This window comes from Nelumbo lutea, chromosome 1 (assembly GCF_056320005.1).
Source record: "Nelumbo lutea isolate HS-2025 chromosome 1, American lotus-T2T, whole genome shotgun sequence".
NCBI classification, from domain to species: domain Eukaryota; kingdom Viridiplantae; phylum Streptophyta; class Magnoliopsida; order Proteales; family Nelumbonaceae; genus Nelumbo; species Nelumbo lutea.
The window spans coordinates 27,854,779-27,926,867 of NC_142684.1; the positions used below are offsets into that span (position 1 = coordinate 27,854,779).

The window sequence follows — 72,089 nt, forward strand, 5'->3', positions numbered from 1 at the left end:
ATAGTATTATGCAGGGGGAGATGTTCCCAATTCACGGGGGTAGTGTGTTGTGGGCAGGAGATCCAGAGTCCCTTGATCTCGGGGGCTCAACTATTTTCTTCCTTTTCTTTTTCTTTAATTTTAATTTTATTTATTAAAAAAAATATTTGACATGACACATGAACACAATACAAAATTAGTAGGTTTGAATTTACCTTAATCATGTTCCTGCCAAAATCATGTTAACCCATTTATTAATAAATGTATCAATTTTGAGTTGATCCACTTAACTCGAATATGACTTATCTATGATCTTAAGTTTCAAATATGATTTTGTGTTAATTCAGGTTAAGTGTCATTTAGTAAAGAATCAAATATGTTGATTAATTGTGTTACAAATAGTTGATATAAATGAAAAGAGAGAAAAAAGTACAACAATAACAAAACTAAAAAAATAAAAAATAGATAAATAAAATCAGGGAGGTTTCTCTTTGGTGTTGGTTTGTTCTTGTGGTTTGCTTTTCTTTATTACCCTTTTGTTTAAAGAATTGTCCATTATGTGTTTATGATTGTTTGGGAATTCTATGTGGGCCCCACCTATTGAACCCGAGAGAGGGGTGTCTAACCCCTTCTCTCTCCCATCCGAGTCTTACATAGATTGGTGTAGACAGTGCCTTAGGTTTTGGAGTCACTGTTAAAACAAAAGCATTTTTGAAAATCAATATTGAAGGTTACATCACCTCCATTTCCTTAACTGATGGGTGGCGACTCCATTTCTAACCCAAGTGAGTCATTTTCTAATGCTCACAGGGTCAAAGGCTAAAGTACATTTTGAATATCTGAAGTTTCCTAAGAAATCCCCATTTCTCACCATCCACATATTTAGCTGAACCTGTGGGTGGGTCAATTCTGCATGAATCGATTATTTCATGAATATATGAATCGATTTTAATTTCAAAAAGGAGAATAGATTAAGCAGAAAATAAGGCCCAATCTGCCCAGTTCAGCTAGAGACAACACCAACAGTTGAAATTGGGTCAGTTTTGCTTTCTTGTGGCATAGGAAGATAGTCCTAAGAGCCAAACTATTTGACTCAATAATCCTAGTAGGACTTAATATGTGGATAACAACTACTCCATGACTCCAACTACCAGAAAAAATGAAAAAAAATTCCATTAAATATTTAGGGAGATAATAATGAAACATAAACAAAAAAAAAAGCCAAGAAATAACCATCTTCCCCAAAACATCACTTCCTCCTCAAAGCCATATTCCTCCAAAGAGACACTTCTTTGACACCATTCTCACAAGAAGGATCTCTACACCAAAACTGTGTTATTCAAACATGGTCTACAAATTGTGTAGAACCTCAAAACTTGTAGACATTGAATAGCTAATGGAAAACCTCCTACAGAATTTGTATTGTTTTTTTATCCTTACTGATATGATGTTTCTCTTTCCTATCCCCACTTGAGTACCAGATTTGCTCGAAAACAAAAAGAGAGACCTTTGATGGGAAGGTTGGAAAGGGGAGTTCAAAACTTAGTCAGTAGGAATAAACTCTGTTGCCCTATATCTAGGGGATGTCTAGGAGTTAAAAGCTTACTGCTAGGGAAGCGATTTTGGAGGTATAATGAGATAATGAATAATTTATAATGGAAAATCATTAATTTGAAGTATGGGTTAAGGGACTGAACCTGGGATCCAGTTCAATCCATGGGCTATGGGTTAAGGGTTAAGGGTTGAGGGGACATAGATGAGATGGCCATTGGCTCCCTAAAGAAGCTTGATCAAGTCTAGTTCTTTGTTTTTTTCTTGGGATGCTTGGATCACCATCATACTCATTCCAAGTATATGGGGTCAGTTAACTTAATCTTATTTTGTCATTTAATCCTGTTCAGTGTCATTATAGGGCATTCCTAATAGATGTCATGAGTTACCCTTTTTTTCTAAACTAGATTTAAAAGTTTGTATTAGAATTCAAACTTGTGAGAGAAACCATTTTCCTTTATTTGAATCAGTGTTTTATAAGCGAAAGGCACAAGGGCCATTTTTCAACTGAGGTGCAAGGCGCAAGGCGCAGGATGAGGCACATAGTTTTTTGAAAAAATAAAGAAAAATGAAAAAAATGGAGGGTATAATTGAAAGACATATTCCTAAACTACAAATTAAATTAAATGATTAACAAACAACCTATTAATATGTCAAGTAACAACAAAAATCTGAAATAATCAAGTTCTCAAGTACTCAACAATGTCCAATCAACATTAAGTTGAAGACTTCAAGCAAGCTACAAGCCATTAATGCAATACAATAAACAATCAAATAGAGTTAGAATCATATCATAGCAATTTTCTTTCAAAAATAGAGACAGAGACAATTTTGTTGCTCTTGCTTACTTAAGTTAAGGATTTAGAAAGCTTTGACATTCAAGTCTTGAATATTGTTCGGTACGTAGGTGAACATGATAAGGAATAAAATAGGAGATTTAACCTTGCTATAGAGAAACCATTTAGGGCTCAGATGGTTATAACCATCATCTAAGATGATTGGTTTTGTTGGAATAAAGTAGATTTAACCTTAGTGAAAGTTTAAATAATGAAACTTAATACCGCTTATTTATTCTTTATTTTATTTTTTTGCTCATCCTCTTCCTTTTTTGTTAAAAGTAATTGAGGGTGAAACAACTACTAATTAGTTGGTGACAACTCTAACCCTTTAAACCATGCTTCTTTTTGCACATTTGTAAGACCTACTAAATAAGTACTTGGGTTCATCAAGGTGCTCATATACCACCCAAGACTAGGTAGAAAACGTTGGGTTGTTCTTATGAACAAGTATCACAATTATGACAAGTTAATTGTCGTTGGGTTACTAGAAAATGGGAGGATTCTAGGCTATGTAAGATAGGATAGTAGGGAAATTGTTGTTGGGTCATAAGAATAAAGAATAATGGGTTCTTTATTTATTTTTCTTGTGAATGGCCGGTGTTGTTGGCTAGTTGAAGTAGTGGCCACCTCAACCAAGGTAGAACACAACCGTTGATTATCTTTAACACTTGAGGAATTAATTACAATTAGTGCTTAAATCTACAAGTCGTTAAGAATTACAATAGATTTCAAAATAATTTAGAGTCTGTTTGGTTCACAGTCGGAATTGGAATCAAAATCCACTGGAATCAGAATCAGAATGGCCCATTCCCATAGTCTGTTTGGTTCAGACAGGAATGAGAATGGGAATTGAAATTAGCAGGAATGGGATTTCATTCTCTAGGGAGGGGTAGGGAATGGCCATTCCCTCAAATGGGGGAATGCCATTCTAGCAGGAATGGGAATGGGATTTCGATTCCATCCAACCAAACAGTTGGAATCGGAATAGCCCATTCCGATTCCGGTTCCAGACCCCTATTCCCATGAAACAAATGGGGCCTTAGGTTCTGAGATTTAACGTTGGGATTTATGTAGGTTCTAACACTTCCCTTCGCCTAATGAAGTTAGAGTTAGTGCTTAAACCCTTAGATTCCACACTAGTATGGTATAAGAATATTGAGGATAATACCATTGCCATGACATCAAATGCTGCACGCCATCAGATGATGATGTACAAACAGATATGCGATGAACTTGTGATAAGTTTATCACATATCTCTATCTGGATTGTGATAGGATTCAACTAACTTGATAAACTCTATCAGATAGAGTTTAGCCTTAGATAAACTCTATTTGATAGAGCTCAGTGTAATCTAATCCTCTAATTATGTGTTGTACATAAACTCTAACTCTATATCTATAAATACACAAGGATCGATTGGTTCACCATCCATCGAACCATTCTCATTCAACTCGAGTCTTTCTCTTATCAGAAAGAGTCATCGTCTTCTCCTCTTTGCTTCGTCTTCTTCTTATAGTCGTCCATTAGAGTTGATTTATTCAGATGTATGGGGGCCAGCCCCGGTTGTGTCCAATAATGGCTTTAAATATTATGTGTTATTCATTGATGCTTTTTCTAAATTTTCTTGGATTTTTCCTATGCGCGGAAAGTCTGATGTATTTGATATCTTTCTCAAGTTTAAACGACATGTTGAGAATTTATTTGATGTAAAAATTAAATTTGTTCAATTTGATTGGGGAGGGGAATACCAATGACTCTCACAATATCTTGATTCACAAGGCATCGGACACCAGTTCGCCTGCCCTCACACTCGTGAGCAGAATGACACTATTGAACCGATGCATCGACATGTGATAAAGTCCACCCGCACCTTACTAGCGTCCACTTTTCTTCCCAAGAATTTTTGGTTTGATACAGTTGAAACTATGATTTTCTTGATTAATCACATCCCTTCTCAGACTCTCAAAGGCAAGCCACAATATGAAATTTTATTTCAACACACACCAGATTATTCTATGCTTCGTACTTTCGGTTGTGCATGTTACCCCTTTTTGTGACCATACAATCGGCATAAAATAGATTACAGGTCTTCTCTTTGCATATTTTTGGGGTACAATTCCTCTCACAAGGGTTACCGCTGTCATTATGTCAAGACATGTCACCTCTACATTTGTCGCCATGTTATCTTTGATGAAGAGTTGTTTCCTGGCTTGCCACAATCGACACCATCTCTAGGTTCCAGTTTTGATGGCGTCACACTTCTTCCAGTTTGTATAAATCATCAAAGGGGATCTGCTCCTGCAGCTCCATTTTCATCCCAGACATCTCCCGGACTGATGCACCCAGATTGGATAACTACAACACTGATGTTGAGAGTGTTGGACTTGTTTCTACTTCAGATGAACTTCCACGAACTCGACCTTGGACTTGGTTGGTTTAGGATATCTTGAACTCCACACAACCGGTTCCTACTCTTATTCGGCGCACTCATTTTATGGTTACTCGGTCCATGCGATCTGAGGCCTCTTTGGGCACTCGATACCCTCTTCCTCTTTGTTATAATGCATCTGTTGTTGCTACTAAATATGAACCTGGCACTTATTTCCAAGCCTCCAAACATCGTCATTGGTGTGATGCGATGTCCAGAGAGTTTCAGGCTCTTGTTCACAATAAGACTTGGGATCTCGTACCATATCATCCTTCGATGAATGTGGTTGGCTCTAAGTGGGTGCATAAGATCAAAAGAAAACCTAATGGATCTATGGATCGCTATAAAGCCCGGCTTGTTACTTAGGGTTTCACTCAGATGCCATGTGTGGATTTTTCTGACACCTTTAGTCCAGTCCTTAAACCCACCACCATCGTACTATTCTCTCTCTTATGGTTTCTCATTAGTGGGTCATTCGGCAACTAGACTTTGACAATACTTTTCTTAATGGGCTTGTCACTGAGAATATCTATATGCGACAACCTAAGGGTTTTGAGGATGCTGATCGCCCTACTCATGTGTGCAAATTGTTCAAGGCACTCTATGGCCTTCGATAGGCTCCTCGAGCTTGGTTCTCACGCCTTATCTCTAAGCTTGTTGAACTAGGGTTTCGTACCACTCATTGTAATCCCTCTCTATTTATTTACTCTCATGGTGCTCATCGTATATATTTGTTATTATATGTGGATAATGTTATACTCACTAGGACTTCACCATCTCTTATTAAGTCTGTGATAACCAAACTGAGCCGAATGTTTCAGCTTAAGGATATTGGTGACCTACATTATTTCTTGGGTATTGAAGCTCACAGAAATCACATTGGACTTTATCTTTGTCAGCGCCGGTACATCGTTGATCTCCTTCACCGTGTGGGCCTTGATGGTGCGAAGCCTCTCTCCACTCCTATGGCGGTGAGTACTAAATTCTCTAGGCTTCATGGATCACCTCTCTTTCACCCATCTTAGTACAGGAGCATTGTTGGAGGATTGCAGTATCTCAATCTCACTCATCCTGACATCAGTTTTGTAGTTAACAAGGCATGCTAGTTCTTACATAATCCCATGGACGAACATTGGATAACAGTTAAGCGTATTCTTTGATATCTTAAACATACTCTAGATCACGCTTTATTCTTCTCTTCTCAATCCCCCACTTGTCTCATTGTCTTCTTCGATGCTAACTGGGCTGGATGCCCTAATGAACACCGGTCTACTGGTGGCTATTGTGTTTATCTTGGTTCTCATCTAGTGAGATGGAGTGCCAAGAAGTAGTAGATAGTTGCCAGATCAAATACAGAAGCTGAATCCAGGTCTCTTGCAAATACTACTACTGATGAATTAATTTGGTTAGAATTCCTCTTAATGGATCTCAAAATCCGACTCCCATAAGCTCCATCTCTTTACTATGATAATGTTGGAGCATATTATCTTGCTGCTCATATGATCTTTCATGCAAGGGCTTGCCATATAGAGGTCGATTTCCACTTCTTACAGGATCATCTTCTCAAGAAATCCCTTCAACTTCATCACATTCAGTCGTTGGGTCAACTGGTTGACATCTTCACCAAACCATTAGCTTCTCCTCACTTTTCAGCCATAGTGCACAAGCTGCATGTGCTCCCAATGGCCATTCGTTTGATGGGGCGTATTGAGGATAATACCATTGCCACATCATCAGATGATGATGTACAAATAGATATGCGATGAACTTGTGATAAGTTCATCACATATCTCTATCTAGATTGTGATAGGATTCAACTAACTTGATAAACTCTATCATATAGAGTTCAGCCTAAGATAAATTCTATTTGATAGAGCTCAATGTAATTTGATCCTCTAATTGAGTGTTGTACATAAACTCTAACTCTAACTCTATAAATACACAAGTTTCGATTGTTCACCATCCATCGAACCTTTCTCATTCAACTCGAGTCTTTCTCTTATTTTCTTAACTAAGAATTAGAGAGGTATACGATTCTATCCTCAAATTGATCCCTACACACACTAATCTGACTATTGCATGTCATGTAGGGGATGTATTGATTTGCTCAGCCAAGTTATATTTCCTCTACAAATTGAGGAATTAGGTGAATAAGTGGTGTTTGGTAATTCTAAATTGACCACCAAACACTGAAAATTTTGCTTTTTTGGTGTTTGGTGGTCCTTTGGCTATACCTCCTAACGGAGCCACCAAACACCAAAAAATGCTTCAAATATTTGAAAAGCTAAGCTACCTCCGAATGGATTCAGAGGTAGCACAGGAAAATTGTATTTCAATGGTGCCCCCTTAAATTTTTAAAAAATCCAAAACTATCTTGTATTTTAGTATTATTTATTTTACATTATCCAAAACTACCCCCATATCTTTTTTAGACTATTTATTTTATATTATTTTTACTATTTATTATATTTATGACAATTCTTACTATTATATTTATAACTTTTTACTATTTTATCTTTTTTACATTATTTTTCTATTTACAAAACTCCTTATTATATTTTACATTATTTATTATTTATTATTATTATTATTATTATTATTATTAAATGATCTTTTTATATATTTAATTTTTTATTACCATTATTTTTTAATTTTTATTCATTTTTATTATATTGATAATAAATTTTACTATTTTATCATTTTAACATTATTTTTAAAATTTTATTAATATTATTTATTGATTTTTATTATGTTTTTTATTTTTTGTTATTTTTGTACTATTTTTATAATATCATTTTACTTTAGCCATCTTTGTTTACTTTTATTTATGTAATAACTTGAGGGATAAATTTATGAAATACTACTTTTCAGATATCAGAACTTTTAAATTACCGAACAACTCCACTACATTTAGATGTCACAACTTTTAGATTACCACTTTAGTGAGAAAATCATGAGCTAGTTGCCACATAATGGCTAAAAGTGAAGTTCATGTCAACTTCAATTTATTAAAACTTATCCAGGTGGATGTACTTGATCGTGTGGAGTATTTTTAACGCACAAGCCTCTATCTTTAGAGATATGCCGATTTTAAAAAAGCATGAAACCCAACCATTTATATCTCCCTACCAAGAGCTTCAAAAACCCAACCATTTACTAGAACCAGACCCAAAATATGATGATTCAACCGGATGGATCAACGATGGATTGAAACCATTAATTGCCCAGTTTTCTATCAACCCGAGTTCTGGCTTCAGATTTTCTAAACCACCAATTAGGCATTTCCTCTCCTAATCCAAAACTCCTTGATGTTCTTTCACACACCATCTACCAAAACTCAAACTTCACCGATACCCCAAGGTCGGCCATGCATAGAATCAGCAAGGCGATAAGTGAATGAGTTCATTTCAGTTGTTATCGAACAACCTCCAAGCAGGGAAAGTTTCCAACTCGTAGCAAAATCATTGCTTCTGTTTTTGTATGGATCGGATTCTATTAAATTTCTTCTCTTCCGGCCTATATTATTAATCCTGTGGTTGCTTGCAAAGCAACATGTTTTGATCTTATAATGTATATTAGAAGGAATCCATCTTGATGAGGGCAGATTTGACCCTCCAAAGACATTGTGACACATGCCACCTCAGAACAATTAGGTAACACCCGGAGCCACTCAGAAAACAACTTGCCAAGTTGATGGTGTTCAACCTGACGGCATGGCCCAGGCACGGCCTGGCGGCCTTGCCCAGGTGCGGCCTGGCAGCCTGGCACATGCGTCGACCTGGCGGCCTAGGCCAGGCCGCCATGGCCCAGGCACGGCCTGGCAGCCTTGCCCAGGTGCGGCCTGGCAGCCTGGCACATGCGTCGACCTAGCGGCCTTGCCCAGGCCAACCTGGCGGCCTGGCCTAGGCGCCGACCTGGCGACCTGCGAGATGTGCTCGTCGACAAATTCAGCATGCATACCCCACGATCCTTGGAGGTTGGCCCTTGTTCCGGAAGATGGTCAACGTGCATGGCAGTTACCTCCGAGGATCTCGGACTAGTTAGACACGACCTCTCGGAGATCTCGGAGGCGGTACGTGAGCAAGGCCTATATAAAGGCACCAACCCCAATAACAGGGGGGCAAGTAAGCAAGTAAGCAAATTCTAGCTCTCATGCTTTGTGATTTTTAGCTCGCAGTCTACTATGAGAGTACTGACTTAAGCATCAGAGCGACCTCGCCGGGTTAGCCACCCCGGGTCCTTTGACATTTGGTTCCTTGCAGGTATCTAAAGAGCAACGAAGCTCATCAATCCAGCTCAACACCTGGTCAGCCCGACACCTCACACGCCATGCCAGGCCACGCCTGGGCCATGCTGCCAAGTTGGACACCATCAACTTGGCAAGTTGTTGCCTGAGTGGTTCCGGGTGTCACCTAGTTGTTCTGAGGTGCCATGTGTCACAATGTCTTTGGAGGGCCAAATCCGCCCTCATCATTTGCCCCCCACTCCTGAGCTGAAAGTAACTCGACGAAGGGAGTAGATTTCTCCTTTTGGCTCGGAATGAATAATTCGATGAGCTCATAAGCGTCGATTCAATTCCTTAGGCTCTAGGAGCGACTCGCATTCCGCTCCTTGATTTTTACCATGCCGAAGAGGCGACTTGGTCTTATGTGGTGAGGAGGTATTCGCTAGTTTGGTATTTTGGCCCTTAGGCTCTAGGAGCGACTTGTAGTCCACTCTCCTTGATCATTGCCCATGCCGGAGAGGCGACTTGGTCTTCTGTGGTATTTTAGGCCTTAGGCTCTGGGAGCGACTCGTATTCCACTCTCATTGATTTTGCCCATGTCGAAGTGGCGACTAGGTCTTATGTGGTACCGAGGTCTTTGCCAGTTCGGTACTTTAGTGTTGTGGCTGCACTGCATCAGCCTCGTGACACCGGTCACCCACTCCTACAAGAAGCTACTAGGAGCTCGACCTACAGGGGCAGCACTATTGACTTTAGGTCGCCAGCTCGCACGGGAGCCTTGGAAGGCTCGACCAGCAAGGGCGTCCATGCAGTCTATTGGCCGTCAACTCCCGCTGAAGCCACAAAGAGCTCATCTTTGTAGAGGGGACCTCGCGAAGAGGACTGATGAGGCTTTATCCGAGTTGAAATAAAGTTGGTAGAGCTGCTTAGTCTGTTAGCTATCAACTTCCTGCATAATCTTTGGGTTCATAAAAAATGGAAACTATAAAGCGAGAGCTTTAGTTTCTGAAAAGCGAGGACTTAACTTTCTGAAGAAAATGACTTAGCCTTTTAGAGGATGAGAACTTAGCTTTTTATAGCGTTTCCCACAGACGGCGCCAATTGATGAATCAATTTTTTGTGCTAAGTACCTCGTCATTTGGTCTGCTTCCAAGTGGCCGATGACTCAGGCCGAAGTGGAGAACTTTGGCTGCCGAGCTGAGTCGAGTTGGGCAGGCTAGGTGGCAAGCTAACTATAGTGCTGAGTTGCCAATGAGGTGCCGAGCTTACTAGGTGGCGAGCTGCCTGTGAGGTGCCGGGCTGACCAGGTGCCGAGCTGACCAAGTGCCGAGCAACCACCCTAGTGAACACCCCCCTCCCTCCTATAGTGGGCGCAACATTTACTGAACCATCAATGGTTCCCCCTAGAGTCAGACAGTCCCAACTTGGCAACCTGGTACACTGTGTTTGGGCCATTCAGGTCTAAATGCAACAGGTCCAACAATTTCAGCACTACTAGCAACAGGTCCTGCACCATTTCTACCAATAATAGTACCAACAGCAATTCCCTCCGCTGTAGTAGAATCAGCAGCTGGTTCCACCTCGGCACCCGGAAGCACAACAGAATCAGCCCTGTCGCCAGAACACTCGCCCTTCTTGCCGGAGAGAGACTTCCCAGGTTCCACATCCCCTTGGAAGCCATGCCTCGTCCTACGACAGGAGGGACAGACAAGTCACTTCTCCCGCTTCGCAGAACGTGAACAGATCGGGTGACACTCAGCCCGCCAGAGCCATTTCACCCCGGCCCTCACATCATGAAGGTTCGCTTGTAGGGAACTGGTTCGGGGTCCAAGCTGTAGACTCCAGACGAGGCCCTTCCGTTCACGGTAGCCAGCATCAGCAGTCTGAGCCGCTCTGTGCCAGGACAATACCCGACCACACAAAGGTCAGCAGCACCAATGCGGAGCCAGTCAAGAAGGCATCGTAAGGCACACCAAACTGTAGTTCCAAGCCAGCTCGCCGGTCCTAGTCAACCTGAGTAGATAAAAGGTAAAGGGGAGGCGAGCTCAGAAGCCACGAAGACCGCTCCCCTCCTCTCCAGGTCAAATCCCCTTTGTCCCCTGAGCTCCTGGCGACCCCAATGCCAAAGGACTTCAAACCGCCTCCGCTGGACAAGTACGGCGGATCATTCCATCCAAATGACCACGTGGACTCATTCCAGTCCCAGATGCATCTAGTTAGGGCTGATGAGTCTTGCATGTGCGTTGCCTTCTCCACGACATTCAAAGGGGTAGCTCGCACATGGTACAGGAACCTCGCGCCAGGGATGATCAAAAGCTGGGCGCTGTTCGTGCAAGTGTTCACCTCGCACTTCATCACCAGCAAGAAGTGCCCGAGGTCTCAAGAAAGCCTTCTTAGCATAGTCCAAAGAGAAGGGGAGTCGATCCGAAGCTACATAAAATGCTTCAACGACACCAGTTTACAGATCCCCGACCTGGATCCCGGTGTAAGACTCACGACAACAAAGAGAGGAATTACTCATAGGGAATTCAAGTGGCACGTGATGGCAAACAAGCCCAAGGACATCATTGAATTCCTCAAGCTCGCCGACCAGTTCATCGGGACAGAAGAGGAGATGACCCAGAAGAGCGAAAATCCAGCGGAGAAGAGAAAATACAGCGGAGAAGAGAAAGAGAGAAGGTGACAACTTGAATAATGGTGGCAGTAAACGAAGAAAAAGAAAGTCCCCGACCAAGGGAGGAAACAAGTCTGGGAGCCGATCTCCCTTACATAAGTCAGGTCGGCGTTCCCAAACTCCGCCGGTCGAAAGACGAGCTACACGCCCCTCAACGCGAAGTGGGGAAGATTCTTATGGCGATCAAAGATGCCTCCTATGTGAAGTGGCCACCTCAGTTGAGGGGAGTTCCTGCCACTAGAATTACAAATGTAGATTGCCATTTTCATAAAGACCACGATCATAGTACCAAAAACTGTAGAAATCTCTGTGACGAGATCGAAGAGCTGATCTGTCGTGGATATTTAAAAAATTTTGTACAAAAAGAAAAGAAAAACCAAGCATATCGACAGGAGGAGCAAAGAAGAAATGCTACCGAATCCAGTAGCAGACAGAGTGAGTAGCCGTAGAGACAGTTGCCAGAAGAAAGACCGACCCGCGGAGTAATCAACATGATTACTTGTAGATCCATCATCGCGGGCTACACCTCAGCAGCGGGGAAAACCTCGGTTCGTGAACTAGAAAATGAAGAGCAGTTAGATCGCATATCATCATTTGGCGTTGTCTGTGAGAAACGCTACAAAAAGCTAAGTTCTCATCCTCTAAAAGGCTAAGTCATCTTCTTCAGAAAGTTAAGTCCTCACTTTTTAGAAACTAAAGCTCTCGCTTTATAGTTTCTATTTTTTATGAGCCCAAAGACTATGCAGGAAGTTGATAGCTAACAGACTAAGCAACTCTACCAACTTTATTTCAACTCGGATAAAGCTTCATCAGTCCTCTTCGAGGGAGTTGGCGACCAACAGACTGCATGGACGCCCTTGTTGGTCAAGCCTTCCAAGGCTCCCGTGCGAGCTGGCGACCTAAAGTCAGTAGTGTTGCCCCCGTAGGTCGAGCTCCTAGTAGTTTCTCATAGGAGTGGGTGACCGGCGTCACGAGGCTGATGCAGTGCAGCCATAGCACTAAAGTACCGAACTGGCGAAGACCTTGGTACCACATAAGACCTAGTCGCATCTTCGGCATGGGCAAAATCAATGAGAGTGGAATACGAGTCGCTCCCAGAGCCTAAGGGCTAAAATACCACATAAGACCCAGTTGCCTCTTTGGCATGGGCAAAGATCAAGGAGAGTGGACTACGAGTCGCTCCTAGAGCCTAAGGGCCAAAATACCAAACTAGCAAAGACCTCCTCACCACATAAGACCTAGTCGCCTCTTCGGCATGGGCAAAATCAAGGAGCGGACTGTGAGTTGCTCCCAAAGCCTAAGGAATTGAATAGATGCTTACGAGCTCATCGAATTATTCATTTCAGGCCAAAAGGAGAAATCTACTCCCTTCACCGAGTTACTTTCAGCTTGGGAGTGGGGGGCAAATGATGGGGTGGATTTGGCCCTACAAAGACATCGTGACACATGGCACCTCAGAATAACTAGGTGATACCCAGAACCACTCAGGCAACAACTTGCCAAGTTGATGGTGTCCAACCTGACGACATGGCCTAGGTGCGGCCTGGTGGCCTGGCACATGCGCCGACCTGGTGGCCTGTTCTAGGCGCAAGTTGGCGGCCTAGCCTAGGTGCCAACCTGGTGCAGGTGCCAACCTGGCGACCTGCGAGATGTTCTTGCCGATAAATTCGACATGCATACCCCACGGTTCTTGGAGGTTGGCCCTCGTTCTGGAAGATGGTCAACGTGCATGGCAATTACCTCTGAGGATCTCAGAGCAGTTAGACATGACCTCCCGGAGATCTCGGGGGCGATACGTGAGCAAGGCCTATATAAAGGCACCAACCCCAATAACAGGGGGCAAGTAAGCAAGTAAACAAATTCTAGCTCTCATACTTTGTGATTTTTAGTTCGTAGTCTACTATGAGAGTACTGACTTAAGCATTAGAGCGACCTCGCCGGGTTAGCCACCTCGGGTCCTCTGACATTTGGTTCCTTGCAGGTCTCTAAAGAGCAACGAAGCTCATCAATCCAGCTCAGCACCTGGTCAGCCCGACACTTCCTAGGCAACTCGACACCTGGTTAGCCCGGCACCTCCCCGGGAGCTCGACACCTAGTCAGTCCGACACCTCACAGGCAGCTCGGCACCTGGTCAGCCTAGCACCTCACAGGCAGCTCGACACCTGGTCGGCTCGACAACTCATAGGCAACTCAACACTATAGTCAGCTCGCCACCTAGCCTGCCCAGCTCGAGTTAGCTCGACAACCAAAGTTCTCCACTTCGACCTGAGTCATCGACCACTTGAAAGCAGACCAAATGAGAAGGTAGTTAGCACAAAAAAATGATTTATCACATCTGTATAATAAAATAATGTTGTTGCAGAAATTTCCGGTCCGTTAGACAGAGTTAATCTCTTATTCAATACCATACATCTTGAATTGGTTGATCAAGAAATTGTTTTGGTTTTCAGGTGCAGCTCTATCTTCCTGACACCAAGGACATTGTTACCTCATTTGTGGAACAACTTTCTGACACACTTGAAGAAGCTACGACAGTAGAGGAGGTGGTCCTTGTGAAGAAAGCCGGTTGCTTGGGTGTTGGAAAATTTGCAATCTCACTAGTGAGCATGGCAACAACAGAAGCCATTGTTGGTCGGTCTGTTGCATCATCTTGCACACACAAAAGTCCCACATGGATGCACTTCAAAATCTCTTCGACATTTCTTGCTTTATTTAGCTGTGGATCCATCAACTCCAACCCTTTGTTTTCCTTCCATAGTCTCCATGCCTAAACATTAATAATCCTCGAACTTAATTAGACTTGGATCTATTAAGGGATCAACGTACGTAGATTAATTTGAAAAGAAAAATTAAAACATGCAAGCTATTACTTAATTAATTAATTACTTACATGTCCTAGAAGGGTTAATGTATGCTCAGATTTATAGAAGCCAGTGTTCTTCTTTCCACTTATGATCTCAAGTAGCAGAACCCCAAAGCTGAAAACATCAGATTTCACAGAGAAAGTCCCGTCTAAGGCATACTCAGGGGACATATAACCACTGCGTCCACCAACAGGCAACAGGATTTCTATTGGTTAGTGGTCAATAAATTAATTAATTGTAAATAACAGCCGGAAATTAAATTTATGATGTGGCATTAAGAATGTTGTCTTAATTTGATGTGCTACACTACTTACTATGTACCAACCACTCTATTTGTGTTTGCTTGGATTTGGTTTCCGCCAAAAATCCTTGCCATGCCAAAGTCAGAGATTTTTGGAGTCAATTCCTCATCTAGAAGAACGTTACTAGCTTTTAAATCCCGATGGATGATTCTTAGTCTAGAGTCCTGATGAAGATATAACAAGCCCCTGGCAATTCCCAAGGTGATGCTAAACCGCTTTCTCCAGTCCAATAATGTACGTCGATTTTCATCTGCAAAAATTAATTTCCATTGGAATTGGCATATATTAACATGAGTTGATCAAATTGTAAATGCAGTCTAAAAATTCAGAAGAAGCTTCTCAAGGTATAATGATATTCCTAGAGGAAATTTTAAGTTTCAATAACATTTCACAAAACATCAAAAAGCAAAAAAACATATCATGTAAGTGTTGTTTTTGTTTTTAAAAACAGAACTATGTGCATTGACAAACACCCCCATGGAGTAAGAAAATATCAAAAATTCCCCATAGAGAGGGATTTGAACCTAGGGGTTATGGGAGTGGTGGTGTGCTACTGAACGGTCCCTATGGGGGATGTGGGTGCATCACCAAACATCAAAAGAATAAAAATAAAAGTAAAAAATAAATGAACCTTCATGACATGGGCTTTGATATCCCAGATCTCTGTTGCAAAAAGTCAAAGATCCTACCCACTAAGCTGCACAACATATATTTTGATCATTTGGACATAATTCAAAATTAAATAGTAAGGGCTCCTTTGTTGTGTCTTTTTATGCGGTATGGATCAAATCGATTTTTGGTCTATTTCCGTTCATGAAATATTCATTTTGGGCTGATTTTAAGAAGCTTCAAATGAAGTTTATTGTATCTTTTGCGTTTTATTCTCACGTGGAAAGGCATGGAAAGATGCACGGAAAGACATGTATATACCAAATGTGTTTCAGACTGCTTAGATCTTCATACAAAAGTTTAATAATGCACATTTTAACCGTCAAAACTACCAGAAGATCTTCCCAAAAAGGCATGCCAAATGAGCCATAAATTTTTAAGTTATAGGACGTACCAAAGAGAAAATAGTCCAAGCTTTTGTTTGGCATGTACTCGTACAACAACATCTTCTCATCCCCTTGAATGCAATAGCCAAGCAGTCTAACGAGATTCCTATGTTGAAGTTTTGCAATTAGTGTAACCTCATTCTTGAACTCTTCTAACCCTTGATCAGAACCCCTCGAGAGTCTCTTTACAGCTATTTCTTGTCCTCCTGGTAACTGACCCTGAACAACATTCAATAAACACATGTATATATAATTTAGAGGGGATTGAGGGTGGAGTTGGGATTTCATGTAGGTCGCAGTTATTGGAAAGAAGAAAATTTTGATACATAAATCTTGGACGAGTTTGAAATATTTCTTAGCTTAAGCAATCGTAGGGTACCTTGTAGACAGATCCAAAACCACCTTTTCCAAGCTTATTTGAATCTGAGAAATTATTGGTGGCGGACAATATACTCCGATAATCAAAACTGGGCGCGTCAAAGTCTTCTTTGCCATCTCCGAGTTTATCTATATAAATGATAAATGAAAACTTGCATATGTTTCATTTTGTTTTCAATTTTGATAAAGATGGTCAATAGGATTTTGATTCTCATTGATCAAGAATCCTATGTTCTTTTTTCAGATTTATGTGAGGATTAGGAAAAGTTTATTTTCTTAGGTATCACTCCCCCCCATCTCCTAATTGGGTAAATAACTTTTCCACGGAAAGTTGCCAACACTTGAATGAGACAAAAATACCTCTTATAATAATGAGTTTTTATGGTTAAAATGGTCATTATGGTTAAAATAAAAAGAACATGCCTAAATGCACTTACCCTAGTAATTCTTTCTTGAGAAACACTTACCCATGTAAATAAATAACTCACCAAAAAGCAAAGGAGGTCTTAGTATGTTCATCTTTTTCTTCAAACCATAAATGCAGACGCCAATGAAGAGGATCCCTATAACAATGGTCACAGGAATTATCACAGCCAACATGCTCTTGTGATTTGAGATTTGTTCCAAGCCGCCGTTAGCTGAGGTGAAAAAAAAAAAAAAAGTGCAGTTTCAATTGACTTGTACTGTAAGAAAAAGGATGAATGAGGGACTATTTCCTACATACAGCTCTCAGTAAAGTTGAACTTCAAGATAGTAACCACAGCTTAATGTGACCGGTATTTCATATGATGAAATCATCCCATCAAGCTAGCATTGATCTTTATTTTTGTGGTTCGATGGTCATGCAGGGCATTACTACTTGAAGAGATTTAATTGAAGTAAGCATATCACAACTCTTAAATAGAAGTAGAGGAACAGAGGATGCATTTTTTATCAGGAAATGATGATCTTCATTGTCATGGAAATCAAGCAAATTAATATATGCTTAATTACCAAGTATGTCGGCAGGAATGCAGCTCCCATTTGTTGAATTCCACTGGAAATTCGCATTGCAAATGCACCTCCTTGCTGATTTTGTTGTATTGCAGGCTGAATTTGGCCAATCCCTACAGTCCTCGTTCAAAGAGCATAACGGCTCAGATGGCGGATCCCACTCAATTTTGACTGCACTTGACCAATTTCTTACTGCTGATGACTCTAAATCAGGGACAGCGACAGGTATGCTTGTATACATACGGCACCCAGCAAAGCTTGATATACCGATGGAATACATTGTTGAGGGCAAATGCCCGGCGTCATAACTACAGCAACTAAGCTGATTAATTGAACAAGAATTGCGGTTCTGTCTATCTTGCTTAAGTTTGTTGCATGCATTAGAATTAGTGCAATTCAAAGGCGATGGGGGAAGGTGTGTCGGACAATCTACCAGCAGAATGGTATTGTTGGTGGTAATGTGAAAAGGTTGGGTAGGATCCAGTTTTAGGTCTGTAGACACGAAATCCATAGAGTAACAACGCTCAACACTAAAGTCATAGGAAAGAAAAGCAAAAGAAGATTCATAGGAACGATCACCCAAAGAAACGGAGTAATTGGAAATACCGATAACCAACGTTCGGTTTTCTGCGGTGATGTTGATAACTGGATAAGAGACATTGGGTGTATCGAATGAAAGAGTTCCCGGGTATCCATGACAAGTAAAACTGCCATAGGCTGGATCCCCACAATCCTTTTCGGTGCTAAGGGGATATGGGATGACTTGTCCACCACAGTCCCCGCACTGCCGCCTTCGACTACGAGTTGCTTCAAGAACAGAAAAAGTACTTGAGCCACTATACAGAAACACAAAGGATTGCTTTTTTATTTTATTTTATTTCTTATCACTTTTACAAACAACCAAAAGATAAATAAGGAAGAAAGAATTGCTTTTTTCATGTCTAACCACGTCACATTACTAAAGTTCTATTCCAATTCTTTTCTATCTATTAAAGTCCCCCAATTTTAAAACATGATAATTCAGTATCCAAACTTTCAAAAGGTGTCAATCCTCTGTTAAGTGCTATTTGAAAAGACACAAATACCTTTTGAATATTATCTAATTTTCTTTATAATTATAATGGTTGGTAAAAATAAACAGTTCCAATGTCATGGACCCATGGGTCAAAGTAATTAAAGAAATTTAGGAGAGTCATTGGGGTGGATAAGTATCTACATGGGGTCTATTAAAAATCATAAGTTGAATTTAGGATTGTTGAGTCACCTTGGGAAGTTATGTGGGGAGTCTTCAAATTGAGGTTGGGGTAAGTCGATCAAATTGTTACTTAATTTTAGGAGAGTTGTTTTTAGGAGTCAATTATTATCCAAGAGTCTATTTAAGTTGTAATTTCCCTCTTAATTAAACATTGTGAGAATTATCTTTTCTTAATTGAGAGTTGACAAAATTTACGTTACATTCCTATTTGGGTTTGTAACAAATGGTATCAGAAACTACACTATGCCTCCCAACTGCAATTGTGCAGTCCAAGTGGTAACATCGGTATTGTGGTGTTCAGCTAGAACTAGGTTTGCAAATCAATGGAATTAAATGTCAGTAATGGAAGTATATTCAAAATATGGCTTTATCTCTGCGTTTTGATACTCATCGCGGGCGTGTTCTTGTTTTGTACATGGTAGCAGTGCTTCCAAATTAATGAACGCTTGAAATGAAAACTTACAAATTTGTGAAGCATCGACATGCAAGAAGAGGTTGTAGCTCCCCTCATCTCGAACGGAATACGCCTGCCGAAGGTGCGTCAGATTTCGCAACCACAATAGGCACCGAACAATGCCGGCACTGTTTCCCCCGGTGTAAGCATAAGCGCTACAGTCACAGTTGCTTCTACATTCTGTTTCACAGCTCTCTTTAGTTGGCGTTTCGAAGGAGTCATCCGCCTCCGCTATTTGCATCGACTTCAAGAGTAGGAACCCATCCTCCCCCTGTCCGCATCGGGATAATGGTACCTTTCTCTTGCATCCACCGGACCAATTTCTGGAATACCAATCCTTTGGTGAATTTGGCTCAAACCCTTGCAGGCAAGTACAATTTGTGGGATCATTAAGAGTATCATCATCAATTTCAGAATTTATGTCGGTGGTGCAAACAGCGAATGACCCACAAGTAGAATAGATGTTGCATCGATTCGTGGGTTGCCACCAGAATAATTTCCATTGTCCACCCATTTCGTACCAGATGTAAAACTCTAACCGGCCGCTTATGTCCACAACCATCCTTGACCTGTAGTCTGAGATATATGTGAAATATAACTTCTCGTTATCTGTGTTCATCTTGAAGTGGAAAAGGTAATGCTCGTTCACTTCAGGAATCCCCTCGAAAAAGCCACTATTACTCCAAGCACCACTCCTCCAGTATGAAACATTTCTTGCCCACATGGATAGCTGATAGTTGAGTTCAGAAACATCTATGCCAAACTCAAAATTTCCTGGTGATGGATCATTTATGCTTTTCCACGACTGTAGTAGAACTCGCTTATCGTCAAGGTTTGCCTTTAATTTCATGCCGGGAAGAAGTGTGTCAGTGGGTTGATCGAAGCTCTGCCATAGAATATTGTTGAGATTCCTTTCAATCAGCATTAGATTTCCCGAATCCGTAAGCACTGCCGTTAAATTGTTTGAGGCGGATGAGGTTTCTGTGGACCAAACGACTTTCTGTTTTGCACCCAAAATCTGGAGATTTCCAGGCTTCCCCAGAGTCAGAATTCCAGAGGAATCCGGAAGTGCGTGTTCCCTGTTGGCAACCCAGATCACAGTTTGTGGCTGAAGGTCATGATACCATATTCCAACGTATCGTTTATTGGAACCCTCAGGGCTGAAGAATCCTAATTCGAAAATTCGCCCTGCAGAAATTATGGTTTGCCCATCTCTAATCGCCTGATTAAAAGTTAAAGAATCCCCCAAGCTAAATCCAAATATGTAAAGAAGGATGAAGCAAGAGATGAGAAAAGCATACCCTTTATCAATGGTTCCTTCCATGTAGAATAATCAGCAAGACCAAAATCTTACTGCCTGTAATCTGTGTTTGGATTATCCAACAAAAGAGCATGAAGAGCTGAGGCTTACACTTGTTTATTTTCTTTTTGAAGCCACATTTATTTTCTTATTTGACTTTGAAAGACTAGAAACCAAGTAATAAAAAGCCTCATTTAGCAAAATTGAGAAAAAAAAAATAACAAAAATGCTGAAGTAATCATTTATATTTTTACTTTTATGGACTGAAATGCGAGAGGATATGTAGCAAAAGAGAGAACATCAGCAGCGTTCACATCCCCTTTCCGTGCCAATCAAATACAAACACGTGGTTGCTTGAAATAAAAATATCGGTTGATATTTTTAATACACGGCCGTGATTTGCTGTAGGATGTTGTGGGGCAATTTTGTGGAGGGCGGATTTGATCTCCCGGATTTTCTGTAAAATTTTTCTGTATTAGCACAGGTGGTGGTCTTCTCATGTGTGGTTTACTTAATAGAGTCCACCCACATAAGTTGTCTACAAAGGCAATTTTGATGTAACGGAATAAGTTTTGAATATGCATAAATACAAATAAAAAATTAAGATAGGTACATAAATGTTAGGAAATTCAAATAAATCATATAAAAATATATTATTAACAATGTTTATAAATTTTATATGATTATAAATAAGTCATTTAAATGTAAAAAAATCATAATTTAATATTTATATAAAATGTGATATATCAAGATATAATTAATAACTATTGAGTCATAATCCAAATGCTAGAAATCTAAACTTAATGCTAGAAATCTAAACTTAGAAAGGGATGAGAAAAGAGAATATTCTCGAATGATTTTTCTTGCGTTTGTTTACTCATAAAGAGTGTTTTAGGATGAGAAAGAAAAGGGACGCGGGATCCCAAAATTAAGTGCCCGGTGAGAAAAAAAAAATTGAAAAAAAATCTCGATTTTATCAAAGCAAAAAGTCAGCGGAATGTTGAGCACCGCCTCTTCTCAGCGGTAGCGGAAGGTCGAAGGCACCGCCTCTTCTCGCCTTTCTCTCTCTAGCAGGAACAGCGGAAGGCTGAATCGAAGAACACCTTTCCACGTCGCAGGCAAGTTTTTCTTCTTCTTTTTCTTTTTTTTTTCTTTTTGTTCCGAAGGTTAAATGTGGTTAGAAGATCAGACATTGGTGATAAATAGAAGGCTGAATCGAAGAACATCTCCCTTGTTTGGAGATAAATAGAATCCACCTACGGTAGGGGAAGTGATTGGTGGAATCAATCGAAGAACATCTCCCTTTTCTTAGGCCGGGACCTCTGATTTTGGCTGCCAAATAGACCTAATTGAAATCTTTATTTCAGTTTTGTGGTTCAGAGTTTAGAAGCTCTCTTGCTGAACCGATGTTCAGAGTTTAGAACATCTCCCTTTTATTTCATTTTTGTGGTTCAGTTTTATTTCAGTTATTGGTTTGTAGTCTCTTCACATTGAATTTATGCTTCTTCTCAGTCTCCATTTTTTTTTTTACTTTCTCTTCAGTTTTCTATCCTCTTCAGTTATCTGTCTCAAGTTAAATCTGTCCAAGTAAAACTACTCAATGCTGTCTCAAGTTAAATCTGTCCAAGTAAATATGTGTTTTGTACGTTAAAATCAAATTGGATATGTGATTTATGTCCAGGTTCCAAACATTTGCTCTTAAATTATGGTGCCGTGGTTAGAAACAATAAATGCTGCATTATATAAGGAGGCTAAGCAGCTGCTTATATCCAGCTAACTTCCATAAATGGGAAGAAAAAATGGTTGTGGTGGGACGGCAGGCGGTGGAGGGAATTGGTGTGTTCTAAATCTAAACCTCGCAGGAAACTGAACTATGAAGGGAATTGGTTAAAATAGTTGGAATTAGAATTGGTCAAAATGGATTCTCATTCTCAGGGGAAGGGGAGGGAATGGTCATCTTCTCATATTGGGGAATGCCATTTCATCAAGAGTTGGAATGGGTATGGAATTTCGATTACACTCAACTAAACAGTTAGAATAAAAATAGACCATTCTAATTTCAATTCTGGACTCCTATTTCCATAAACCATTCGGACCCTGAATTTTCAAAAGATGCCTGCTGTGTATTTGTTAGCTAGTTAGTGATGAAGTTAAAATAGGTGTGATTAGCAAGTGATGATGCTGGTAAAGAGATGAAGTTATGGGTTTGTAGTCTCTTCACATTGAATTTATGCTTCTTCTCAGTCTCCATTTTATTTTTTTTACTTTCTCTTCAGTTTTATACTCAATTTGGGAGGACTGCAAATACAATGTTTTCAGTACAAAACCTTGTACATGGTATTTCTAAACAAAACATTGCATTTCTAAACAAAACCTTGAAAATGCCTAGTTTTCATTTTTGATGAATAAGTGGCCTACTAGAACAAGTTTATTGATGGGTATTGCCACATAGTCCAATCCCAACAACTGTCAGAGATGGGTGACATTTTTGAGAAGAGACCAGAAACAAAAACTTGAGAGAAAAATTTTAAGGAATGTTACAAATTCTGTTGAAAATTTTATTTCTTCGAGAGAATTCTCTATGAAGTAGGATCATTTTTGTTGCTTAGAACTTCATTTCTTACATACGAAATGCCCATTTGGGAGGGTTGAAGTGCAGTGGCTTCTGGCTTTCTGAGATGGACCCAAAATGAAAAGCTTATAAGCTATGTTTGATGAAAAATCAAGAGAGCCCAAATCAGTTTTTATTCAGTCATTTGAAGGACTGTCTGCTTCAGCAGTAGCTGAATCTTCAGCTCAGCCCTCCCAAATAGACACTGAACTTTTGAAGCTGACACCCAAATTTAAAACACCCCCAAACCAAATGGTTAGAAGTGAGATTTTTTCTCTAAGATATGAGTTTCAAAGTACCCTTCTTAAGACATTGGAGAAATTGCCTACATTGGTTATTGATGTCAGAACAATATAAATAATGTTAAATTTTATTGTTAATGCCCTGATATGCATAAAGATGCTAAAATAGAAACATGGTTGAGTTTTTATTGTCAAATTCAAGAACATTAATATGTATATGATTATCCTGTTCAATAGAAACATGCTCTTACTCTTGGTCTTAAGGGTAAGTATATAGAGTCTTTTAATGCTTGTTTATTGCAAAATGAAGTGATCTTTGTTTTAATATTTATGGAATTTCTTATAGTCCATTCTATATAAATAAAATACAGTTTGGGTTAGGGTGGAGAGTGGCAGTTTGGCACTTCAGTTTGGGTTCTAGGTCGATCCAGTCCAACTTGGCATGCAGGTGTCCTAGGAACGGTGCATGCTGGGATCAAATCTACCTCATTAACAGAGGATAGTGAAAGGAAACAGTGGGAGAATTTCAGGCCTTAAATCACTTTGCCACTTCAAAGATTAATAGATCCTTCAACATTCTTTGCTAAACAACCTGACTAACAGTCCTGCTCCCACAACACCCAAACCCACAAACATACACATACAAAAACATATATACAAAATTATATATGAATTTAGGCAATGACTACTTTTCTTGGTTAATGGTTGCTCTTTTTTTTTTTTCATTGACTACTTTTCCAGCATGTAAATTATATAGGCATTTTAGAATGAATTCCCCAATTTATTTATTTATTTGTTTATTCGTTTATTTATTTTCTATGAATAGATGGAGCAAAATTTGCTTTATGCAATTGTAGGGGCTGCAACTGCTACGGTTGCAGTTACATTTTCATTGTTGCAAGAATATGTGGATTATATTGATAGGGAACCATCCGTGAACCGGGATTTTGAACGAAGGGATTTATTGGATAGATTATATGGACAAAAAGAAATAGATTGTTATAACCAATTGAGAATGGGGAAGGCAGCATTTACAAGGCTATGCAAGATTATTCGTGAGACAGGAAGGATACATGATACAATGAGGTGCACGGTAGAAGAACAAGACTTTTTGAATGAATTATGTTATTGAATGCAACTTCTTTGATGTACCAACAGGTCCAAATAATAGAGCAATTTTAGTTTCTAGTAGTTTCTTTTATGAATGCATGCACAGGTTTTCTCACAAAAATTTTCTCAGCAAACAAACACTAGAAAGTGGATTTTCTCACAAAAATTTTCTCAACAAACAAACACATTACAACTGAGAAAATAAATTTTTCTTTTCTCATCCCAACATTTCTCATCTCATCCTTTCTCAGTCCAATTTTCTCAGCAATCAAACAGACCCTTAAAGAACTTGAGCATTACTTGTTAAAGGAATGTCTCCATACTACGGAATCTTACCTAACTTTAAATTAGGTTATAGAATATTAATAAGATCTACAGGACAAGATTATGAAGATGACCAGCTAAATGAAATTGAAGAATGTTTCTTGAGGCAGTTGGATGAAAATGAAGGGATAGCAAGTGATGGCACTGAGAAATTGGCTAGAGAATCAAAGAGGGTGCAGATGAGTCCCAAGCGGCTGCTCTCATCTCAACACAATCTCTGCAGCTTTATCTCTGCAGTAATTGCAATCCGATGGTTGGGGGTATTTCCAGTGCTACAGAGGAATTAGAAAGTCTATAAGATGGGTAGGGGACCAGCACCCTCCAAATTGGCCATGTATTCCCAAAAGCATGTGATTTCTGGATCCCAACCTAGAAGATTTCCAGGTGATACAGCAGCTTAATTTAAGTTTCAGCTCATCAATAGCCACTGTTTGGCTAATTAATTACTATTCTTGATAATAATTCCAAGCTCAATAGCCACTGTTTCAATATATACTTATTCCCTTTGAATGCCAGGCTGTTGCAACTGCACAGAAGCCCAAGTATCCAATCACTCATCTAAGGCTAACTAACATTATAGAAACGTGGCAAATGCTTCCTATGATGAAGAATCACCTCTGGTATGAACGTCGTTGGTTAAGGTTTGAATGTTTGTTTTCTCTACAACATTTTCAATGTGTTTAATCAGAGTTTAAATGTGTTTGGCCCTCAAGCCAACAAACTAAATAGGACTAGGACAGATGGGGCATCCAAGGTTTAAAGTATTGCGCAAGTATTGGGTGGTTTGATCGAGTTCAGATCTCCTGTACATTGAGAACAACCCATATTACCAGTTGGCTTAAATTAGCCCATACCGGATGGCTTCTCAAACAACCCATATTACCGGTTGGCTTGTTGGACTACCCACATACGATCAATAGAATAATAGATAGGCCCTCAACATAACCTGATATTATAAAATAAAACATAAGACAGAATTACATAAATACCAAATATCCTCCAATCATAACTAGGAAGTACTTACAATAATTTCTGCTGCCTTTTCATTGACAATGCTTCCATCACTGCGAGTCCGACTATCTATATAAATTTGTGCACGAGTAGGTGCCACCCCGTGGACCTCTTTTCTCTAACGACATGAAGGTAAAATAACTTCAAACAATATACATATACTGAACAAAAAATTAATCATCATTACTGCGTATATGTAGAAGTAACCTTCTCTTCAATGAGTAGGGAATCCTTTTGTGCCAGTGCAGTGAAGGTCTTCTAGTTTGGCTCGATTACTTTTATTAATTTGGCTAACTTTCTACAAAAATAATAACAAAATAAAAAATAGTTAAATACTAAATTTTAAATTGACTCATGATAAATATAATACAGTACGATATTGGTTCCCATCTACCCGATCATCTAGAACATTAGCAACCATTTCTTCTTCTGTTTTATTTTCATCATACCCCTTTGCCTTTATTTCATTCTTCCATTGCCTCCACTTGTCGTATATAATTTGTAGGAGTAGCTTTTTTGTTTGTTCAGTGCATTAGGCACAAATTGACACTTCAACCATAACCAATGACACCAAATTCAGACTTGTCATCATGAGTGTCAAATTAGTGGGTAGACTATTTGGGGGAGTGGTGGAGTTGAGCATTCATCCATTATAATTAACAGAAAAAAAGGCAAGAAGTATTAAACCCAAATGCATCACCTGCATTTCATTAAAAACACCATAGTGCTGAAAAGAGCAGTAGGCTAGCAAAGCCATCTCCATAAATCTAAGTTACAAGCTGAGTTATTCATCCTTTTCAGTAGCAAGGATGGTGTGGTGATGCTTTAATGATATCTTTGACAAACAATTGGAGTTGGACATACCATTCAATGGTCTTCTCTGGTGATATCTTATATAGGATTTATTCATGATGGGTTTGAGTTGCATTGTGTTGTACCCAAACTTGGCCATTGATAGCTAGGCCTGGGTCTGCCTTGGAAAGTTTATGGTCCAAAACACTTTAAACAGGGGCTGGGTTTACCATTACAGGCTTGAAATTTTCACAAATTTCTAGGCTAACATAGCTCATATTTTTTTTTTATCAGTAACTAACGAAAACCAGCCAAAAGGTAGATGACATACCTACTCACTAGTGGGCTGGGTGTAGCTAGCTCCTGTGGGAGTGGTTTCAAATTCTTAGTTTCTTAGCTTTGATTTCTATGTATGTGAGCTGCTGATTAAAAAAAAATGTGTATGTGAGCATGCATACCTACTCACTAGTGGGCTAGGTGTAGCTAGCTCCTTCCTGTTGTATTTATCAGTGGGTTGCCATAAATTATATCTAACCTTCCTACTAAGTAATGTGGAGTAATGCCATAATAGCATTCTGCTGAGGAGCTCCTCAGATTTACCATTTGATGGACCAGAATGGGCTGAATACAGTCTAAAATTCACCATTTGATGTCTGGTCAGGATGATGTTTTAGATCAAATTGGACAACAGGATGAACATCCGATCGGCTCCTCGGATTTATGTCTAGAATATAGATCAATAATCAATAATCAAATATTCTTTCTAGCAATATAATGTATTGGATGGTCAGACTATCCAATTGGATCAATGAAAGATCATGTTGACCAATAAGGAGGGCTCACATTCTAGCATGAATGAACACATGTACAGGAAAAAGCTATTCTTTTATATTATTACTAGTTTTAAACACTGCAGAAATAGTTTTTTTTTTTCCTTAAAATGAAGATGGCCAGGCTGGTAGAGACAATTTATTTGAGTCAGTCACATGCATGGTTTCAGATTTAAGTTTAAAATAATTGGATAGGATTTGGACATGACTGAATCCAATGCAAATCCAACCCAATTAAATCCCTACTGTCACTGTTCCTCATACTATAATAATGTCGTGTACAGTGAAACATATTCTCTCTATAGATGTAAGTGATCTTTGGGTGGAATTATCACTTTGATCAAGTCCAAACTATCAAATTCAAAGTCCAAACTATGATGGAGTTTCTTCGGGACCCAGGGGATTATAAAAGGAACGGCCTCTTAAACTGGAAGAGTACTATTTGCTTGAGGGGGATTAGTTTCAGTTGGGGTTTGGCAAAGAGAAACTTTTCTCTCCTTGACAAGTGGCTTTGGAGGTTGCAATTGGAATTTGACTTTTTGTTTTTGTTTTCATTGAGAAGAGGCAACTTCCATTAAAAATCAAAAAAGACGGGGAATTACAATGGCAAAGTGTTATCACTATACGATGAAGCCCTATCTACCCCTGATTTTGCCAAGGACACATTCAGCTCTCTAGAAACCCATCTGAAAGAACAAAAATGACGAGTAGAAATTTCTCAAATTTCTCTGAGCCTGTTGGCCAATTTCTGGGGACCCACATCTTGTGGCTCTGGATTTTTCCAGCCCATCAAACAAAACATGAAGAAGCAATATTACTTCAAACAAAACAGGGCCAGAAATGTATATACATTTCTAGTGAAGAACCGAAGAAAATTAAAAGACAATTGCATCATGGGCCAAAAACATTATGGATTCATAGAAATCTAGACATATGATGAGGGATATAACTAATCTAATCTGTCATTGGAGATTGGAGCCCAATATAGGTGGATTCCTAGATCAGACAGCTACCTTTTTGATGGACTGGAAAAATCTGGGGCAATCAGAGAGAAAATGTAAACGGAACCAACGGAACCAACGACATACATTGTGGTATGCTTGGGTTATTGACAAAGATCCCCTAAACCTTCTAGATTCCAACATTTTTCCCCCACCAGCTCAATTAACTTCATGGATTCTTTTCATTAGACACTTCTAGAAACCTAGACTTCCCTTATGATACAGTTTTGTTTTTTCATCCTGTCTCTTCCATGTTTAGAAAAAAAAAAAATAGTGCATAATTGTATAACATTGAATTGGATGAACTAGACCAATCTATAAAGTTGGAACCTAAGTCCTTTAACCCATAATTCCACGCGCGGGACTTTGTTTGGGATATCGTGTAGGAGCTTGAAGTTCGGGCGAGGTGACAAATAGTACATCTTCCTACGCTCGGGCAGGGGACCGCTTGTTTCTTAAGCATGAGAATAGCGGAAAAAATTTCTAAGTCCAAAGGAAGATAGTGTTCACAACAAAGGGAGATAGTCCCAACAAGGTTGCGGATAGAATTCGGGTGAAGCTGACCTATAGTGACGCCGAAGTGGTTCATGACCTCGACGATCAGGGGATGGAAGGGAAGGCGCAGCCCGACAACAAGCTGCTCCTAGAATATCACGATCTCATCCAGACCGTGCTCCCAAGGAAAGTCGTCCTAGGGTAAACAGTAAGTATACTCCCCGGGCAGGTTGTATTGGACGATAAGGGACCAAAGGCTTTCGGACGTCATAGTAGAGGCTTTGAACTTATCTGGCACCCGACCTTGACGAGAGATGGATGCCAAACTACCCGAGGTGACTTGGCCTATGGGCTCAAACTCGAGCTCTTCCTCGAGCTCTACCTCGGGCCCCGCCTCGGACTCACTATGGTTGTCGGGGGTAGCAACTCGATTCGTAGAACCGGCATCTGACCCCCCCAGAGGACTATCCGTGCTACTAAAACTAGACATCGAAAACAAAGAAGGCTAAGGACTCACCAAGAAAAGCTACCGAACTACGAACGAGTGACGCGAACTAGCAGGCTTGGAAGCGAGCTCAAGGGACAAATGCTGAAGGATAATAGTGGAAAGTGACTGGGGGTCCCCTCACTATTTAAAGCCATTGTACCCGCGCATCAACAGCCAAGATCGAAACCATCCAACGGCTCCCCGCAAAGTTAGTTGTGCACTCCCCAAAGAAAAGACGCTTTGGCGCGCACGTTCAAAAATTCGAAACCGTTTGGCACGCACATTCAAAAATTTGAAAATTTGAAAATCGTTTGCGCGCGTGAGCCACGTGCAGCCCGGGACTGACCCCTGGTCGAGCCAAGCCAACACCGGTTGAGCCGAGAATACAAGCAGACCGAACCAGAAAAGTTCCTGATCAAGGCCAAAGTGTCCCGAGGCAAATCCACCTGTCATTTCGTGAACTCCCCACGCCGGGCTAGGACCCCGAGCATAGGGAGTGGGGGGCAATTGATGGAGGAAGATTTGACCCGACCCCTTGGCCACACGACACGTGGAAGCAACCGAGAGTGACCTGGCAGAAGCGCCAGCTCAGCATAGCAACAGGCCCACAAACCCGAGCTCCGAACTAAAAAGTCCCGAGCTCCCTCAAGGAACCTACGACTCGAGCTCCGAACTAAAGAGTCTCAAGCTCCCTCGAGGAACCTACGACCCAAGCTCCGAACTAAAGAGTCCCGAGCTCTCCCTTCGAGGTCCTGAGCCTTGTAGGGAGCAGAAAAGGCAAAAGACCTGAACTGCCCACCTAGGGGCAGTTCAGGCCATACTTCTGTCCGAACTCAAGACCTCACCTCGCACACCACTTCGGCTCCAAGCCGCCTGGCTGAACAACCGTACCTGACGTCCAGGAGACCGTACACGGAAACGACGCACCTGACTGATTAGGGGACTGACACATGACAGCCGCCATCCAACAGCCACCTGCCACCGTCATCCCAGACGAATAGAGGCAGCCTTGGCGTCTAGCAGTGGAGGCTATGACACCCGAACTGACAACTGGCAGTGGAGGCTATGACACCCGAGCTGACGATTGGCAGAAGAGATGACACCCAAACTGGCAGAGGAAGTGATTCGATCTGGCAGAGGTAATGATGTCCAAACTGGCAAAGGCATGGAAGTGAGTGTACAGGGTGATTATAAAGGGCCCCCATCTCACAAAGAAGAGGGTATGTGATTCTTGCATTTTCTGGTCTTAGAATTCCCCATTTCCCTTGCCTTTTGAAGAACACTAACTTGAGCTTCGGAGTGTCCCAACCGGGTTCCTCCGGAAATCTCCATTTTCTTCCTTGTTTCAGGCACCTCTGATCTCGTCAAAAGCGAGGTAATCGGCACCTAAGACAAACCGGATCGCGCATCTTCACCCAAAAAATATTTGAACTCCCCCAAGTCTTTAATTTCAAATTCTAATACAAGATAGGCTTTAGGTTGCTAAGTTTCTTAATGATGATCACTTGTCACAACTATATCTTCATATACAATAAGAACTGAAATCAACCCCCCCCCCCTCAAGCTTAAAAAATAGTATGTTCAGGTAGCTTTGAGTATACCCAGTATACCCAAACTTAACTGCTTTTTTAAATCAATTAAACCGAGCTCTAAGAGTTTTTCTCAACCCATAAATAAACTTCATTAATTAGCAAACTTTCTCAAGAAAAACATCAACACCTAGGGGAAGTATATAAACCTCTTCTTTCTAGTCATAATAAAGTTGCAATATTCACATCCGATTGATAAAATTGTAATTAGGACATATGAGATGCAACTACTAAAAACACTCTAATAGAATTCATTTTAGCAACAAGAGCAAAAGTCTTTGTATAATCAATGTCATAGTGTTGAATATAATCCTTGACTTCCCATTTGACTTTATATCTATAAATGGATCTTTAGATATATACTTCACTATAAAAGCCCATCTATATCCAACCAAATCTTTCCCCCTAGCCAAATCCACCAGTTCCTAAAGCTCAGTTTGAAAAGAGTACAAATCCAATATGTACAATGCAAATGCATACAAAATATAAGGTTTTGCATTCTACATATTTGCATTTGTACTCCTTCCAAACTAAGCCTAAGTTTCACTTTCTACAAGGGTCTCTCCATTTAATTATTTATTTATGCCCTCCGCGCTCTAGCTTAAATAAATCGTTTGAAACATTTTTCAGTATAAAAATAATAGAAATGGTGGAAAAAAGGTTTTATAGGAGGAAGATAAATGAGAAAAAGGAAACATACTTCAAAATAGGATGTAGAGTACATTTCCTAACTCCTTTTCTCTAGGCAAGAGGTAAATCTAGGTCATCAAATGCAAAAGGTTGAACAACAATTGGGGAGACTCACTAAAGGGAGCAATTGGTAAGGAATTACTTGAATCTGGATCCACACGAAGTGATTATTGGTGAGCTCTCACCAATTGCTAGTACATCTTTTTCCTATCCAACCACCTTGAGTAATTTTGTAGAGGAGAAAGTAACAGGAAGATCATATATTCTCACTCTAAAGAGAGAGAGGAGCAAAAAATAAAAAAAAAGTTTCAAAATAAATAAAAAAGGAGTGAAATTCCACCAAATACAAGATCACAACACTTGTACCCGATTTAACTAGAAGAATTCCCCAAGAAAATACACTTAGGCCCAGTTTGGTTAGTGGGAATAGGAGTCTGGAATCAGATTCTGATTCTAACTGTTTGGCTGATCAGAATCAGAATCAGAATCAGAATCCTTAATTATTCTTGCTGGAATGGTATTCCCCCATTTGAGGAAATGACCATTCCCTGCCACTCCCTTAGGAATGAAATCACATTCCTATCTTCCTGTCTGAACCAAACAGACTATGGGAATAAACCATTCTGGTTTCGATTCCGAAGGATTCTGATTTCGATTTCGATATTAGTCGTTTGGTTAGGGTCTAATTTCGATTTCGATTTCAATTATGGAAATAAACCATTCCGATTTCGGTTAGGGTCTGTTTGGTTTGTAATTGGAATCGGAATCAGAATCGAAATCCTCTGGAATGAGAATCAGAATGGTCCATTCCCATAATCTATTTGGTTCAGACAGGAATGGGAATGAGAATTAAAATCAACAGGAATGAGATTTCATTCCCAAAGAAGGGGCAAGGAATGACCATTCATTCAAATGGGATAATGCCATTCCAGTAATAAAAATGGAATTCCAATTTCATCCAACCAATTAAACATATGGAATAGGAATAGCCCATTCCGATTCCGATTCCAAACCCCAATTCCAGCAAACCAAACGGACCTTAACTTATTTTGGATCAAGTTCAGACTCGCGTTAATATATAACATGAAAACCGCAAAACATGAAAGTAGCAAAACACGAGGGGAGATCGTAAACCAGGACTACAAGCCATTCTATTCATGAGTTAAGTAGCAACCAACACAACTTCACCCCAAAACCGATGAGTCTATTCATGCTACACAAAAACCCTTGAGTCATTTAAATGTCTGTTTTTCTTTTAGTCATACAATTCTATATATTGATGAGAAGATTGAGTATAATAATACGAGCTTTAATGAATCACTCCTTTTTTTTCTACTAACAATAGAATACACCTCATCAAGTAAAGGAATATCACTTCTTCCTCGCAACTGCATTTTGATAATCTCATATTCTGAATTTAGTCATGATAGAAACTCAAACATACAATCCTGATTACCCTAGAGTAATCCAATTTCTCCAATGGATTTCCTATAATCCAATTCCTCATACAACACTTGGATTCCCTATAATCCAATTCCTGCCTAATTAAGCTAGAAAATCTTCGCTTCATTATTCATTTGTGAATATATTTTACTATTTTTCAAATTTGTGCAACAGTCCAATGAATCATAAGCCCACAACTACTTTGGGGAGCCATAGATTTCTGTATCGAAGACATGATAATCAAGTTTTCTAGTTCCAATCAAGGTTTAAAGTATCGTTATGTATCATCCCCTATCGACCGATATGTATCATTTCGGGACTCTTTTGATATGATTCTACAGTGGGTGTATCGGGGGTTTGACTGGTTCAGGAGATGGAGGGGTCCTAGACTGGCTCCCTTGAAGCAGTTTTGAAAAAAAATAAAAAAAAAGTAAAAAAACAAGTATCAAAATGCCCGATACGCCCCTACCGACGTATCGGGCATATCAATATTTTGAACCTTAATTCCAACACCTCCAACCACCAACTGGCCTTCTTGTCTTCCTAGTCAAGTAGTCTAATTTGCTCCTGCAACCAATATAAACTTTTTTAGTCTGAGAAATTAATTCTAGAAATTAGTTCCATGTAGTAATTTGAAGGTTGTTTTGACTTCCAAGACTAGCTTGCTACAAGTCATACTAGAAGTTGAGGTGCTCGTAGACTTAGATGAAGCAAAATCTTGTCATTTCCGATCATAAAAAATGGTTCAGACCTGGGAAATAACGCCTTCCTATAGCAAAATCTTAGGTGGGTAAATAACTTTCCCACTTAGGGGGAAAGTTGCTAAAACTTGAATGGGACAAAAACGTCCCTTTTAATAATGGATTTGTATGACTAAAATGGCCATTACTTTATTTATCTAGGAAATAAAAGAACATAGGTAAATGTACTTACCCGAGTAAGTATTTTTCAGAAAAAACTTATCCAAGTAATTACATTTACCCATAAGTAATTTATCGAAAAGCGAACGAGGCCTAAATACTCTCAAATTTCTAGAGAAAAATGGGAAATACTAAATTAAACCCTACAACCCAGCTCTCCTAATCATGCTTAAAAACTCCTTAAGTCATTCTTGATTAAGGGGAAAGCCCCTACACGTACCATCAGCCGAATCTCCTTTGGCCCTATTATGAATTGAGATGAAGAATAGTCAATTAAGCTCGAGCCATAGAGAACATCAGTAGGCTCTTAACCAGCTTTAATACTATCTGAACCAATAACAGACTTTGATTTAATGGTATTTAGAGAAGGTTCTATCAGTAAAACGAGAGAGCAGAAGAGAAGAAGACAAAGTGAAAAAGAAAAGAGAGTAGAAGAAAAGAGGATGTCAAATAGGATTGGTTACCAATGAGATCGGTCCAGCCTAGCTTATATACATTCTCAATTAAATCAGTGATTAATTATAAAAAACAAACTTACATAAGAAATATAGAACAGCAGTTTTATATTGTAACTTGTAAGTGCTTCTACACTTTATGACCTGAATGTGAGACCAAAGTTAAGATGTCTATTCATTACTATATAATGTTAATAATTGCTTCGGTTTTAGTAGTGGTCATAAAATTTAAATCAAAGTATCAAATTATCATATCATAAAAGGTTAATACTTTTCTTTTTGCCATTTTATCTTTGATTGCACATATGCATGGGTCCCATTGTTTAGATAGAATAGGTTGTTAATTACAAAAGAAAAAATAGATAAACTTGCTTTAAATTTTTAAATCAAATAAGGAATTCAAATTAGATTCTAAAGATGAATACTATGCGACTGTTTTGCATCGTTGCCATTTTTTGGAGCAACGATGCCACATCAGTGTCACGTAGAAAAAAATGGTGTTTCAAGAAATAGCCATCTGTTTGGAATCGTTTTTTTCATAAAAACAGTGCTCCAAGCTATGCCTTAGAAGTCGGGAAGGCATGGCTTGGAACAACACCAAATTTGGTGTTTCCTAGAGCTGCAGCTTGTTGTTGCCAACAGCAGTGATACGGCAGTGAATAATAGGTAGAAGTGAGGAAAACATTTCTTGGAGCATTGGTACCAAATAAAAAAAGTTGTTATTGCTCCAGGAAACGTCCTATCTAACAGCAACAATTCCCAACAGAAAAAAGGCTTCCAACCCACACATCAGCAGAACTGTTTTCTTAATGCCAAACATATACTATTTGTTGTTTCCCCCAAACTTTTGTATCCTTTTTCCTTTTCTATTTCCTCCTCCTCTTGCATTATGGGTGGGCATAAATCAAACTTTTCATGACTGAGCTTTGAGTTTAAACAAAATCAAAATGAGATTTTAGTCAAGCTGAATTTGAGTTTAATTCTCTAGCTTGAATTAAGTTGTAACTTGAGTTCGAACCTCATAATGTTTTTGGTGAACTGAGACCAAATAATCAAATATTCGATTCAGTTCAGCTCGAATCAACTACTATGTTACAACTTGCACACAATAATTTTAAATTTTAAAAAATACGGCTCTGTTTTTTTTTTTTTTTTTTGCCCACAATCCAACTACTATTCTGGAATTTTATATTTTCAAACTGTCATAATTGCCCGTCCCAACAAAATTAATTTTAATTCAACTATCAAATAATCCAAAAATAAAACTCATTTTAATTTATATTGACCCACCTATCTTGTTTCTCAATGCAAAATGCTCGCAGGTCGTCTCGTGGATGGGGCATAATGGGACCATTTCATGATGGAAAATATCTTCGCCAAATCGTCAACGAGAAACTCGGAAGCAAATTACTGGAAGATACAGTGGCAAACCTCGTAATTCCAACCTTTGATATAAAAAATCTCCAACCAGTCATCTTCTCGACATATGAGGTCTTTGTCACCATCTCACTACGTAGAATTATACTACGCTGTGGTGAAAAAATGGAATCTTAATTTTAATTTAAAAATTTGACGCAATTATATTGCAGGCTTCGGTTTAGCTCTCCATACTTTAAAATTTGACGCAATTATTGTTTTTACTAAAATTATCTTTTTGTTGTAATTTTTTTTGTAATTTTCAGTTTTTATAATTTTCTGTTTTTTTTTTTTTTTATATTTTCTCTTTTTCATCAGTTTTTTTGTTATATTTTGTCAATATCCTAAAAACTAGTCTCATAACATGATATTAGGGCAATTCAAAGTTTTAAAAATGTTTAAACATGTTCACATGAGAATATTTTCTAAGTGAATTGTCAAAATACTAATGGCGAGGGCAAAATGCTAGAATCTAAAAGTTCAAGGTGAGTCTTTGATGCAAATGAAAGTTTTGGAAGTTTAAAAAAAAAAAAAGATAAAGTACAAGGTACTAGTCTTACCTCACTTATTGGGCATTATAAGACTACAACAGAGGTAGTCCATCCCCATGGCCGGTTCAAAGTATCAATACAATACACATATTGGCAGTATCGTATCCGTACTTAAAAATGTTCGAAACTCTTTTTTTTAGTTATTTTTCAAATTTTGATTTATTAAAAAATTAAAAACAGGTTTTTTATTATTAAAATAATTGGGGTTTTGAAACACCTGAAAACAGATGTTTTGGAACATATCTGTTTCAAAAGACACGATATGATATGCCTTATGAGGTGTATCGTATCGATAGTTTAAACCATGCCTCCAACGCAAGTGAAAGTAGAAATCAATCCCCAAGTCTCACCTATAAGACCAGCTAGAGACATTAACAAATGAGTGAATACCTTGTAGACACAAGAGTTAAGGGTAGATGCCCATTTTTTTGTTAAATTCCTTCATTTGGTCCAAGAATAGGTTGCCTTATGAAGGATTTCTTGCCTTCAATAAGTATGTTTACAGCCTGATATAGGTCCCCTTGGTGGGCTGTTCACCCAATGTGCCTAGAAGATCCAAACTCATTTGGAAGAGTTAAGGTGGTATTTGATACAATGTTAGATACCCATTTCATTTGGTTCCAAAGTGCATCATGGCAAATATGCATTTTTAAGCTATAGCATGTTACAAAAAAAGCTAAAGGCTCGTTCCTATTTATTGAAGTTTGACATTAATAATTACTTTCAAAGGTGGATTAAGCTAAAGGCTTGTTCGTATTTATTGAAATTTGACATCTGAAACTGCAATAATTATTTTTAGAAATACATTAGAGATGATGAAATTTCTGGTTGAGTCGAGATTAGAATGGCATTTTTGTTCGTTTTCTGTTTGTAATATTGCCAACGTATTTGCTGTTCGTTTTCTAATAATTTATATGACGCTTCTGGGAACTTTTGGGGAAGGGGACATGGTGGTTCAAGTTATGAAAGCAGGTCAGCGAATCTCTGTTGGAGGGTCAGGGTTTAAAGGAAGGGAAACCTTCCTTCGCAGCCTCGCAGGTGCTTGGTTGGAGAGTTTAAAGGTGTTCAGCCCCCTGTTCAGAAATGTAGAGATGGGTTTCCAAAGTCCAAACTGTGGAACATCGAGATGGAGGTCGTGGTTAAGCTCTTGGTGTGTGTGGGGGTGGGGTGGGGTGGGGGGGGGTATTCTTAGCTGAGGGTTCCGATTCCATTGATGCAAGGAGGCAATGTAATGGTTTGTTCGTTTCTTCTTAACTCTTATCTCTTGAAGGATTTTTTTAATTTTAAGAGAAAATTGGTTGCTCGTTTCCTCTTATCTCTTATCTCTTAAAGTGCAATCATACAATTATTTATTTTTCAATGATACCCCCAAAAAGTTAAATAAAAACTCTCATATATAGGGTCAAAATAGATATTTGATAGTTTTCAGAATTCAGAGTTCAAAATTCAGAACAACATTCTCTGCATTCAGAGTTCAGAGGAAAGAAAAGTTCACCAATACCAATATACCTCTTAATGTAATTATTACACTTTCAAATGTCAAACTTCAGAGCAAACGAACAGGCATGGTTGAAATGAGTCGGGATGTAGTAGGCACGTTAGGTAAGCATAATGAGTGAGCATGTAATAGTTGTGTGACACATGTCCTAGTTAATGCACCTTTCATCCAAATGTTTTTGCTCTGTTAGACAGAAATTATCCATTATTTTATTATCTTTGTCAAAATAATTAAAAATAAAAAACAACGAAAAAGGAACACGTAAATGAGTCCCAACTCCCAACATGTTTAGGTTTTCCTTTTTCATTATTTTTATTTTTAATTATTTTGATAAAGATAGTTAAATAATGGATAATATCGGTCTAACGGAGCAAAAACGTTTGGATGAAAGGCGTATAACTAGGACATGTGTCACACAGTTATTACATGCTCACTCATTGTGCTTACCTAACATGCCTACTACATCCGGACCCGGTTGAAGTGGAGCCGGAGCAAGTTTCGTTAGAAATTGTCGAGGTTGCGATTGTATAAGAAAGGAGGATGTCGCACGGGACCTTAACTCCAGAGATGGCTGTGACCGGAGGAGGTACAAGTAGTGGTAGAAATTGGGCGGATTAGGTTGGGTTTGGTTTGGATCGAGCTTCAATTCAACCCACTTAACCCGCCAACCCATTAATGACCCAGTTATATAAAATTAAATGGGTTGGGTTCAACCCAAATCTGCTTTAACCGAATCCAACCCATCCAAACCTATTAATCTTATATTTATGTACTTAAAAAATAAACTAACTCTTTCGTAACAAGTAAGTTGGTCATAGCTCGGTGGTAATAGTAGATGCTATTTACATAAGTGGTGATGGTTTAAATCATATTACATGCATGTTATTTTTACACAAGTGACGAAGCCATTTGACTAGGTTAAGATTTTGGGTTTGACTGAACCACTTAGGTTCAAACCGGTCAAACCAACTTGAACTATCAAATTTGATTATCTTCAAGCTAATCACGTCAAGGGTTGTTGAACCATTTAGATCTGGATCAGTCCCATCGGACCAGACCAGAATGGTTCAGTCAATGGTAGATTGACTTGGACCAGCCCATATCAAGTTTGTGCCTAGGTTTGGGACCCAAAAGGGGGTCAAGAGAAGTAAATCGGACTAGTTTGGATTCAGGACGGGTTGTGCGAATATTGGTCGGACCGGGTGGTCCAAACTGGGTAATGCAAATGGGTGTCAAACCATCCCACCCTGATCCGTTTCGGATTCGGGTTGACCCAGATTGACTTGTGTTGGGTCAATCCAAACAAACCGGATTAAGTTGAGCTAGTCCTGACTCGGGTCTAGTTGATTTGGATTTATGTCAAATTCGGTGAAGTGTGTTGATTCAAGACAAAAGCTAAATTTAGTCAATAATTAATAGAAAATTAATACATTAATTATAAATTATTTCATTCAAATGAAGAAAATTAAAAAAAAAGACTAAGGTATTAATACTTATATCTGTAATGGTTAACCCAATTGTTATCCATGACCCAACCCATTTAAATGGATGGGTTGGGTGATCAACCCATTTCCAACCCGCCAAGTAAATGGACAGGTTGGGTAGGTTCAGCGGGTTGGGTGAAAAATTGCCACCCCTAGGTACAAGGAAGGAACAAGTCTCAGACGCCAAGGATGCTTCCATTTGATGAGGGATAGGCAGGGTAGAGGTAGAGGGGGTTTGGGATTGAATGTTTCTTGCAAGAGGTTGGTGGTGGTAGAGGTCCTTGCAGTTGTACCATTGCCGTAAAGAACATTGGGAACTAAGGGTCCGTTTGGTTCATGATTGGAATCAGAATCGGAATCAGAATGGAAATCCCTCGGAATCGGAATGGTCTATTCCCCCTACATGTTTGGTTCAGATAGGAATCAGAATTGGATTTTGATTGATGCTATTTCGTTGATTAAGAGGCTGGAATCGTTTTGCGTGTCAAATACAATGAGTACACATTAGGTGGTGAGCAATCTTGATTTTTGAGGAATTCGTAGGTGAGACACCCCCAGCCAAAAAAAAAAAAAACACTCAAAACCACGGACATAAGCAAAAATAGCAATCACATTCTCAAATCCATGGCATCATGATCACATTCCCAAAAATAGCGTGGATGGCGTCTGTCAACTGCATTCAAACTTCCCAAACCTGCCCCGGGATCACATTCCCAAACTGCATTGGCATAAGTTTGAACTTCGAACTCCCAAGATCTCAGCCTCTATTATGTAATCACAGGAATGTGATTCCCATTCTGGGGGAGGGGGATGGGAATGGCCATTCCCTCATAGGGGAGAATGGCATTCCACCTACTCATTCCCATTCTGGTCAATCAAACATCCGGAAACGGAATGACCTATTCCAATTCCGATTCCAAGGTTCTATTCTCTCAAACCAAACAGACCCTAAAATGGTTCAAATCTACTTTGGAGGTGAAATTGGCTGGGGCAGTTCACCATCCTTTCGTGTTTGGTGGGGAGCACGGTTTACTTTGCAGTATCTGTGTTTTTACCTATGGGCTAGGAGCTGGTGCTTGGACTTTGGTTCTGACCTCAACTATTTGGGAGTGTTTGAAAGCCCAACTAGAGTCCATTTAAATTTGGTTAGAAAGCGAAAGTATATGATTTTGGCGAAGGAGTTTGCAAGAGAGTCGGATTAAAGATTTGGTACAAGTACTCGGCCACGGGGTCGTACGGCCTGATTTATACCTCTATATGCATTTGAGTAAAGAAATAAGTGTAGAAGAGGAGGTAGTGAAACCACCCCCGCTGAACCGGGTGAGAAACATTGGACTTGGATCCTACGAGCAACACTACAAACTAAAAATGGTTTTGTAGAAAAATGTGGAGAATGGTCTTCAAAGTGGCTAAGTTGTTGGATTCTTTTTGCGTGGTGAAGATTTTTCAAGAGAAGCTTTTAGAGGGAGGAGATGAAGTCTAAAACTCTAAGAGGACAGATCTCTCTTCGGGGACAAGAATATGAGTTTGAGCAGGATAGTAGTGTTTCTCTTGATAAAGTTGATGAGGGGTTCAATTTTGTGGGTTGGAAAAGTGAGTAGGAAATCTGGGTTCCAATTTTTGAGAGCCTTCCGGGGAATAGGAAGAAAGGAGGGAGAGGTATAACTACTGCGTACACAAGCTATTCTTTGTTTGGGCTTTTTGTGATGGACCATTGTTAGAGGTGGGTTGCATGAAGGAATTGGTTTGGTGGGTTGGGTTGGATACTTGTTGTTCCTTGTTTGTTTTAGGGTTGTTTCTAATGGGAACCCATGTGATGTATGGGCTTTATTAAAAAAAAAAAAAATTGATCGATTTTATATGCTAGCCTAATATAATTTATTATATATTATTAATATTTTTTAAATAATTAAATTGTTATCATTAGATGTCATGGGCTCAATGTCTGGCCCCAACCTGGTCCATGATTCCTTAAATCGTCTTTCATTAGGCAGAAAAATGCTTTATCATTGGCCTTGGCTTGTAATATAGGCTTGGAGTGCAAGCCCAGCCTGGGCCTTAGCTTAGGTGAAAAGCTGGGCTTACAAGCTTTCCATGCCTAATGTAGGATTGGGGTGCAACCCAAAGTCAAAGGCTTTAGTGCTTTACCATTGGTGTTAAACCCAGCTTAGCCCATGATGACCACTAGCGAGAGGACTTCTCCCCTCCCTTGTTTCCTCTTTCAAAAGCTTCGCCCATATTCACCCCTATAAATTAGAAGATTCAACCTAATTTAATTGGTACTCATGTAAGAGGAATTAAAACAAGAGGAGCCCATAACCTTATGATTTGGGGTGATCATTTTCAGCTCGTCCTGGCCCAGCCCAGATATTTTGGGATTGGGCCAAGGTCTTTTATACTCTCTGTATTGTTAATTATAATGTATCTCTTTATATAAACTATGGAAGTTTGCATTTCTAATGTGTTTATGACATTCATAATTAATTTTTTGAGAGTAGTTAACGAGATCTTTTATTGAGAAAATATAGAATAAAGGTGTACAATGAAGGATAATTATTTCAATCGATATATTTGTGGGATTTCTTAGAGTTCCCAATGAACTTAATGTACACATTTCTTTTCATTGTATCCATATGTCCCCAAAGTGTATCGTGATACGTATTTGTATCCAAGCTCACCCATGTGATACATGATACTAATACTTTGAAACTTGGTTGTAAAGACAATATGTTTAAATACACCTCAAATTGCATCTCCAACATGGTTCAGATCAGCCATAAAATTCCTTTACATTCACAGATCACATACTAGGATTGTGTAGCTTCAATTTACAACTACATAGAGTCCAAAGTCTTCCTGCAATTAGAGTTTAGATAAGTTTTTGCTTTTGAGTTAGACACTAACACTTTTATGTCCCAAAGCTCAAAGCCTAAAATTGGGGATTTTTGTTTTAGGTCATTAAAAGCTAAAATTTTGAAGTTTATCGAAATTTCATAAACAATTTGACTAGTGTGTGTTATATTTATTGCTTAGGGGGCATTCTTTTTCTGGATTTTGAGAGGGGGGGGGGGAGTCTATTTTCCTGGGCATCATTTACCTGGGTAAGTGATACCCATCTCCTAATTGAGTAATAACTTTTCCATCTTAACGGAAAAGTTAAAATGGGACAAAAATGTCCCTTATAATAATGGATTTTTATGACTAAAAGAATATAGATAAATAATGCAATTACCTTATTTACATGAAAAATAAAACAGCATGAATAAATAGTGCATTTACCTGAATAAATAACTTACCAAATGCCTTAAAAACAAAATAAAATATAATTTTCTTGTTCAGGTGAAGCGAATCCCATGGTTGAATGTTGGATATCTGCATCGGGACCTCTGCCTGCCCATGGCTTTAAAATCAAGAGTTCCCAAGGGAAAGAAACTGAATTCAACCTCATCGATGGTTGTGTATTTGCTAATAATCCGGTATGAATTTGTTTCCACCTTAGTACTAGCTAGGGATGTTGAACAAGATCAAAAACTCGTGAAATTTCTGAAAATTGTTTTTCAGGCTAGGATTGCCATCAGTGAAGTATATAAAGAACTTCTAGCAGATGAAGGAGATAACGATAGGATTATGGACTTTTCGAGCTTCCGTAATTTCGATAATCTTTTGCTTCTTTCTTTGGGAACTGGTACACCGAGGAACGAAAGGAATACGCAGAACAAGTATCCAAGTGGAGCACTTTAACTTGGGCATTCAACTTTAGTAATTTCTCAAGTCCAATAGTAGATGTGATTAGTCAAGCGAGTGCAGACATGGTTGATTATCAACTCTCCGATATTTTTCAAGGCTACAAAGCTAACCAATGACGAAGCACTACGTCTGTATGAACAGACTCCTACATGGATATTTTGGACATTTTTGTGCTTTTTGTTAAAAGATTCTAACAAAGGGTCTACTTGCAATTGTGTCAAAAAGTTATTGGAAGTGATTGCATTTACCAAACTTTAGGGAGATTCAACAATGATAAAAAAAAATTATACGTGAGGTTTTACCAATTTACACTTTCATTTATTTAAATTAAAAAGAACCATAAAGTACATCTTTTGTTCTCAATAGCCAATGTTGGGCCACATTAACCATCATGAACAGATTTCCAACTTTCAAATGGATGAGAAATTTATTCTTTAAACTATTTTCTTGTTTTTTTAAATATTTTTAACTTATTTTCATTGGTTCAGTTCTTATTCATTATGGTAAGAGATGGTTTTATTTTCTTTATTCCCACCATTTAGTGGGTTAATTTTTACATCTACGTTACCTTAAAACCCACACCATTGGATGGCAAAATATCTGCAAGAGTAAGTGATATTTTTTATAGTAGTTTATTATAAGGTTTTCAACGGTTGAAGGAACTGAAGTTGGATTTAGCATATAGAAGTTAATTCTTGCAATGGTAACGAGAATTCAAATAAAATTCTAACAAATGTAACTGATAAAAAATATTAATTTTATTAATTTTTTAGTTTTATTAATGAACCATAATAGATAAGAATAATAAGAATTTTATTAATTCTCATTACCTTTACAAGAATTTTATTTGGACATATCTTTATATTAAAGAACCATAATAAATGTGATAAATAAGAATAATTTTTATAGATGTAGAAATATAAAAAAGTTGCAAAAATTAGGAAATATATTATATACTATCATCATCACAATATTTGTCACATGCAAATCACATATGCAAACACTAGTACATGAATATTCCCTATTCATTCCTTTCCTCTCATCCAAACCCTCTTCTCTCTTAATAACTCCACCCCCATTTAAAGAACTCTGGAATACATGGGCGATCAAGATAGAGACCATTTCTCATATATAGAGCTATAAATTGGGTCATGCCGTTCACGGCCTGACAATAAATTGAGTTGGCCCGACATGACAATATGCAAACCTTACTGGGCACGGCACGATGGAATGGGCCATGTCGGGCATGGGGTTTTAGGTCCATGGGTCGGCACGACAAAATTGAGCAGGTTGTGCCACCTACGGCCCGTGTGTTGAAATCAGATGAGACGCTCATAAGCTTTGCAACCATCAAGATAAAGATGGCTCAGCAAGATAATCAAAATGGGAGTCCAGAGGTTAAAGAACATGCTCTTAAGGTTCAGAAGATTGACTAAAATGGCATTTCTGAAGTTTCTCATGACATCCCTCTTTTGAGGGTGAAGTGGCTATCAGAAAAAGCTGTTTTGCCTTCAAGGGCATCGCCTCTCTCAGCAAGCTACGATCTTTCTAGGTAACAAAATGGCTTCCTTTTGGAATCATTTACTACAATCCTTAGTGGTCGTGAAATTGTTGTCTAATGGGTGTGTCATTTCCTGTAATCTCTCATCGTTTTAGTTTGGCAGAGACTAAAGTCCCAAAGAAATGGAAAGCCTTGGTCCTGATTGATCTGAGCATCAGCATACCCGAAGAGACAGGGGTTCTAAGTTTCTAGCTCATTCCATTGGTTTGATTTTCGAAAAATGACCGCAATTTCATGTGTGTAGAACTACGATCGGGTCTGGCATGGAAACATTCAATTGATGTGGAGGATGCCGATTATAGAGCTCCTATTGGGGTGATTCTTTTCAACCATTATGATTTCACTTTTCAAGTAAAGGCTGGTGATCGGATTGCCTAGTTAATTCAAAAGATAATGACGCCAGAATTTTTGGAGGTTGAAGATTTGGATTCAACTACAAGGGACTGAGGAATTTGGGTCTACAAGTGTTTGATCTATTGCTTTTGTTTGTTCTTAAATGGGGTGTTTTGTTGTATATTCTCTCAATTTTTGCTCTTCTGAGATTCATTGGAGAATTAGGGCGAATAGGTATCGTGCTATATCGTACGTGACTCGAAGTGAACATGGTGTCTTGCTGGTGGTAATGGATGTTAGTTTGCTGCCTGATGGATGGGGGGAGAGAGGGGGAGGAGAGAACGAGTGTCTCATTTTGCTTAATTAACGACATGAAGCATCCTCGCATGCTTTAACCTTTTACACGATTTGGCGCATCCTCCAAATGAGCAAACGATGCCCTGACTGAGGGTGCTTGGAATGAAGCCAAACTCGTTTGAGAGTACAACATAGAGATAATTTGTTCTCCCTCAACATGTGGCTTGTCACTTGGTCATTGGATTTTCCAACATGTTGAAGATTAAAAATGAGGCCTATGGCCACTCTTCGAAAACCATCTATCTTCAAAAGCACTTTCTTCCCTTGTTTCCTCTAGCATCTTCCTCAAACCAACTAAAAGCTACTCTTGCAAAGCCTTCACAACCCCAAAAAAACAAGCTAAGTGACTTTGCCACTTCGACATTTCTCTCCATGCACTTGTCTATCAACTTGGAGAACTTTGGATTTTCTACTATAAATGGAACCAGCCCTTGAGCTCTCGAGTCTACAACTGGTGGAAGACTAGGTGTCTCTACTTCCCTTCCTCTCCTGCCTTGCGACTTTGGTACAATTGCTTCTAATTCGTTTCTTTCTAGAACTGGAGAAGAGTCTACCAATTGGTCAGGTTCCACACTTTTTTCCAACTCCACTGTGTACCAAACTTTGTACTTTGAGTACCTCTTATAAAACACTTTCTCTTAAGCCCTTTTTCCACTCTTTTGTTCAAACTCCTAAGATTTCTTGAGTCCTCACTACCACATTTTTCCTTATTAGCCCATCTATGCAGATCTCGCCTTGACTCGGGTCCATGGTGTCACTAACTTCACTTGAACCCAAATAATAATGGGTTCGAATTTAGTAGACACAATATAGTAAACACGTTGAATGAGCATTACTTGATAAAAATTCTAAGAACTGTCAAAAGTGGTTTTAATCTTTTTTAAGAGTACCCAGGGGATATTTTAAGGGATAGGTATCAAAAAATTTTCTAAGTACTCATTGAATGTGCTTACAACATTGTAAGGACTAGATAACAAGATACCAATTGAAAAACCTCGTATGTTTGCATCATCGGTTCTTGGTGCTGTAGGGAAACTTTTACAAATCTTGTATAGGTTTCCTTACATTTCCCTTCCTTTCCCTTCAAGTCAAGCATAGCCTTAAAGCTTCTTTTCCTTCCCTAGAAATTGATCTTGAAGGGGACATGTTTATAAAATTACATATCCTCCACCAAAGCTGCCCTCAATTGAACTAGCTCTCCATCCATTGTCACCAATTTGTAGCTACAAAAGCCAGAGTCAAATATGGAGTCAAGGCCTTGAACCACTACTCCAAAGTATTCTAGAAGCCCCTTTCAAAAATCTTCCTTTATTTCGGGTTGGGTTCCATTGTTGGACATCAACTTCTGGCCGTTTACTCTAAATGCGATTTTCTCTAAGATTTTTAGTGCCTCCATCTTTGAAGCTGGAATGAACAAAATGGTTACCAGCAAGCTTCCTTACTGCAAACTTAGATCCCATAAAACTATTCCTAACTAACCAACTCTGTAACTTAGAGCAACTAGGATGAACTTCCTCAATCTCTTCTACTAGACATTTGCATCAATTGCACTCTATATCTCTAACCCCTAAACCTTTAATGAACACCCTCAAGCATGCAACTAAAACACAGACCTTCACTTCCCCTTTCTCTAAAAAGCCCAGAGCCGCCATCTTATCCAAAACCATTCAAGAACGTTTTAGGGTAGTTAAAGATTGAGATTTGAGGAAATGAATTTCCTTGTATACCCCCGAAACTTATAATATATTACAATTCCACAAAGTAAATTTGAAAACTGTGTGATATTTTAGACATTTGGTTTATTATATTTTGTGCATAACATATATAAATGTATTTACTAGTCATTAATCAAAGCCAGATTTGTATTGGATCTAATGGGGGTGCATCCGAATTTGATATGATTTTTAATTAGATTCTACTCACCCCATCTGACTAGAGAGTGTGACATTGCACTTTGCAGTCAGGGAGAGGTCCTTCATTGTCGGACAATGTTTGATCATTATGGGATGAGAGTAAAGAGTTCTTTTCATCTAGAAGATGATCAAATCTCACAGTGAGCAAAGAGTAAAGAGTTCTTTCCAAAAAAGAGTTATCTCCAATAGCATTTTCTTCAGACATTTTATTTAAGTCTTGATAACGAGTTCTTATTTCTCACAATGAGTAAAGAGTAAAGATGATTATTGTTTGGTCCCTTTCAAAAAAAAAAAAAAACTAACAACTATAATGGCTGAAACAATAGTCTAGAATTACATTTGAATGTCCACCTTCCAATAACTGAGTGGGTCTAGAATTACATTTGGAAGTCCACCTTCCAATAACTAATTGGGTCTCTACATAAATGATAATGTGCACAAAAAACAAGTTTTATGAAACCTGAATATGCTATCGAGTAGGGAAGATTATTAAAATGGACCTTTGACCCAAATGGATGTAGCCCATATAAACAATGATAATCATGTATTTCCTTTTATTAACCCATGGCATAAAGCATTATATGTCCCATCACTAGGGTTGTCAATGGATTGGGTTTGGGTTGGACCTGTCTAAGTCAAAGTCAATTTGAAGGGGTTGGATGGTCCAATAAGACATATTAAATTGGATCAATTCAGATTTAATGGTCCAAAGTATTTATTGGATTGGAATGGACTTGGTCCATCTATAATGGAATTATATTGGAGTTGATCCAAAGTATCAATCTCTTGCTACAAGGTTTTAAGAGTTGAAAAATAAACTACAATAGGTTTATGTCCACGCCTTGTGCTAATCACCTAGCTTCTCAATTGGTAAGCCCTAGCAAAATTTTTCACTTTGTGAACAAGTCTCTATAACTCCATCCCAAATTTTCTTAGCAATGTTAGCCCATAGAAAATTCTTGCTTATATGAAATAACATAAGATTACAAAATCAGGTCATTATCAAGTAGTTCTCTTATACCTACCAAGAATAATTGGTCTTAAGTTTCTTCTTTTCACCAATTACATAGCTCAAATTTCTACAAGCACTAATTTCCATCTTGGTTGATTATGATCGCACCATCCAACTTAATTGTAGTATGGTATTTACTCCAAAATAATCACTAGCACTGCCTACACCTAATCCCAAGTCATCAATAGATTTATGCTCTACTCCACTACCTTCTATAGTTCCTAGCTAGAAGAGCTTAAAACCTCAACTACGAACAAGAAAAAATCTCTAGAAATAGATCGATCCCCTTTGGAAACCTAAAAAATTAATAACAAAAAACCTTTACCTACAGATTTCTATCCTATTAGGGGCTGGTAAAACAAAGAGAAAATGTTGCCACTCTCTAGACACCTTAGAAAATTCTATAAATTATTGTCCCCTTTAGAAAACTTCAAGGAAACCAAAAAAAAAAAGAACTTGGGTGCCTCTTTCTAAACAAAGAATCCTACTATAATTAGGATTCTTCCTCCGATTCTTCTTGATTTCAATGATCAATTTGAGATTAGACTAGAGCAAGTCTTCTAGAACATTATACCTTCTACACTCTACTAGGGAATTCCCATTCTATAAGGTACAAGAACACTCTAGAGCAAATCTAAATTACTCCAAACCACTCTATGGAATTCCACACAAATCCAAATTGTTCCACAAGTTTCCAAACGGTTCCATTAGCCCCTTCTAGACACACATGGAGAACACTCCAAAACACATTAGCATCTGGATTCTTTCTCCTCTAGTTCTTCTAGAAAATTCTACCTTTTACATTTTTCTAGGGGATGCCCATTCTATAAGGTATAAAAACACTCTAGAGTAAGTCTAAATTACTCTAAACCACTCTATGGCATTTCACACAAATCCATATTGTTCCGCAATGTTCTAGAAGGTTCTACTAGCATCTTGCCCCTTCTGAACAAATGGAGGATGCTCCAAAAAAGCTTAGTAGCATGCAGAGAGTTGGCTAGAATCCTTGGGAAGCATCTAGAAGACCTCTAACCAAGTGCCCCATTATGCCACCCCATGGCATCCTACTATGTTACAGTGTCACAACATTCGTGCCACCTGCTTGTATACCAAATCATGCATTCTAAGTTGAAGGGCATTAAAATACATGTTCATTTTGTCTAGGATTAGGTCACCTAGAAGGATCTTCTTGTATAGTGCATCTCCACATATATGTTCACATCATGTTGCTTTCCCTTGTTTAACTAAAGGGGGATGTTAGCCATGATGTGATGTGCCCATGCATGTCTTTATCTCTTTTTATAGCTTCACTTCGTGTATAATTATCTTACTCTTTGCTTAACATAAACAAATAAGTTTGTGTAAATATCATACATTGTAAAACCCTCAATGTAAAAACAACATTTACTTTGACTCCTCATTGATATTTAGAGAGTCCTCACTCTATTACTTTGATAAGAATCTTTAGAAGAAAACTCAAGGTTACATGTAGGTACCTCTCATAAAGGGATGTTATTTTGTTTGTTGAAAAGAGGGTGTTGCTAAGTCTTGAGGGATTGCTCCCTCTAGGATTAATCAAGTAGTTAGTTTTTGGAAGAGAGGAAGGTATTTCACTTGAGATCAATCCTAGCTTTGAGACACTGATAAAACTCATATTAGATGTCCGTATATGTTTAGATCAGAAGAAAGAGAAGGAAAAGAGAGAGAGAAGGAGAAGGAGAAAGAGAAAGAGAAGAAAAAGAAGGAAAAAAATCACAGCTGAACCAGAGAGAAAAATCTCAAAACCTCTAGTCGGCCCTTCTTTTATTTAAACTCTTCTAAGATATACAAGGATTACCATTCTGCCCTCACTTAAGTGAGGGCCACATCAACAGAGCAATACGTATATAACTAAACATAAAAGGACTGTACTACCCTTGTACAGCCGACTCTAGTAGGCAACAACACCTAATTATGCCACAAGAAAAGAAACCTAGATTGCTCAATACTGAAAAATCATATATCACCCTACTTAAGGAAGATACGTGTTGCTAATTCTTAAGGTTCCAAGTATCAACCTATTATTCTCAAATACAAAATATTAAGCTTTGAACGTGGCCATATTCCCTAATTCCTAGTATTTCACATGCTAGAAACATCAAAAACCATAATATATCATATAATACATCACAATAATTTGAACCATGTTTATCTATATGTGCATATACAACTGTTCTTTATGCATAATCAAGAGTTTCTTACATAACACTTACATGCCATTATATATACCCCATCAATACTGATTCTTTAATCATCAATTGCTTGTATAGAATTTGATTCCAGGATTTTGGAAACAAAACAAAAATACATATAAGTGAATATAGAGGCTTTAAACTACAAGTTTATCGCAAGGCAATAATGATATATCAAAATAAACCTACAAAACAATTAACACAAAGAACTTTAATGATGTAATGGATTGTTCACATATATGAACGAACTTTTTGTTTTGAAAACCAAATCATGCATATCGGCAAACACGTACTAAAGAGTCTCCCTTATTGCGGTAGTTTAATGAATTTGCAGTATCTATACTCTTGATGATAGGTTTTGGTTGCATAGTTTTGTGGGTTCTAATCATCAACTAGAGCAGGAAGGGGCCCAATTACATCATCCGATGGTGGCACACAAAACACGGCCCATGACATGCTGTTCACCACGCTCCTATGTCCTATGGAGAACATGCATCATTACTCAATACCTAGGATGAAAGAGTCATTTACTTAACTAGAGACCCTTCTTGTTTCATGTTTTTATTAAAATCTAGCCTCTAGTTTGTGTATTACTAACACACCATCTATGTTAGTTCACACCTTCCAAGTTCCAACCATGTTATAATTTGGGAGGAGGGTTTTATTTCTTAAAAATTTGATGTCGGAATCATTAAGGGTATTTTTGAAATAAAAAAACCCTAGACTTATGCCCTTTCAGTGGCAATTTTTTGTGATGATCGCGATGATGTATTACAAGTATGTAAGTGGCAACTTCCCGCGCGTTCTCTCCCACTTCTTGACGAAAAGGTTGTGCTAGCTGAAACTTTTGGCAGAAGCTAGACGGAAAGGTTCCGCTTTTGTCTCTCAATCATCTCTCTCTCGCTCGCTCGCTCGTCTCTATCCTTCTCTCGATCTCTCTCTCTCAGTCATCCCTTTCTCTAGCACAACCTTTTCCCTTCCTCTGTCCTGCAGAAGCTTGAACCAACACCAGGTGGTGCTATTCCACGGACTGTAGCAGAGCAAACCAACACATATCTATAACTAACAGGTATTAAATCTCCCTCTCTCTCTCTCTCTCTCTCTCACTCTACGTATTTTTTCATGCGTATTAACCTGTAATGGTCTTTTCCTTTTGTAGTACTTGAATTCAGGAAGCAAAGCCATCACAAACTTCTCTGTGGCATGAAGTTTGATGAATTGGCATAGTATGAATATGGATAAAGAGTGAATGTATTTGTATCTTGTGGGGCTGTTTCAGCATAAGTGTTTAAATAGTTTATATCGTCTTGTAATGTTTTTGCAAGTTAAATGATTAGTGAGACTTTTGTTTATTTTATATCCACATTATGATCTTTTCTTCTTAATAATATTTGTTTGTTTTTGATGAAATTACTTTATAATGTCTTCATCCAGGTTGTTGGGACCCTTTTTACACATCATCAGAAATGTGTTCTGCTGGATACACACGCATCTGGAAATATAACTACTTTTATAGGAGGTCTTGATCTTTGTGTTGGTCGCTATGACACGCCTGAGCATCGGCTGTTTCATGATCTTGAAACATTTCCTGTGAGTAGATCAATTCATTTTTCCTATTTTTGGACTTTCATTTAACCAGTGTTGCAAATGGACCAGATCAAATAGGAGATACGTAGATCCAAATTTGATTCATTTATATTCAGATTTAGTTGAACCTCACTTGTTAGATTTATATCAGATTTTAATTGGATTCAGATTGCAATAAGATATTGAATAGTATAAACAAAATAAGCTAAAATGATTGAATATTATATATTATAACAAAATGAATTAAACTGACTGATATTATACATTGTGAACACAAAAAACTTTTAACTTATAATTCTTTAGTGAAAATATGACATCCAACCTATTTAGGGGTAGGGTGACCACAAGTTGGGCTTAAGGGCTATAGCCTGAGCCCGGGCTGGGTTTTGGGTTATGCTTCCTCTATATTAATTCGTCAGTTTTCATCAAATGGAAAGAAGAAAAACAAGAACTCTTCCTCCTCTTAAGGAGTCTTAAATCTCCTTGTGCTCTAGAGGTTTACACTTCTTGCGTTCTGAACTATGCTTCACACCTTCAGTCGCCTGTTAATAGTGTTTCTAGGGAAAAAAATTATTTGAATTGTGTGAATAATCTTATCAATAATATAACACCATGCCTGCAAATGAAAGTGCAATTCACCATCTAGAACTTTATATTTACAATTATAGTGTATGCGGACAGTTGGCCTTGAACTTCTTGGTTTATGCAGTTTAATATTTGATGATAATCTCATTCCAATAGTTTTTGTCAGCTGGGTCATTTGTCTTTTGGCTGTCTCAATAATAGGTAGAAACTAAGGGTCCAAGGCAACCATGACATGATTTGCACTGCAAAATTGAAGGCCCTGCTGCATATGACGTGCTTAAAAACTTTGAGCAGCGCTGGAGGAAAGCAACAAAATGGACAGAATTTGGAAAATGTTTCAAAAGGGTTTCTCATTGGCATGATGATGCTTTGATAAAATTGGAAAGAATTTCATGGATACTTAGCCCATCCCCATATATTGCAAATGATGATCCTATCTTGTGGGTTTCTAAGGAAGTTGATGCTGAAAACTGGCATGTTCAGGTTGGATTTGGATGGTGCAAATTCCCTTGCTACAGTGACACTACTTTATTTAATTTCATTGGTTTGCATTAATGAGCCTCGGTTGACTTTCTCTTCTTTGGAAGATTTTTCAATCTATTGACCCTGGATCAGTAAAAAGGTTTCCTACCAAAGATGTTCAATTAGCTCATGACCAGGTATATCCATTAAACCATTATTTTCCTTTTGAACACAATTTATATATTGAATAGTGTTATAGTGGGTTTTCAAAGTAATTGAATAAGATTTTACATTGAAACCTGTTCTTTATTCAATTTTCATTGTGGAAAGAAAATTTGCGTGAAGTGTAATTTGTAACATTCCATTGCAGAAACTTATTTGTGAGAAAAACTTGGTGATAGATGAGAGCATTTAAACAAGATATGTCCAAGCAATCAGATCTGCCCAACACTTAATATATATTGAAAATCAATATTTTCTTGGATCATCATATGGATGGCCATCTTACAGAAATGCAGGTTCATAGAAACTTCTTCTATATGGATTACACAGTTCATATTCTTTGAAGTATCATCACTTACAGTTTATACTCTCTTCCACTGAACTTATATTGTAATGATGCATCTTATGCCCCAATCCATGCTAACAATCTTTGTTTATTTTCTTGTTAAATTCTATAGCTTGATTGGTTCAACAAATATTGTAATGCAATCCAATCAAAAGGACTAAAAGTTTATGCTCCAGATATAATCTTATGATTCTTTTAGCATGAGCTACAAGTAAGCCCACTCAAGCAGACCCGATTCTTTGAGAGAGAAAGGTGTTGGACATGCTTGCATGGGCTTGGGCACCAAAAAGGATTCGTTTCTCAAAGATATTTCTAGTTTTCTTGGATTTTGTATTTTCATTTTAAGGTTGCTTATGTTGCAATCTGGGGTTTTGTTTCCCTTGATTTGTTTGGTGAGGTTCCCAATCCAAGGGCTAGAACTGAATACAAGAGTTCAAAATAAGATGCCTGCCCATAAAAGCTTAACTTATGAATGACCAACAGAAATCACCCATGGAGTTGTCATTTTAAATTTCTCAAGTTTAGTGTTCTTGGTCTTATCATGTGCTGATAATATCATACCAATGGAATTGGCACTGAAAATTACTAGCAAAATAAGAGTTAAGGAGAGATTTGCGGTGTATAACTATGCCAATGTGGCCTGAGGGTGTCCCTACTGATGCATCTGTGCAAGAAATTCTCTATTGTCTGGTAATGTGATTTGTCAACTATTAAATGATTCAATCCACAACTTTACTTGTTTACAGAATTATACCATGTGTTTAATGTTGATGACCAAATATCATTCACAACGGAGTTCTTGAATAAATCCTTTTAGCAACATTGTGGACCTCATATAGGCTTATCCCTAATCTAATGGCTCTTAAGTACTTTCAAGCACTACCTATGGCTTGAATGTCTTAGGATCTATTAGAACTCCTAAACAACCTTCTAACGTTTATATTTTGATACATTACAAGTTTGTTTCTAAAACCAATACCTACTAAAACAATAAAAATAATAAAATTCTAATTGAGAAAACTCAACATAACCAAAAAACAATACAAAATCTTGAATTGTCCTTAAATTGGCCCCAATTCATTGACTTGACCTCCAAATTGCTTAATCTTGATCTTACTACATAGGTAATGTAATAACAATACCAAAACCAAGCCAAATTCTTTAAGCCACAAGTAGAGCGATGGACTTGATTTGAAAGTAGTTTTGACTTTTGCTTCTTTGTTTTTGCTGGGTCCGACAATGCAAATGATGCATTAAATTGTTGCTAAGGAACTAAAATCCATGTAGCTTGAGAATTCACATCCTCAAGACTACCTGAATTTCTATTGTCTGGGTAATCGGGAACAAATACCCAAGGACATACCTGAATCAACTAGTCCATCCACTAATGGTGGATGAACTGTATGCATTGACAAGCTAAGGAGACCATGAAGAGACTAGGTGCAGGCTGAACTGTAAGAAAATGGATTAAGAAACCCTGCATTTTTTGGGCTTTATCTCAGAATGGGCCAGCATCTGGGTCTTTACTGGTCCATGTAGATCCAGCCCAATGCCATTGAGTTTACCCGTCTCTCCTACCACAAGAGAAGTCCATGGATTCTTAATAGGGTCATTCTATTTATATGGTATTTTCCTATGCTGCCACTAGTGTAGATTCAGTTTCTCATTTTAATTGAATTCTATAGCTTCGAGATATTTATATGGTCATATGTGATTTAGTTATTATTTTTTTCGTTTGTGTTTTATATTAAGATTTTATTTAGCTTGGAGTTCTTTAATAATTTAAACTAACATTCTTTTGCAGCTCAAGTGTCAAACATCCAAGTTGGCCAAAGTCAACCCTTACAAAGTGAGAAAACAATATTCTTTTAACGATTTTCACTGATCTTGTATTTTGAGTTGACCAATTTTTTACTAATAAACATAATCCATTCCCTAACAGTTTATAAGGTATGATTTGCAGGTTCAAACATTATGTAAAATGGATTTGCATTGGAAGACATGTTACATTATCTTGAAAATTGGATTTTTTTTTATTTCCTTGTACTTTTATACATCAATTGGATATTGTATTTAAACAATTTGTTTTGGATATTATAATAATAAATAATTGAATAATAGATTTTGTTTTAATTGCATTTTTTATTTAAATTGTTTTTTATGTATCAATTGTCTTGAGATTTGTATTAAACAGGTATTAAAATGAGATTTGTCATGGAATTAAGCTAGTATAGAAAATAAAAAAAAAATATCAAAGCCAGCCCAGCAGTCATGAAACCGTTGGCTTAGCCATAAACAAGATGTAAGGTGGCAGTCAAATAGAACCTAAGTCGGCGGTTCAGACCGCCACCTAAGAAGGTAGGTAGAGTTTTGATTGACCTAAGACGGTGGTCAAATATGATCTAAGCTGGCGGTTCAAACCGTCACCTAAAAAGGAAACAACGAATTGATAAACCTAAGGCGACGGTCAAAACTGCCACCTTTATTAATGCTAAGATGGTGGTTCGGATGTACCGCCGCTTTAGAGTTAATTGAACCATTTTGGACCGAACATCAAGGGCAGCGATCTTTTCTGTCTAAGCCGGCAGTCTTGACCTAAGCCGACAATGGTTTAGACCTAAGCCGGCGGTCTTAAGGCCTAAGCCGGCAATCATGCAACCACCGGCTTAGACTGATTTTCTTGTAATGATGTTAGCAAATTATTTGTTTCCATAAGTTTTACAATTTTTTTTTATATTTCTATATCTACAAAAATTATTCTTATCTGTCACAATATGATGAATATACGATATTAGAGATGCCCAAATGTTTTCAACAATTTTTTTTTTGTATTTTTAATACTTTTGTGTGTTTTAATCTTATTATTATTATTATTATTATTATTATTATTATTATTATTATTATTATTATTATTTAACTATGACATCAAAGGTTAATACATTTTGACCCAAAAGGTTGAATTGTTGACTCTCCACCAAACAAGAAAACAACTCCACTTTTGGATTATTTTTAAATTTGAATTTTATTTTTTCTTTAATATGGTTAATTAATATAGGATTCAATGAAATAATATAAGTTAATACCCTAAATATAAGACTAAATGAGATGGAATGGAATGGGGAGAAATGTAGTAGTTCAAATTACATTTTGTGTCCTTACAATTATAACGAGAGATATTTGAATGAGGAGAAAAGTGGTTGATCAAATTACATTTCTATCCTTACAATTAGAGAGGGCTCAAATTATAAAATTAGAGCATTTTAATCAAATAAAAGTTTCACATTTTTAATAATAGTATAGATATAGATGAGATCTTATATTTTTTTTATTCATAAATGTTCATTTGGTTTATTGTCTCAATTAAAGAGTTTTTTTTATTAAAATACAAATTTGCCCTATGATAGCTCAAGATCAAGGAATAAATTCCTTTGAACAAAAATTCTTGAAAATAAGACCCACTTTAGTTCTGTAAGTAGTATAGATATAGATTTAATGGTTAACTTTGAATTAAAGCAGTTGCAAAAACTAGGGGTGTCTAAGTAAATAACCCTAGAGAGAGAGAGAGAGAGAGAGAGATTATGCACTAGTGAAAGACACCTAAGGAGCGTCTGCTTCGCTACAAACAAGTAACTTTTAAAAGCCAAAATGTTATTAAGTTTGGTTTTCCATCCATTAAACAGTTTTGATGAATACACTTAAGTAAATTAGGCTAATTCAACCAAAGGAAAAAGTAAATTTGGTTAAGTAAAAAATAGAAAAAAACTTTGGATAATTTATATGATAAGTTATTTGACAATATATTATATGATAAAAAATATATTTTATATTATAAAAAATGTAGATATAAATAACACCAATTTTGAGGTCTTTTAATATAAATAAAATAACTTTTTATTGAATAAAAAATAATTTTTTTATTTCAAATTTCTGGTTGGGCTTGGGCCTGAGCTTGGGCTTCGGGCTTTATATGAGGGTCAGGCTCGGGCCTAAATATATTATGTTAATATAGATACAAAGCCCAGCCTGGCCCCTAAATAGGTCTAATAGCAAGTAATAATCTCGCTCCATGCCCACTCCAAGTGACTATTACTCCCTCAACCAGGCCCCTCATAAGGGCACAAAATTCCCATGAATGACATACATGAGAACACCTCGCCTAAACTGAGTGTTAGAGGCTCCACCTTGGTGAAAGAATTTCAAGGTCTTGGGATCTCTAATACCTTCTCTATGATCATAGGTCACCAAAATCCCAAGGTTTCCTGATCTCCACCTTGTTGAAGATTTGAGCAACATCACCAAGTATGTTGGATTTTACCTTTTACGTTAACCCAACACTATTGATTTGCACACCTAATTTAAGGTATTTTTGTTTTTCATCAATAAATTTTACTAATTAAATATATGCCCAATAATTTTAACAATTCAAAACTCATGTGATTAAAACTTGAAAATGAAATCATTCTTTCATCTAGGTGGCAAGTCAAGTAAGCAATTCAACCATATGAGTTAAATGGGTCAACCCACAATGTTGTAACTAAATATTTAATTAAGTTTAAAAGAAATGAAATATAAAAAGTACAAGAAAATACAAAAAATTGGGGACATCTCTAATAATATATATACACTCTTTTAAAGAAAAATAAGTATGATAAATAAGAATTGTTTTTGTTAATGATAGAAATGAAATACAAAATTTAAAACCAATCAAAAAATGAAATCATGCTCCTATTTAGGTGGTGGGTCAATTGTTCAACCTTATAAATTAAACCCATTATGTCATAATTAAATAAAAAAATTGAAAGGTAGAAATACAAAATAATTTATTAAAAATTATAAAAAATATAAAAAATTTAGGTACATCTTTAATATTAATTATCCATCTTTAATATAAAAGATTCAGAAACATCCATTTTTCCATTTAAGGTGGTGTTCTATAAATTTAAAGTCTGGAGTCTAAAAAGCAAAAAAAAAAAAAAAAAAATCAGCCTCTAAAAGCATTCGGTGGAAATTTTACTTTTCAGCTTTTGCAAACATCTAAATATTATGGATTTTTTCGGTAATCTGAATACTTTGACATCTAAAAAGGTGTACTTAACAAATTTACCTTTCAAGTTATTATTTAAATAAAAGTAAAAAAAATATTAAAGTAGAATGATATTATAAAAAATAGTACAAAAATAATAAAAATAAAAATATGACAAAAAATCAATAAATAATATTAATAAAATTAAAATGATGTTAAAAATGATAAAATAGTAAAAGTTATTATAAATATAATAAAATGTATAAAAAGAAAATAATAACTGTAATAAAAAATTAAAATATATAAAAAGATCATTCAATAATAAAAAAATAATATAAAATATAATAGAGAAATTTGCAAATAGTAAAATAATGTAAAAAGATAAAATTGTAAAAAAATTATAATATAATAGTAAAAAGCAGTGTTTTCACACTGTCATTGATCTAGATGTCCAAACATTTGGCTTTGGAACCGTCGAGGAAAAATCTATCCTTGGACAAGATCCATTGATTAACCCAAATGGTCGAACTATTAAACATATTTGACCTGTTCAATAGTTTTTTTGCTGTTTTTATTTCAGTTATTATTATTTTTTATTTTTTTATTTTTAAGTTGGAATAGGTCATCCGTTCAAACTGGACTGTTGAACCATTGACCCTAAAACCGATGGCCCCAAAAGCTCTAGTTTTGGATCACTTTTAAAACCTTGATAACATATCATGAATATAATAAATAATAAAAATAATATAAAATAAATAGTGTAAAAAATATGGGGGTAGTTTTGGATAATCTAAAATAAATAATATTAAGATAGAGAATAGTTTTGAATTTTTCAAAAGTTTAAAAGGGCACCATTGGAATTCAATTTTCGTGTGCTACCTCCGAATCCACTCGGAGGTAGCTTAGCGTTCAAACTATTCGGAGGGCTTTTCGGTGCTCGGAGGGTCAATTAAGAGGCACAACCGAACAACCACCAAACACGAAAAGCAAAGCTCTCAATGTTCAATGGTTAATTTGGCATTACCAAACGCCACCTATGTGGTGGGTGCAAGTGGAACTTGGATGGGCCCGACTTAGCATTTTACATTTTGGGCCTTTGGGCTGGGTCCATTCAAATTTTGATAAAAGCCCAACCTAAGCCCACCCAAGTTGCACAGTTGCACCCCTAATGGTGGGTGAGCAACCATTAGATGAGTTAATCAATGATGTAATAATTATAATAAAAATTAAAAATAGATAAAAATATAAAAATTGCAATTAAAGTTGGAGAAATTTTATAAAAAATTGATATATCTCCAGTATTATAATTTATTATGTTAACAAAATGCAAAAGCCAAAAGCCAATGCTTCTTTTTTTGGTAAATTTTTAAAACTTCCCTTGAATTTTTAAAACTTCCCAAAAGCCAAAAGCCAAAAGCCCCCCCCCCCCCCTCTTTTAGAATCGGCCAAGAAAAAGCACAAAAAAAATCCAATATACCCATGCAGTTAAACTATATCAATAGAATGTATGAAGATTACTTTCTACTCTAGAAGATGTTGATGAATTGAATGATCATGATTTTGGTATTAATTTGATCTTTGAGTTTGGAAAAGGATTTCTGATGATATGGTTGATGATTAAAATATAATGTGACATGTCACCCTTAGATATATAAGAGCCACCAAATTTATATAGAGTAAAGCAGCTTCCATCATATAGTGTAGGATTTTTCATTTGTGATAGGTAGAAGTTTCTTTTAACTCCAATAATGAGTATATCATCCAGCTGAGGGTTAATTTTAATGGGTTTCCCTACCTTTCCATTTAAACCAAACATGGTCTAAGGGCCTTTTTAGTATATCAAATGATCTAAGAGTGAAACATCTCATATCAACCTATCTATAATATATCAAATTACATGGTGGGTGACACATGTAAGCCCAAAAGGGCCTAACACATATGATTTGATGGATTATAAGGTTAATGGCTTGGGCAAGTTGGGTTGGGCCAAGGCAGGACTGGATAGGGTTCCATCCATTTAATTTTATTTTAAATGTATTATTTGTCGGTTGGAGAGTTAGAAGGATGGTTGAAGTTCAACCCAAACTTTCTCCACCTATATCCGCGCAATTACCGCCCCTAATCTTTTTTTTGGGTAAATTTCTTAAACTATAATTATGGTTTAGCAAATTGACTAATTCTATCCTTATTATTAACATCTGTTAATATTCCGTTAAAATCTGTACACACATGATATCATGTGACGTTTAAAATTTTTTAAAACCCAAAGCTACCCATGTCTCCGTCCTCTCAACCTGGTACACCCTTCATCTTCCAACCTCTCTCTTCCCTTTATCTTCCTCCCATAGTCTCCATCAACACCAGATCACCAAAGAAAACTACACCGTATGCACTGGACAAAGCCTCAGTCTCAGACATTAAACATTGGCTTTGTCCTATGTATTGAGATGCCGCATGCTCGCAATCACTTTGAACATGGGATGAGGAAAATGAATCCCCAGTGTGATGCATTTGGCAAAACTTGGGAAGCTCATCTAAACATGAAGGATGAATACAAGGAGGGTGAAAGAGCACTTCTCTGAAATCATTCTCTGAACTTCACAGGGCTCAAGCACACAAAGAGCACTTCATCCTCTTTCTTTTCAACAGTGGGGGTGCTTTGAGAAGCAGAGAATGAGTGAGGCGGCGACAGTGGAAACCGAAGTGGTATGAGCGAACTGAGGCGACGATGGTGGAAGTCCAATCTTTCTCTCTCTCTTCTTCCTCTGGGCGGTGACGACAACTGAAGTGGTATGAACAAACTAAGGCAACGGCAACAGAAGCCCAATCTTCTCTCTCTCTTTTTCCTCTGGGTGACGGCGAAAACCCCTTTGAAGTCTGATTTTCTCTCTCTCTTCTTCCTCTGGGCAACGACGGCGAAAACCCCTCTGAAGCCCAATCCTTATTTCTCTCTCTTCTTCCTTTGGGTGTTGGTAGCGGTAACTCAAAGTCCAATATTTCACTCTCTCTTCTTCCTCTGAACGATAGCAGTGGAAACTCCTCTGAAGTCCGATTTCTCTTTCTCTCTCTTCTTCCTTTGGGTGACGGCAACGATAACTCGAAGTCCAATATTTCACTCCCTCTTCTTCCTCTGGACAATGGCGGTGGAAACCCCTCTGAAGACTAATCTTTCTTCTCTTCCTTCTTCCTATGTGCGACGACCGCAACATTCGCCTCTAAACTTCAATCTCTCTCTCTTCTTCCTCTGGGCGACGGCGGCAACACTGTCATGTAACTCCACCTAGTGGTGGGAGTTATAGGGTTGTCTTAGACAACATTGCCATGTAACTCCACCCAGCAGCGGGAGTTATAGGGCAATCTTAGAGCTCTGTATATTTTTAAGTGATAGGGTAGTTTAGGCATTTTCACGGGTTTTGATGGAAGTTAACGCTAATAATAGATTTGTTAATTGTGAGAAACAGTAGGGGCAGCCTCAGTCAATTTTCAAACAGCAAGGGTATAGTTAGTCAATTAGTTAAACCATAAGGGTAGTTTAAGAAATTTACCCTTTGTTTTGGTATTTCCACCCCTACTCAAAACTATTTAATGATGACATTATTTTTTGTAAATTCAAGAGATAATTAAAACTTGAAATAGTGAGATCTTTATTTGTTATTGGTCTCTCTTTCTCTCTCTTTAGGTTACTAGTAAATGTGCATGTGCTTTGTGTATAGTAATTTAGTGCTTTGTGTATAGTAATTTATTGCTTTGTGTGTAGAAATTTTAGATGATAATAGTTATATCGGAAAGACATGACAATAGTCATCTATTATTGGTCTCTCTGTTTCTTTACGTTCTTCTCTTAAAAGAAATACGCATTGCCTTTAGATATTTTTAAAGGGAAAATCTATGATACAAAAAAGACATGGTATCCAAAGAAATTTTACCAATCAAAGCACCCCATGAATTTGATGTATACCACCTAATTTGTCACCTCTTTTATGATACCGGTTGATTGGTTTTTAAGTTTTCCCAATATCATGTATTTATGGTGTGATAGTTGAGCCCATTTTTAAAATATAAAATCCTGAATCAAAGTTTTTACTACTTTCTTATAAGGGTGTTCATGGTCTGATTTGGTTTGGTTTAGAGAAGATCTCAAACCAAACCAATAAATTACCTTTTGAGAAATTATCAGACCAAACTATTTGGTCTGAAAAAACCAATTAGAAAGCCCAAATAATTGTGTACCTACACAAAATAACAAATACAAGTTAATTATCAAATTGAAATATTAAGAACTGTGCCTTCAAAAAACTGTTAATAACTACTACCTATTACTATTATATAAATTATATTCACACTTTCTCAAATATAAACACTTCATTCATCATAAATTAAAATTAAAACTTAAAAAACACAACAAAAATGTATAAAATGTTAAATGTATACACGCATACCTATGTTTTAACATATGTATTATATATATTATATGCATAGTAAATATATTATTAATAATTCAATTTAATTTGCTTTACAGTTTGTTTTGGTTTCTAAAATCTATAAAACTGGACTACACCAAAAAATTACGGTTAATAAATTCTTAGAGCAAACCAAACCATTTTTAAGCTAGACAAGAATAAACCGCCAATTTCAATTTAGAGAATGACCGATACCCCTAGTGTCAGAATTTGTAGGTTCAAAGTACATTTGGGGTAGGTGCCAGCTCAGAATTGATGCCAATTCACGTGCGGGTATGGGTGCATAGGGTGTGTTGTACATTATGACATTTATTGTAAATGAATAAAGTACATATTTGATTCATGTTATTGTGGTGTGTTTCTGTGTAATGCCCTTAAACTGGACACTTATGAGACTCGTGTTAGTTTAGAATGATCACACCCGTTGGATAAGTCTGGGGAGATTTATCTTGCTAAGCTAACACTGATGTGCCGCCAATTGTTGGGGTGGCCTGTCTCAGTTGCCAGGGTGAGACCCGAGGCACATGCAATTAAGGTTTACTTGAAACCCTGAACCGTACCAGAATTCTAGTATTGCCTGGACCTTGGTGATTAGTGGGCAAAACTGGAATGTTGCACCTAACCCCTAGACTCGATTATGATACTGCACTAGATGTCAGATTGGGCTGTCTTTGATATGCCAATCAGTGAGATCCTTAAAGGGGGTCAAAACCTGGGTGTGTTGGGACAATCCGAGAATTCATCTGAGTGGGTGATCATAGTGACATGATCAGCCCCTTTGTTGGACTAATAAAAGAGGGGCGGATCTGGGATTAGATCAACAGATAGGATAGGGTCTTATCCCTACTCACTCAGAGAGTCCAGATTCAAATAAGGATTTGAATCTGGAAACCTCCTAATGAGATTAGAAGAGAGCTGATCTAATATGCAGATAAGATAAGGACTTATCATTATCTCTTAAAGAGAACTCCTTATCCAAATACAGATTTGGATTAGGAAACTCCTAATGAGATTAGGAGATCTTTTTAAGGATATAAAAGGAGGAGGGGGCAAACCATTCATCCTATCCAAGAATCCAAAGATCAGATCTCAGATCACCAAGAGAGAAAACAGCTATGCCATCTTCTGCTCTTGCGTTCTCCTCCAGTTGCCACCTACTGCCAGTCCGATCTCTAGTTTTGTAGAGCGATCAAGAATAGTTCTTGATATCAGTCTTTTGAGAAAGGCTGATCTGAATTCGTGCTCACTGCCTCAATCGAATTCTTGTTGAAGGATTCGGTTCTTGGGAAGAACACTGCTGATTTTGCTCCACCCTATACTATGTCATCTTCAGTGGGAGCAGTTTTTCGAGATTTTCTTTGGGCGTGAACACCTTCATTGGGAGATACTATTTCTTCGTATCAGATATATCCTTCTCCTACTTTTAGGTTAGGGGATTGATGGTTAATTATGAGATTTAATTCAGTCCACACTTGTAAGGCCCAGTTTTAAAAGTTAAAAATGCAAAAGCCCACTAATTGTAGGAAAGCTATATGGGCCGAACTGCTAACTGCTATTCAACCCATATACCTAGATAATATTAATCAGTAACATTATGGATTAAAATGGGCTTTAATAATGGGCTTTACAAATATTAATTGATTGGATCAATTTTATCATTGCATGTGATGTATGGATGCGTGATGTGCTACGTACATGGGACATAAGTACTTGGCCCATGCAGATTCGATAATGGCTCTTGCGCACACCATGGCTGAATGCACATCATTGCCATAGTGTCCCTTAGGGTCATTGGATGACCTCCCTCAGTGGTGGGCCCCACACTCTTGAAAAGGATACGTGCGGAACTCTAGCCGTTTAGGGCCCACCAAAAATCTAGTTTTATGAAAGTCAGTGGTAGCCACTTTGGTTTGACCTAAATTAAACTAAGGCGTAACTTTTATGAGTGCATCTGATAGGGAGATTCATATGATGAACTCTCTAAAGGCCTTCCATCATTAGCATAAAGATGGGTCATTCAGTAATGAGGAAACGCACCATAAAATTGGGCTATCCATTTGCTGCTGGATTTGTCGGAATGTTTCATAAGATGATAGGGATGTCATAGACCAATGTGGGAGGGGCCTTACCAGAAAATGGAAGATTCTCTCACGGTACCTTGGCGTTCACGAATATGATGGGTGAGCACTCACTGGACAGAAAGGTTTAACCAAAAAATGGCAATGAACCTTGTCTGATAGAGGCCAAAGGGAAAGCTCATACGATGAGTGGATATGATCATTCACAGAAAGGGGTGGGGTTATGCAGCTGAAACAATTGGCTCCATGCACCTTATGTGATTTCCCACATTTCCAGAGACAATTTGTAGTCTCTGTCACTGAGATAGGAGGGAAATCTCAGAGATGAATAAATGGGAATGGAACATAGATTAAAAGCCATATCTATGTAGATAACATGAATCAAATTAGGTTGTGGACTGATGTTTGCTCTTTTATCAGAAAATGGCAAACAGACAATTTGCAAAGCTTTTGGACGACAATAAGCTTAAGGGCTCAAACTATGTTGACTGGTATCGTAACCTAATGCTAGTCTTGACCTCTAAAAAATTGGATAAGGTGCCTAAGAATTCTGCCTCGGAGCATCCGAGAGATAGGGCTTCCGAGAACCGGAGAAGGGACTATCAAGAATGGGAGGAGAAAAACTCCCTCGCCCGGTGCTAAATCATTGCCTCCTTGGACAATCTGATATAGAGGTAGTTTGATCAGATCGAACATGCCAATGACATATTGGATAGTTTAAAGACAATGTACGAAGAGCATAATCGTTCTACTCGGCAAAAGGTCTTGAAACAGTTCATGACCGCGCAAATGTCCAAGGGCCAGCAAGTTCATGACCATTATCTTCAGATGATGGGCTACATCAACGAACTTGAGGCTCTTGGATCCGGGTTGGATCATGTGACCCAGATAAACGCCATTCTCAACTCTTTGCCTCCATCCTTCAATCCGTTCATCATGAACTATAACATGAATAACCTGAATGTCAGCGTTCAGGAACTCAGCAATATGTTGTAGATGGCCGAAGAACTGATTAAGAATGATGAGCCCCTAGCCATGCTTGTTGAAGCTGGCAAGAAGGGCAAGAAAATGAGGGCAAAGAGAAAGCCTCAGAAGAAAGCCACCATTTCCAAGAAGCAGAAGAAGGACAGGGCATCTGATGCTTGCCACTTCTGCCATCAGACCGGCCACTGGAAGAGGAACTGTCCTCAATACTTGGAATCCAGGAAAGGTAATTTCGAATCCTGTGTCGTAGAAACCAATTTGTTGTTGACTTCTGTGTCCTGGTGTATTGACTTCGGGGCTTCAACTCATGCGTGTAATTCACTGCAAAGGTTCAAAGTAAGCAGAAGGCTGAGTGAAGGAGAAGTAACTCTTTACTTGGGAACTTCTACAAGTGTTGCAGCTGCGGCTATAGGAATTGTAGAGTTAATTTTTAGAGAATGATCAATTGTATTGAAAGATTGTCTTTATGTACAAAATTTGAGAAGAAATTTGATTTCTGTTTCAAAACTGTGTAAGGATGGATATTCTGTTTTTTTTAGTAATACGATTACTATTAAGAGAAACAACAAATTCATCGCATACGGAGAACTTGAAAATGGTCTCTATGTTTCACATCCTTCTCTAGAAACTAACATAGCCGAAACTACGTCGACTGATATCCCCAAGAAAAGAATATGTGATATAGTTAATCCCACGTGCCATTGGCATTACCGACTTGGCCATATTAGCATTGATCAAATCACAAGGTTGGTAAAGGATGATCATTTGGATTTTCTAACTGTAGAAGATCTTCCCACTTGTGAACCTTGCCTTCAGGGTAAGATGACAAAACAGTCATTTAACGGTAAGCCTGAAAGATGTACAGGCATGCTTGACCTTATTCATAGTGATGTATGTGGTCCCCTGAGTGTTAGGACTCGTAACCAGCACGTGTATTTCATTACATTCATCGATGATTATTCTCGATATGGTTATGTGTACCTAATGAGACACAAGTCTGAATCATTTGAAAAGTTCAAAGAGTTCAGACAAGAGGTCGAGAAACAGTTAGGGAGAGAAATCAAGACCCTTCAATCGGATCGAGGTGGTGAGTATCTCTCTGACGAATTCAGTGACTACTTGAAGGTCAACGGGATAGTATCACAGTTGGCTCCTCCTGCTACACCACAACTTAACAGTGTTTCAGAGAGGAGGAATAAGACCTTATTGGATATGGTCTAGTCACTTTTCGTGCATTCAGAATTGCCCACATCCTTTTGGGGTTTCGCATTAGAGACTGTGATATACGTGCTGAACCGGGTTCCAACCAAATCGGTTCCGAATACTCCATATGAACTTTGGACCGGAAAGAAACCAAGTGTCAGATACTTGAAGATTTGAGGTTGTCCAGCGCACATTAAAAGAACGAGTGCGGACAAATTAAAATCCAAGACCAGTCATTGCCTATTTGTAGGCTACCCCAAGGGCTCTGTGGGTTACCTATTCTATGACCCAAGTGAGCAAAAGGTGTTCTGCAGCCGAAATGCACATTTCTTGGAGGAAGACTATATCCTAAACAATCATCGTCAGGAAGTTGTTCTTGATGAAGAGAGCTCAGGGTCAGTGGGAGGTGTCCCACAAGTTCCAAGTAGTGACCAACCTAGAAGATCTACCCGGGTATCCAGGCCTCTAGTTCGTCCCGGCTATGACCAGGATAGTTACCTGGTGGAAGCTACGACAAGTGAGGAGGATCCCGTGACTTATGCGGAAGCTATGTTGGACATAGATTCCTTGAAATGGGTAGATGCCATGAGAGCTGAGATGGACTCAATGGAGACCAATGGAATCTGGACTCTAGTAGATCCACCCCCTGGGGTAAAAGCAATTGGTTGCAAATGAATCTATAAGAGGAAGAAGGGCCCCGATGGTAAGGTTGAGACCTACAAGGCTCGTCTGGTGGCGAAAGGGTATACTTAGAAAGAGGGCATCGATTATGAGGAAACCTTTTCGCCCATGGCCATGCTTAAATCCATTAGGATCCTACTAGCTGTAGCAGCATACCATGACTACGAGATTTGGCAGATGGATGTCAAAACTGCATTCCTGAATGGAGATCTTACTGAAGATATCTACATGCAGCAACCGCAAGGTTTCATAGCTGCGGGTTAGGAACACATGGTATGTAAATTAAATAGATCCATATATGGACTTAAGCAAGCTTCTAAGAGTTGGAATATCCGGTTTGACTCTACTGTAAAAAAGTTTGACTTTGAGCAGAATCCGGATGAGCCCTGTGTTTACAAGAAGTCCAGTGGGGAAAAGGTTACGTTCTTGGTTTTGTATGTAGACGGCATTCTACTCATTGGGAATGATGTAGGAATGTTGACTATGGTGAAAGTATGGCTTTCACAGCAATTCTCCATGAAAGATCTTGGAGAAGCCTCCTATATACTGGGTCTTCAACTCTATAGAGATAGATCGAAGTGGATAATAGGATTATCCCAATCTGCTTACATTGACAAAATAGTCAAGAGATACAGCATGGAGAACTCCAAGAAAGGAAATGTTCCTTTCAGGCACAGAGTCACTCTCTCCAAGAAGATGTCTCCTAAGACTTCTGAGGAGATTGAGGGCATGAAGGATGTTCCCTATGCGTCAGTCGTAGGGAGCATCATGTATGCGATGCTGTGCACTCATCCTGACATTGCTCAGGCAGTGAGTGTGGTAAGAAGATTCCAGGCCAACCTAGGGTAGGAGCAATGGACCGCTGTGAAAAATATACTTAAGTACATTCGAAGGACAAAAGAGTTTTGTCTGGTATTCAATGGTAGCTCACTACAGATCCAGGGGTATACTGATGTTGATTTCCAGTTGGATCCAAATGATAGAAAGTCTACATCTGGGTACGTTTTCACGATAGGATCGTGTACTGTTTGCTAGAAAAATAGCAAATAGGGGTCCATGGCAGATTCCACAACCGAAGCCGAATACATTGCCGCAAGTGAAGCTGCCAAAGAAGCCGTGTGGATGAAAAAGTTCATTCACGAATTGGGAGTAGTCCCGTCCAACACATCACCCATCCCGTTGTTGTATGACAACAATGGAGCTATCGCTTAGGCTAAGGAGCCATGAGCCCACTCAAAGTTGAAGCACATCAAGAGGAAGTACCACGTACAGGATGTCCACTCTACCAACAATCAGGTACTAGTCGGAGTCCCATGCTTTCCACGTGTTTCTCAAACACTTTCTGTGATAGTGGCTTTGTCAATGGGTCTGCTACATTTTCCGCTGACGCTACCTTCTAAATCAGGATGTCCACTCTACCAACAATCTCCCGCAGTACATGGTACTTCCTCTCGATGTGCTTCGACTTCGAGTGGGCTCGTGGCTCCTTAGCCTGAGCAATGGCTCCATTGTGTCACACAACAATGGGGTGGGTGATGTGCTGGACGGAACTACTCCCAACTCGTGAACGAACTTCTTCATCCACACGGCTTCTTTGGCAGCTTCACTTGCGGCAATGTACTCGGCCTCGGTTGTGGAGTCTACAGTGGACCCCTGTTTGCTGCTTTTCCAGCAAACAGCACACGATCCTATCGTGAAAACATATCCAGATGTAGACATTCTATCATCTGGATCCGACTGGAAATCGGAATCTGTATACCCTTGGATCTGTAGTGAGCTACCGTCGAATACAAGACAAAACTCTTTTGTCCTTTGAAAGTACTTAAGTATGTTTTTCACAGCAGTCCAGTGCTCCTGCCCTAGGTTGGTCTGAAATCTGCTTACTACACTCACTGCCTGAGCAATGTCAGGACGAGTGCAAAGCATGGCATACATGATGCTCCCTACGGTAGAGGCATAGGGAACGTCTTTCATGCCATCAATCTCCTCAGAAGTCTTAGGAGACATCTTCCTGGAGAGAGTGACTCCATGCCTGAAATGAACGTTTCCTTTCTTGGAGTTTTCCATGCTGTATCTTTTGACTATTTTGCCAATGTAAGCAGATTGGGATAATCCTATTATCCGCTTCGATCTATCTCTATAGAGTCGAAGACCCAATATATAGGAGGCTTCTCCAAGATCTTTCATGGAGAATTGCTGTGAAAGCCATACTTTCACCGTAGTTAACATTCCTACGTCATTCCCAATGAGTAGAATGTCATCTACATATAGAACCAAGAAGGTAACCTTATCTCCACTGTACTTCCTGTAGACACAGGGTTCATCCAGATTCTGCTCAAAGTCAAACGATTTGACAGCAGAGTCAAAACGGATGTTCCAACTTCTAGAAGCTTGCTTAAGTCCATAAATGGATATGTTAAGTTTACATACCATGTTTCCTAATCATGGTATGCTGCTACAGCTAGTAGGATCCTAATGGATTTAAGCATGGCCACAGGCGAAAAGGTCTCCTCATAATCGATGCCCTCTTTCTGAGTGTACCCTTTCGCCACCAGACGAGCTTTGAAGGTCTCAACCCTACCATCGGGGCCCTTCTTCCTCCTGTAAATCCATTTGCAACCGATTGCTTTTACCCCGAAGGGTGGATCTACTAGAGTCCATACTTCATTGGTCTCCATTGAGTCCATCTCCGCTCTCATGGCCTCCACCCACTTCTGGGAATCTATGTACAACATAGCTTCCGCATAAGTCACGGGATCCTCCTCACTAGTCAAGGTTTCCACCAGGTAACTATCATGGTCATAACCATAACGGACAGGTGGCCTGGATACCCGAGTGGACCTTCTAGGTTGGTCACTACCTGGAACTTGTGGGACATCTCCCACTGCTCCTGAGCTCTCCTCATCAAGAACAACTTCCTGATGATGGGTGTCCAGGATATAATCGGTTTTCAAGAATTGTGCATTTTGACTGTAGAACACTTTCTGCTCACTTGGGTCATAGAATAGGTAACCTACAGATCCTTTTGAGTAGCCTACAAATAGGCAATGACTGGTCTTAGATTCCAATTTGTCTACACTCGTTCTTTTAACGTGTGCTATACAACCCCAAATCTTCAAGTGTCTGACACTTGGTTTCTTTTCGGTCCAAAGTTCATATGGAATATTCGGAACCGATTTTGTTGGAACCCGATTCAGCACGTAAATTGTAGTTTCTAATGCGTAACCCCAAAAGGATGTGGGTAACTCTAAGTGTATGAGAAGCGATCGGACCATATCCAATAAGGTCCTATTCCTCCTCTCTGAAACACCGTTAAGTTGTGGTGTAGCAGGAGGAGCTAATTGTGATAGTATCCATTGTCCTTTAAGTAGTCCCTGAGTTCGTCAGAGAGATACTCGCCACCTCGATCTGATCGAAGGGCTTTAATTTCTTTCCCTAACTGTTTCTTGACCTCTTGTCTAAACTCTTTGAACTTTTCAAATGATTCAGACTTGTGTCTCATTAGGTACACGTAACCATATCGTGAAAAATCATCTATGAAGGTGATGAAGTACACGTGTTGATTTCGTGTCCTAACACTCTGGGGACCACATACATCGGTATGTATTAGGTCAAGTGTGCCTGTACATCTTTCAGGCTTATCGTTAAATGGTCGTTTCGTCATCTTGCCCTGTAGGCAAGGCTCACAAGTGGGAAGATCTTCTACAGTTAGAAAATCCAAAGGACCATCCTTTACCAACCTTGTGATTCGGTCAACACCGATGTGGCCAACTCGGTAATGCCACAGACACGTGGGATTAACTGTATCGCGGGCTCTCTTCTTGGGGATTTCAGCCGACGTAGTTTCGGTTATGTTAGTTTCTAGAGAAGGATGTAGAACATAGAGACCGTTCTCCAGTTCCCCGTATGCGACGAATCTGTTATTTCTTTTAATAGTAATCGTATTACTAAAGAAGACAGAATAACCATCTGCACACAGTTTTGAAACAGAAATCAAATTTCTCTTTATACTTTGTACATAAAGACAATCTCTCAGTACAATAGTTCCTTCTCTAAA

At 38.3% G+C, this 72,089-nt stretch overlaps 2 protein-coding genes, 1 long non-coding RNA gene and 1 pseudogene across 5 annotated transcripts in view; 2 read left to right on the forward strand and 2 right to left on the reverse strand.

Annotated features, from left to right (window-relative positions):
- Positions 1-14,005: 14,005 nt before the first annotated feature.
- Positions 14,006-20,510, reverse strand: LOC148874082 (G-type lectin S-receptor-like serine/threonine-protein kinase At4g03230). 3 transcript variants are annotated; one of them, XM_088964904.1, is made up of 9 exons: positions 19,008-20,510; positions 17,896-18,096; positions 17,290-17,781; positions 16,785-16,934; positions 16,298-16,425; positions 15,927-16,137; positions 14,876-15,113; positions 14,588-14,738; positions 14,006-14,464 (listed from the first exon to the last, which is right to left on the reverse strand). In XM_088964904.1, the coding sequence occupies exons 1-9, from the start codon at positions 20,320-20,322 to the stop codon at positions 14,156-14,158; spliced, it is 3,195 nt and encodes a 1,064-aa protein (XP_088821030.1). In that variant the 5' UTR covers positions 20,323-20,510; the 3' UTR covers positions 14,006-14,155. The 3 variants fall into 3 exon arrangements, with proteins under 3 accessions (XP_088821030.1, XP_088821031.1, XP_088821029.1); XM_088964905.1 differs by having other exon boundaries at positions 17,290-18,096; positions 19,008-20,186; positions 20,300-20,453; XM_088964903.1 differs by having other exon boundaries at positions 17,290-18,096.
- A 606-nt stretch (positions 20,511-21,116) lies between these two features.
- On the forward strand, positions 21,117-24,342 carry LOC148874083 (uncharacterized). The gene is made up of 2 exons (XR_016105096.1): positions 21,117-21,416; positions 23,978-24,342. It is a non-coding gene; the product is annotated as an uncharacterized LOC148874083 (long non-coding RNA).
- A 19,914-nt stretch (positions 24,343-44,256) lies between these two features.
- On the forward strand, positions 44,257-45,027 carry LOC148874084 (deoxyuridine 5'-triphosphate nucleotidohydrolase-like; annotated as a pseudogene).
- Positions 45,028-72,011: 26,984 nt separating this feature from the next.
- LOC148874085 (uncharacterized) overlaps positions 72,012-72,089 on the reverse strand; it is a 3,193-nt gene continuing 3,115 nt past the window's right edge. Inside the window, exon 3 of the mRNA XM_088963856.1 lies at positions 72,012-72,089. This exon is cut by the window's right edge and continues 102 nt beyond it. The gene's annotated coding sequence lies outside the window, so the exon portion shown is untranslated.

Coding starts and splice junctions, on each gene's coding strand:
- LOC148874082 (XM_088964903.1), bottom strand. CDS start 20,322: ATGGAAGGAACCATTGATAAAGGGTATGCTTTTCTCATCTCTTGCTTC. Junction 18,097..19,007: donor TGTCGATGCTTCACAAATTT/GTAAGTTTTCAT, acceptor CTGTTCTTGAAG/CAACTCGTAGTCGAAGGCGG. Junction 16,935..17,289: donor CATTCCTGCCGACATACTTG/GTAATTAAGCAT, acceptor TTTTCACCTCAG/CTAACGGCGGCTTGGAACAA.